This window comes from Elaeis guineensis, chromosome 7 (genome assembly GCF_000442705.2).
Source record: "Elaeis guineensis isolate ETL-2024a chromosome 7, EG11, whole genome shotgun sequence".
NCBI lineage: Eukaryota > Viridiplantae > Streptophyta > Magnoliopsida > Arecales > Arecaceae > Elaeis > Elaeis guineensis.
This window is the reverse complement of record NC_025999.2, coordinates 93956088-94028176: the sequence shown is the minus strand read 5'-3', so window position 1 is coordinate 94028176 and position 72089 is coordinate 93956088. Positions and strand designations below refer to the sequence as shown.

The 72089-nt window shown below is 39.4% G+C and overlaps 3 protein-coding genes across 4 annotated transcripts; 2 read left to right on the top strand and 1 right to left on the bottom strand.

Annotated features, from left to right (window-relative positions):
• The first annotated feature begins 23438 nt into the window (after positions 1–23438).
• LOC105032215 (uncharacterized) lies at positions 23439–26426 on the top strand. Its single transcript, XM_010906594.4, has one exon. It carries the CDS (start codon positions 23758–23760, stop codon positions 26158–26160), a length of 2403 nt encoding a protein of 800 aa, XP_010904896.1. The 5' UTR covers positions 23439–23757; the 3' UTR covers positions 26161–26426.
• Positions 26427–34292: 7866 nt separating this feature from the next.
• On the bottom strand, positions 34293–47999 carry LOC105032214 (uncharacterized exonuclease domain-containing protein At3g15140). Of its 2 annotated transcripts, XM_010906591.4 has the most exons (6): positions 47714–47997; positions 45024–45226; positions 40514–40594; positions 36692–36817; positions 35072–35195; positions 34293–34885 (listed from the first exon to the last, which is right to left on the bottom strand). In XM_010906591.4, exons 1-6 carry the CDS (start codon positions 47942–47944, stop codon positions 34685–34687), a joined length of 966 nt encoding a protein of 321 aa, XP_010904893.2. In that variant the 5' UTR covers positions 47945–47997; the 3' UTR covers positions 34293–34684. The 2 variants fall into 2 exon arrangements, with proteins under 2 accessions (XP_010904893.2, XP_010904894.2); XM_010906592.4 differs by lacking the exon at positions 40514–40594 and having other exon boundaries at positions 47714–47999.
• Positions 48000–71195: 23196 nt separating this feature from the next.
• On the top strand, positions 71196–72088 carry LOC105032213 (monothiol glutaredoxin-S9-like). Its single transcript, XM_010906590.4, has one exon. The coding sequence runs from the start codon at positions 71291–71293 to the stop codon at positions 71747–71749; it is 459 nt and encodes a 152-aa protein (XP_010904892.1). The 5' UTR covers positions 71196–71290; the 3' UTR covers positions 71750–72088.
• Position 72089: the final 1 nt, after the last annotated feature.

Sequence of the window (72089 nt, the reverse complement as noted above, 5' to 3'; positions counted from 1 at the left end):
AAGACTTTTTAAAGTGGATTCGATCCGGATGATGACTGAGGTATAGACTTAGATAGTCCAGAGCCAGAAAGAAAATGTTAAAATCATATGATTATGAAAGGAGAAATGAAAGATAAAATATGAAACAATTGTTGAACAAAAGTGTTTCACCGGTTAACATATGATGATGCATCTATTTTGACAAGACAGAAAATTTATGAATGTTTGCATTATTCTGGACATTGAACATGAGATTTTATATTTTATTGCTTATCCTTATTTTCAGACTATATTACTATATCAGTGTGATATGGGAATTCTTACTGGACTGTAAAACTCACACCCCTTTATCTTTTTTTTCTTCTCAGAGTTACAAGATGTCCATGGTTGGCTATGGTATGGATTTGTGAGTGAGCGGATGCATAGATAGAGTACCGTTGATACTTGATCAGAGAATTGAAGAAATTTAAATTGTAATTATGCAAGATTTTACGAATTATTATTGAAATTAATTGTTATGGATGTTAAAGTTGTAGTGATTTAATTTGGCCTTGCATATTCTTTAGGGCTTGCTCTAAGGAGTGTGCGGCCATCACGTATCCGATCCGGGTGTTGGGTTCGGGGCGTAACATTATTCCAGTGACAATTCCTTCCAGTAATTGGTGGTTAAATAAGATGACTTTCTTTAACATGAAGACAAAGTCATCGGGCGGCAAAATTGAGAAAACTTGGGATGGAACAAGCTTAGCAAGCGCTCGAAGCAGACCCAAGATGCATGGAGTTCTAAGACGTGACTATTTCATATGGAAGAAATTATACCCTACATCACGTGTCCTATGTACAGTCAATCTGCTCATTTATAAAACAAGAATCTGTGATTAGCTATATGTATAGTCTTATAGTGCATGTGGTGTAGGATATAATTTTTTTCATATAACATTTTAGCTTTATTGTCTAAAATATGATGAAGCTACTACAAGGAAAATGATAAAAGACGATACTATAAAAGGCATTTTACGACGCTAATAAGTGTCGGAAATAAGCTTTACGACGTTTCAAAAAGTGTCGCAAAAGCATCGCCTATGTAAGAGTGGAGACGAAAATCGCCGACGCTTTTTAAAAGCATCTCAATATTTTCTAACGACGCTTTAAAGTATCGTAAAATTAAATTTTACTGGCACTTTTTAGTGTTGTTAATGACAACGCATCCTCCACTCTATCGAGACGCTTTTCGAAGCGTCGGTAGTTAAGTCACTAGCGATGCTTATAAACATCGTTAATCAGTCTATTAACGATGCTTATAAGCGTCGTTATTTTTTTTAACAGAAAAAAAAATATACAAGTTTTATATACAAAAAAAAAAGAATACATACATTCCTGTATAAAATTATATCAATTATTCAAACATAAACCTGTACAATCACTACCATTCACACCAAAAGCAAACTTCAATAGTAAATTTAACCAAACCAAAAGATATTATTTTATATAAATAAAAATAAAGTACTAATCGTCCATTACAATCAAGAGTTCAACCTAACTAAAAGCATATAGAAAATATAAGACTACAATAAAAATAAAATGATGTCAATCTGCAGGCGGATGGTCGTCGCTGTCTCCATGTGGTGTACCGCCGTCTCGACGGGTGCCTGATGTGCCAAGAGCCTACAAGAAACATATAAAAAGTTTGATTTGCATATCTATAAATAAAAATATATAGATCATTAAATTAATACAAAAATATATATTTAATAATATGTGTTTACCTGAGATGGGCCATACATCTCTAATAAAGATGTAAGCCGATCAATCTGTCCCCTCATGGCCTGTATCTCGGCATGGCTCTGTCACATCTCCTCCATCTCAGTGGTACGACTCTGTCTAATCTCCTGTATCTCTGTCTCGAGTCTACGGATGCGTGAATCCTGAGCATCTACTGCAGCATGCTGCGTATATCTACTAATCTCAGATAACTGAGTGGAGGTGACTCCTACTCCATAACCCCTCACTCGACCGTAGCGCTCTGGTCTCATCAACTCTGTGAATACCTCGGCCTCGATACGGCTCTGCTGCGTAGATGCTGTGGACTCGTCGTCACGCTCCGCAATGAGAGATGTAGCCCTCTCCTGTATTTATTTTGAAAACAAGAGTTATACATTAATAGCTAACAAAATTAAATTAAAATCATTGTAAAAAATAAAATATTAATAATGCCGTACATATAAATCTCTCGACTCATCTCAAACAAAAGTACCATCTTGATGAGTATGAGTCATCCGGTAAAACTCCACTTTATCGAGTTTCCTTCCATGCTCATCTACCTACACAAATAATTTCAATTTTAAGCAAATAGTTATAACAATTTAAAAAAATATATGAGTATAATGATACAGATATGGTCCACGATACATAATGATATTAGTTATATAAATGTTTCAATATAAAAATTAAAAATTAATTATGAAAGTTTAAGAAACATACAAACTCCTGTCAGAGTCGTGCATAACTCTTCGATCCTGATGTATAAGGAACAGACTGAGCTGCTCGTGCAGCTCTACCAATAGTAGAATAAATATGTACAATAAAATAAAGAACTTGTTATATGTATAATATATAATATACAATATAAATCAATATTTTTATAAAATATTTTAAAAAAAAGATAATGAACAGATAATATACCTGTGCCCTCTCGGAGAACCAATAATGAACCAACTCCATCCACTGATGAGGGGGTACATCAGGAGGACAATTCCTAACAACCTCCTCCTCTATCATACCCTGTCTCATATAGTCCCTCTTCAATTGTGCTCTATATTCTTTTCATTTGCGGTTGAGAGATTTTATTACAAAATTATGAGTGGATGGAGGGAGAATAAACTTGCTCTATAAAAAAAAAAGTTAAATGAAATAAATTATATAAGTGATTAACAATTAATATACAGTATGAATATCAATTTATTATCTCTATAATTCGGAGGAGCTCAACTTTGTACGTTGGAAGCATGTCATTGCATTTTGTATAACTCAACGGACATAGCTGAGGCCTCCGAGCAACAGTCCCCAAAAATGAAGTCAATAAGCAGGCAGCTTTCTTAATTAGCTGACCTAGCTGATTGCACTCCACAATAATTCTCTCATCCTCACACATCTGCCACACATCTCGTACTACTGTGGGTCCGCATCTGGGGCATACTCTTCCGGATCTGTCTGCAAAAAATATATAAAAGTAACGATATCATAAATATACATAAAATAAAATAAAAATAAAATTACATAAAGATAATATATACCTTGCACGTGTATCTCATCATCTGGCTAATGAACAGGAGGATCGTGCTATGCTGATGATGAAGAAGGACAGGGCTCGGAATGTTGTGCAGCTGAACTAGCCTCAGGTTGCTGTGCTGAAGAAGACGTACCGGCCTTTGTCTGTGAAAACTGAAATTGCAAACCAGCATATCGTCCCTTGCGACGTATGATGTCACTTAGTATTTATATAAATAAAAGGTAGAATCAGTTAATATATGGAGTAAAATAACACAATAATTAATGCAAATAATATACATCATAAATAATTATTACCAGTAATAATCAAGCAGTAGTGTTTTCTTCAAATTCTGTCTTAACCAACATCATCGTAGTATTTAAATCATCAACTGACACAAAATTGTAAGGCATACATTGTGTATAAGTGTCATCGTCATCATCCTCCACTTGATTTTTCATATCATATAAGTCTCTAGGTTTTGTTTTGATGACAGTAAACCAATCTTTATCTTTTGCGTCTTGTACATAAAATACTTGACGAGCTTGAGATGAAAAATGAATGGATCATCCTTCAATAACACACCAGTGTGTATCAACCTTGAAAAATTTACAAGTGTAAATCTATTTGCATCTCATTTCAAATCCCTTGGTGAGTTTATGTCTATCCAATCACATCTAAACAATACTACTTTAAATTTTTCATAATAATCCAACTCATAAATATCTTTAAGTGTACCATAATAAGATTTTCCATCCGCTTCCACCATAACATTGCTATTCTGTATTTTTTTAAATTTTTTCCATTCTCTAGTATAAAATTCAAAGCCATTAATTATGAAACCGTTATATCTATTCACAATCTTGTTAGGTCCTCGAGCAAGAGCTATTAGTTCATCTGAATTATTTATCTCCATCATCTTTGATACCTAAAAAAAATGATATGAAGTGCTGTTGAGTTATCTGATATTAAATATGTATCAAAAATTAATGTATCCCATAATTAAATATAAATCATACATGATTCGAAAGCCACATAGAGAATAACTCGACCAACCAACGCTGCTCAATCTTGCATTAGGATGAATGTTATGATTGGCTCGTCTCTGATAAATTAAAAATTCACTGCATAAAGTATAAATATATCATTTAAAATATTATATCTAATATAAAATTTAAATCTTGATGTCATACCTTAAATATACTAACCTACGATGGTCGGATATTATGTCACTATGAAGTATACATAACGATGTGCTTGTACTAAGAATTTTTGATCAAGTACAATACTTTCAGCTCTTCCCAAGAATTTTCTAGCAGTTGAGAACTTATACAATTCTGCATTCTTCACAAAGTCATTATGCCATTGAGATCGACTAAAAATAGTCTCTATACCTTAAAGATATCTTGAATAAAATGTCAAACATTCATCAGCAATATATCCTTCAGCAATCGAGCCCTCGGAATAGACTCTATTTCGCACATAATCTTTAAGATGCATAAGATATCTTAAAAAATTAAATATTTATTAAAATATCAGTATGTTATTGTTTCTAATAAAATTATCAAAAGATTTAAGATTTGCAATAATACCTCTTAATAGGATACATCCATCTATAATGTACTGATCCACCAACTTTAACTTCTGAAGCTAGGTGAATGAGCAGATGTACCATAATAATGAAAAATTCAAGAGGAAAATTTTTTTTCATCTGGCAAAGTGTAATTGCAATATCAGACTCTAACTGATCAAGTTTCTGAGGATCAATAACTTTGGAACACAATGCCTTAAAGAATGACGATAATCAAAGTACAATTGCAATTACTTATTTCGACAATGATGATCTTAAAGCTATTCGAAAGATATCTTGCATCAATATGTGATCATCATGATTTTTAATATTTGAAAGTTTTCGATCCTTTAGATGCACACATCATGAAATATTTGATGCATATCCATCAGGTACCTTGATACTTTTCAAAACTCTTAAAAAATTATCTTTTTTTCGTGCAGACATTGTGTAACATGCAGGAGGTACATAAATTCTATCATTAGCAAGCATTTTAGGATGAAACTCATGTCGGATATCCATTTCTTTTAAATCAAGACGTGCCTTCATGTTATCTTTGCTCTTTCCATCAAGGTTTAAAAATGTTCTAAGTAAATTATCAAAAATATTCTTCTCTATATGCATGACATCAAGATTGTGCTGAATAAGATTATGTTTCCAATAAAATAAGTCAAAAAAAATATTTTATTTTTTTCATAAATATTTACTGGGCTGTTGTATAGATGCTATCTCTGTGTCTTCCTCATTTTCATCCTTGAAATAATTGTCTGGATCTTGAAACACCTCTGCATTTATAGTACTGATACTGACTTCCTCTGGTAACCCTTCGTGCATTGAGCTTTCAACATCATCCATTCCTCTTTTTTTAGAGGACTTTGAGTGCTTACCATAGCTGTAATTGATGCTATCCATTTGTCTATGAACATCAGTTCTAGAAGGTGGAATAGGGGCACATCCCAATTCTATAGTACCATCAAACAAATCTTTCTGAAATCGAAATGGATTATTTACTTCCAACCATCGACGATGTCCCATGTAACAAAATTTACCTCCATGTTTTAACCAAATTGAATACGTTGAATCTCCACAACAAGGACATGCGACCCGTCCCTTTGTACTCCAGCTAGATAAATTGGCATATGCTAGAAAATCATTAATAGTAAATAATAAAGCTGTCTGTAGTTTAAATGTTTGGCCGTTGGAAGCATCAAATGCATCAATACCCTCCCACAACTTTTTCAATTTCTCTATTAAAGGCTGTAGGAAAATATCAATATCATTGCCTAGACCCTTATCTCCTGGAATAACCATTGACAAGATAAGTGATGATTGGTTCATGCACATCCACGATGACAAATTGTAAAGTATCAAAATAACTGGCCAAGTGCTGTAGGTAGAACTCAGGGTCCGAAATAGATTAAAGCCATCAGAAGCTAAGCCAAACCTAACACTGCAAACATCAGAGGCAAAATCAGGATATCTATCATCAAATACTTTCCATTGAAGACTATCTGCTGGATGTCTCAACATTCCATCCTTTGTATGTCTTTCATCATGCCATCTCATTGATGAAACTATTTTTGATGATGCATAAATCCTTTTCAATCTAGGATAAGAGGAAAGTAATGCAATACCTTCGTCGATTTTTTTTTACTCCACGTTGCATCCAATTCATTCAGTACATCGTTTCGATCTTCTTTTTGTGTTATCCATCTTGAAGATCCACATACATTGCATGACTCTTGATTAGTATTTTCATCCCGATATAACATACAATCTTTTGGACAACTATGAATCTTTTCGTATCCAAGATCCAATTTCTTTACTACTTTCTTGGCTTTATAATACGATGGTGGTAAACGAGTGCTTTCTGAAAATGTATCCTTTAATAACTTGAGCAGCATGATAAAACTCTTTCCAGACCATTCATTCAAATATTTTAAATGAAATAAATGTACAAGAAAAGAAATCTTAAAAAATTTTGTACAACCCGGATATAATTCTTCATCTGCATCTTTCATTAAGGTGTGATAACGAGCTGCCTCATCATTAGATATATGTATAGACTCCTCAACATATATACGTTCCGTATACGTACATCCATCAAACATCCAAACTGTTTCTTGTATACTACTGGATTCTCCTAAATTTTGAACACCAAGTCCAAAAGCATCTGTGATCAAACCCCTTATATCATCATCTCTTGTAGAATTGTCTTGTAGGCTAGTGGATCCAAAATGAGTCAGGGGTTGGTTACATAATGATGGCAACATAGATTTCTCATGAAAAATCCAATCGATATAACCTCTCAAAAAACTATTCCATACCAAATGTTCTTCAATAATTTGTGGATCTAAATAAGAACTATTTACACATTTCCAATATGGACATAAAATCTTTCTATTCAAACTATTTTTCTCCATACCAAATTTAATGAAGTCATGAACTCCATCTAAATATTCTTTACTATTTCTTGATTTATTTATCCAACTTTTATCCATTGTAGGATAAAAATGATCGAACTTACAACTTATCTAAAAATAAAAAAAAGTATACAATTAATATTAAAGCAATGAGTAAAAAATATCAGTCATTTCATAAAATTTAAAAAATTAACAGCTATTATAGTTCATTATATAACTTGAAGACTTAAAAATACATCTAGATATGATATGGTTTACAAAGTAAATGCTTGCTATCATCAATTAATAGATAAAAAAGGTCCTATCCCATTCAAAAAATGCATTAATTCTATAGGTCAATTACAGTAATCAAATGATATGCAACAAAAGTCGAAAAAAATTTCGACAGTATTTTTTCTTAGTTCTCTCGTATAGGGAGAACAAAAAAAAATACCGTCCGAAATTTTTTTCGAACCCTCAGCATACCATTTGATTATTATAATGACCTATAGAATTACTCACAGTTTTCAAATTATCCATACTGGACAATCAATTGACCAATGTACATAATTCTTTTATCCGTACAAAAATAAATAAATATACAGATACAATAGAATATATACATTAATCAAAAGATGGATCTATGGTTCTATGCAATATAATTTTTTTTAAAATTAATTCATAATTAATATTGCCTGGCATCTTTCATCGGCCTGAGCGCGTAGGGCTGGATGCCTTCGGTGCCAACTGGGACCAAAGACTCGAGTGCACAAGGCCAAGACCCAAGTTTCGTGCATGTTAATTAAATATTGTACACTGTGTCATAAATTTTTAACAACTAAATTAGATAATTATTCGATGGCAATCAAATAATAAAAGAATCAACAAAATAAACTCTTAGGATTAGCATGCATCCTAACCAAGTCATTCAAAATTCTCATATACAATAAAACAAACAATCTCTTTCCCAAAGTCAGTCTAGCCATCAAAAGCTAAGGCATCACAATTAAATCTAGAAATAATTAACAAAAATAATTAAAATATTATCTAAATTCTCTAACTACTACGTACACTTCCAAATAATGCCATATACGAGAATAATCTTTTAATCTAAAAAACAAAACATTATTAGAGAAATGAATTACTTACAGTGGATAATATTGTTTCATCAAATACCTACATTCAATAAAAAAATATGACCGTCAATAATTAATATATATTTTATCTATTTTAAATTATCCAAAATATATTTTAAAAAAATTTAAATTATATACCAAAGGTCAGAGAGTGAGGGGGCGGAGGAGCACCGATAGCTGGAAGGGAGGCGATGCGGTCGAGGAGCAAGGGGGCCGAGAAGCATGGCCCGCTGGAAGGGCCGGGGATGGGTGTTGGAGGCCGGGGAGGGAGGATAGGGGGGCCACCTGTTGGCTGGGTCGGTGGTCGGGCCGGGGGGGCAGTGGGGTGCGACGTCGGGGATGGGTGTCGGAGGCCAGGGAGGGAGGACAGGGGGGCCACCTATCGGCTGGGTTGGTGGCCGGGCCGGGGGAGCGGGGGGGTGGTGGGGTACGGCGTCGGGGAGGGGGATGGTGGGATGCGGCCGGATCGGGGAGGGGGATCGGGGGGGTCTTTTGGGCCTGCGAAGATGACCATCGGGAGGGGGGAGGGGAGGAGGGCAGGTGGGGTGGCTTCGAAGAGGGCGGACGGCGTACGGCGTGGACGGCGCGGATGCGACATGGAAGGATGCGGCAGCAGAGAGGAGCGACGGACGGCGGTGCGGCGTGGACAGCGGGTGCGGCACCGGCGATGGAGAATCGATGGAGATGGGGATCGGGGGGGATTAGGGCACGGAGGAATGGGAGGAATGGGTGGGAGGGGGCGGCAGTAGATAGATTAGGGCACGGGAGAATAGAGGTCAGATTAAGAGAACCTAACGATGCTTTTTAGCGTCGTTAAATAATGACGTAAAAAAGTATCGATATTTTCTTTATTTAACAATACTTTTGCTAAAAGTGTCGGCGTTGATAATGTTGAAATTTTATGATGCTTTTAAGCGTCGTTAAAAATACGATGCTTTTTAAAAGCATCGGCAAATCAGCGCAACCTACCGACGCTTTTAAAAAGCGTCGGCAAAAAATGGTAGTTAATTCTTCCTTTTACTGTAGTGAGCCATTTTAGATGGAACACATTGTGTCATGGCTCGGCCCATGTAACAAACCCCAGTCCAAAAAAAAAAGTCCAAATGAAAAAAAAAGGAAGGGAAAACAGAGGAGAAGACTCCCGAAGGGAGACTTCTTCCTCCTCTCACCGACTCCCTACCAGAGTCGGAAAGAGGCCCCCTCCGGCTCTATTTAAGGAGAGGATCCCTCTTCTCTCCCTCTCATCGAAAATTTTGAAGTTCATCAGCGGCAATTGCTGGAAAATCATCGCGGAAGACCGACTCTGTGTCCATCCAATTTTCTTGCTAGAAAGCCTCGCCAGTGTTGAAGGTGAACCTCCTCCCCTTCCTCTCTTCTCCTCCTTTCTTTCCGTGCCCGTGTGCACGATTGCCGGCGATTGGAGTCGTCGAATTTTGTTGCCGAAAAAACCTCTATTTTTGCCCTCTTTTCTTCGATTTTTCGATGTTAGTGGTCACCGCCGACCACCGATTTGGTCCCTCCGGGCCATGGGATCGTCATCCCCTTGTCGTCGGCCACCGCCATGCCAGCTGTGACCCTTGATCGGCCGAGTGAAGGAGGGGACCACACGGTCCCCTGTTTCGGCCCAAGTTAAGCCGTGGAAAGAAGAAAAGAAAAAGAAGAAGGAAAAGAAAAGAAAAAGAAAAAGAAAAAGAAAAGAAGAAAAAAATAAAAAAATATATATAGACTCTTTGCTTTCTCTCTCCCTCTTTTCTTCTCTCGACTTTTTCTTTCTCTCTCTAATCTCTCTCTACTTTCTCTTTCTAGGTTATTTCTCTCTCCTAAGATTTTTTTTAGAATTTTGAGAAGAATGATGATGAATTTAAATAATCCTAGTGATGAATTTTTGATCTGTGATCGTCGGACGGTACACTGACACCCACTTTGATCAGATCAAGTACTTTTAGATTCTATTTCTCATGATTTTACTGAATTATCTACATGATAATTTTAGCATGATTTGATCTGATCGATCAGATTTGTTGAATCATATCATCTAAAGAGTCCAAAATGAATTTTTTCTTTCTAAAATTTTCTCTCTCTTGATCGATTTATCAATGAAAATTTTTTTTTAATATTTTTGATCTAATAAAGAATCTTGATCCATGATTGTCGGGCAGCGTACTGACATCCACCTTGATCAAATCAAATATCTTTAGATTTTATCACCCATGATTCTATTGAATTATCCATGTGGTAATTTTAACATGATTTGATTAATTTATCTTGATCTGATCAATCGAATTTGTTGAACCATATCATCTAATTAGTACATATTTATTTTTATAAATTTCTCTCTCTAGAATTGTATCTCTCTAGAAATTTATTTTTTTAGAATTTATCAAGAAAAAAATTTTATTTTGATGAGTTTGAGTGATAATGAGTTTGAATGATTCTAGTAAAAATATCATGATCCGTGGTTGTCAGATAGTATGCTAGCACTTTGATCAGACCATGAATATTTAGATTTGATCATCCATGATCCCGATCTAGCCATAACTTGATTAGATCATGTTGATTTCATCAATCGAGATATTGGACCAATCGTAATGTTGGATTGTGTCACCTGATCAATTCGAATTGTACCTCATGAATTCTCTCTCCTCTGATTTTCTCTCTTTATTTGATTTTATGAAACCAATGAAGAAATCTCGATCCTATCACTTCGAATCCGATTTGATCTGATAGTCAAATTTTGGATTGTTTATGTCCTAATTAGATTTTGATTAGATAAAATTAGATGATCGGATCTAATCTAAATCGTTGAAATATGGTATTCGTATTCTTTTTTATTATTGAATTTGATCTCGTATAGGTATCGTTAACACCTGATAATCGGTTATTGTGATATGATTTATGAACTAAAAAATTTTGAAAGAAAATTTATAGAATTATGTGGATTTATTAGAATACGTTCGAGGTAAGTAATGTTTTATTTTTTTTAAATTTATCGATAAATTATAATATATTTTTCTGACATGATTTGAGAAATGATGCATGAATTGGATGAATAATATTTTGTTATAAAAATATCTTATTTGAAATGTTATGATGAAGCATGATTGAACATATTGATTTCATGATGCATTATATTGATTGATTTCGATACTACATGATTATATTTTTTTTTTATCAAAATTAGAATATGAAACATGATTTATGAAAAATTTTGGTATAAGAATAATATGAATTGACAACCTGACTATGTAAAAGATCCCGCCAATGGAGGCATATACATTGGTAATTGATTTGTCCTGAGGATTTATGTCGTCAGAGAGACCAGCGATATGTCACTAGAGAGACCAGCGATTCCGAAGGACTTTGCTGCTAGATGATTCGTAGCTCACCGCAAGAAGATATACGGTGTTATGATCCTGCTACAGAAAAAATATGGTCATAGCTTATAGTTGATGAAAAGAACTTAAGAATGAAAGAAATTAAAATCTTGAAAGAAACTTGAATTTTTGAAAAAAAAATAAATTTGACATGAATTATATTGCATAATCGAAATTGATTTCAAATTGATGAACTCTATATGTTTATTTCCTATAAATGATTATTTACTTAAATGCCTGATAAAATCTGTTGAAAGTAATCATTGCTTACTAGGCTGTCTAGCTCATTTTTTCTTATTTTACTATTTTTACAGATGTTGAAGAATTAAGATGATACAAGATATGAATGGAAGAGTAATGAGAAACAGAATCTCCATACTTTTATTTTAGACTGAAAGTCTTATTGAATTTGATGTAAGGTGTATTGAACATTGTTGAATTTATTGAGATATTAAAATTAAAATTTAGATTATTATATTTTGGATTTAAATTATTGACTAATTATTTCGCTGTTGTTTTAGGATAGCATGATAAGATGTCTTACATGCTTATGGGAAGAGTTTCCTATGAGTATGCGGTGGTTGCCTTGACCCTCGATTCACAATCTCGAGTTAGAGACGTGACAATTAAGGTGGTATCAGAGCATTAATGGATGAACTAAGATATGCATAGAATGAGTATTAGTGGATAGACACTAGGGACATTATGGTGTAGATCTTTGATGATTGTAATGGAAGAAATCTTTATAATTTTTTATTAAATATTGAGATTATGAATGAAAGGATCACAAGAGATTATGACATATAGAGTTTGAAATATGATGGATGATCTATGGATCATGATAAGATTAGTTAGATTTTGATCGAAAGTAATAACAAAAGGATTGACATAAAATTTTATTGTGCATTGTGGTTATTAATTTGATCATTGGTTATTCAAGTGAATCGTAAGTTCAAAATTTGATGTGAGAATAATACTATGATATTATTTCTAGTTGAGAAGTTGACTATTATTGATAAAATAAAGATTTGATAATAAATGATGTTCTAGGATAGACTAAGAGAGCCTTTTATGATGTTTGATTGAAATATTTATTAAAATTGAATTTGATATGTGGATCGTATATAAAGTGATATATTAGGATGAATGAATATTTGAAGGTATTGCAAAAAAAATCTATTTCTTATTGATGAAATGGATTATGAGATTATAGGATATTCATTGTATTGAAATCTTTAATCATCATCCTTGGATCTAAATAATAGATCTTATTTGTGTCTCTTGGAGACTATATGATGTGTATGAAATTTTAATTTAAAGATTTCATATCTAAGTTGATCAAATAATTTTTTGATATTGTTGTTGAGATTGTTAATGAAAAACTGCTATCTTTAGATTAAGATAAAAGATCCGATTTATATTTATTCGAGATTATGGGATCCATGTGAATTTGTAATTTAAAATTTGGAATAGAGTTTCTTTACTTTTGTTAATGAGGTCCCTGATTGAATCTATTAAGTAGGGATTTGATTTTTTGAGGCTTATATGATTGTTATGAAAGAATACTTGATAGATATTGAAGATCCTGATGATAGAAATTTTAGAAAAGATAATAATTTGAAATTCATATATGTTCTGATTATGTCCAAACTCAATGGAGCATCGAAAAATTTTCTCGTTGATTTGATTTATAAGAATTTTGATTTGAAATTATCGAATTGAATTGATATGAGAATTAAGATTTGATTCATATTGATTATAGTAGACCTATATGATGGTTTTGAATGTGTATTGGACTCAAGGGTTAATCAAGATTATTGTATACCAGTAAAAGTATAAATGAGAATCGAAAGTTAATCTTTGACTTCAATTAAAATTTAAAATTTTAGATCTTTTTTATTGATAAGATAAAAAAATAATTTGATCAAAATTTTTTGATGAATCTAAGAAATTTTGATTGCTAGAATAGAGTACACAGTGGAAGCTTGGTGATCTGGATTATTTTGAGTAGGTTAAGAATATTGACTCTTTGAGTTAAAAAATTATGATAGATGATATGATTTGATACAAAAAAAAATTTATTGATATTAGAAAGAATAATATTTTTTTTAAAAAAATTTGGATATCCTTAATTTGATTTTTAAAAGTAGTGCTTCCACCTACTATGCTATAAAAATATTTAGTATCCTAATTCTAGGATGAGTGGATCCTTAATTTTTGATTTCAGATTTAGAATATTTAGAGATATATTTTTTTTAATCTTATAATTAAATAATTTTTTATTTATTAAAAAAAATTTGAGATTGTTTATCGAATAATGATTTTGATCTTAGATTTTCATACTCAAAAGTTTATCTATGGAGAATGTAGTAAAATTTATTTATGATCTTGTGATAAATTGATTAAATCATGAGTAGTTAAGAATTTTTGGTGAAAAATTTGATATCTTTATCTAGAATTGAGAGATTAATTTCGATAATCAAAAATAGCGATATTGATTCTAATCAATATTAGTGATATTGATCTTTTCTTTATGAAATGATTTAATGATGAAGTTGCATCAAAAATTAAAATATTAAAAGTTCGAGAATGAGATTAAAATGATAAATCTTCAACTTTTAAAAGTATAAATAAGAAAAAATATTTTTTGAATTTTGATTGATTAGGATGTCATCATATGATACATAGAAGTATGTTTTCCTATCTTATGATGGGTTGATTAATTAAGAGCGATTAATATTTTAAAAAATAAAATGATGATGATGAATGAAGTTCTTATGCAAGAATAGAGACATTGATTTTCTTCTATCTACAAGAGATGGATTTGATTTTAACTTGAGTCATGAGATATTGAACATTATTTTTATAGAAAATGAGATCATAATTTTGAAATCTTGAAATATTAAAAATTTTTGAGATGTTGGTCTTGATAAATAAGAAAATAAATAGTTTCATTTCAGATCGATATTTGATGTATTGATTTTTTTCTTATGAAATGATTTAAGAATGAATTTATATCAAGAATTAGAATATTAAAATATTTGTGGATGAGATTCAAGTAAGAAACTATGAAGACTCAAGCAAAAAAAATTTTGAGGATGAAATTTCTTTTAGAAGGGAAGAATGTCATGGCCCGGCCTATGTAACAAACCCCAGCCCCAAAAAAAAAAGCCCAAACGAAAAAAAAAGGAAGGGAAAATAGAAGGGAGTCTTCTTCCTCTTCTCACCGACTCCCAACTGGAGTCGAAAAGAGGCCCCCTCCGGCTCTATTTAAGGAGGGGATCCCTCCTCTCTCTCTCACCGAAAATCTTGAAGTTCATCAGCGACAATCGTCGAAAAATCATCGCGAAAGACTGACTCTGTGCCCGTTCAATTTTCTTGCTAGAAAGCCTTGCCGGCGTTGAAGGTGAGCCTCCTCCCCTTCCTCTCTTCTCCTCCTTTCTTTCCATGCCCGTGTGCACGATCACCGACGATCGGAGTCGTCGAATTTTATTGCGGAAGAAATCTCTATTTTTGCCCTCTTTTCTTCGATTTTCCGACGTCGGTGGTCACCACCAACCATCGATTTGGTCCCTCCAAGCCATGGGATCGTCGTCCCCTTATCGCCGGCCACCTCCATGCCGACTGCAGCCTTTGATTGGTCGAGCAAAGGAGGGGACCACACGGTCCCCTGTTTTGGCCCAAGTTAAGCCGTGGGAAGAAGAAAAGAAAAAGAAGAAGAAGAAGGAAAGGAAAAGAAAAAGAAAAAAAAAGAAAAAAAAAGAAAAAGAAGAAGAAAAATAGAAAAAAAATATAGACTCTTTGCTTTCTCTCTCTTTCTCTTTTCTTCTCTCTACTTTTTCTTTTTCTCTAGTCTCTCTCTATTTTCTCTCTTTAGATTATTTCTCTCTTTTAATATTTTTTTAGAATTTTGAGAAGAATGATGATGAATTTAAATGATCCTAGTGATGAATTTTTTATCTGTGATCGTCGGATGGTACACCGGCACCTACTTTGATCAGATCAAGTATTTTTAGATTCTATTTTTCAAGATTTTATTGAATTATCTACATAATAATTTTAACATGATTTGATTTGATCGATTGAATTTATTGAATCATATCGTCTGAAGAGTCCAAGATGAATTTTCTCTCTCTAAAATTTTCTCTCTCTAAAATTTTCTTTCTCTTGATCGATTTATCAATGAAGAATTTTTTTAATATTTCTGATCTGATGAAGAATCTTGATCCATGATTGTCCGGCAGCGTACTGACATCCACTTTGATTAGATCAAATATCTTTAGATTTTATCATCCATGATTCTATTGAATTATCCATGTGATAATTTTAACATGATTTGATTAATTTATCTTGATCTAATCAATCAAGTTTGTTGAACCGTATCATCTAATTAGTATATATTCATTTTCATGAATTTCTCTCTCTAAAATTGTATCTCTCTAGAAGTTTATTTTTTTAAAATTTATCAAGAAAAAAAATTTTATTTTGATGAGTTTGAGTGATGATGAGTTTGAATGATTCTAGTGAAAATATCATGATTTGTGATTGTCAGATAGTATGCTAGCACCTTGATTAGACCATGAATCTTTAGATTTGATCATCCATGATCCTGATCTAGCCATGACTTGATTAGATCATGTTGATTTCATCAATCGAGATATTGGACCAATCGTAATGTTGGATTGTGTCACCTGATCAATTTGAATTATACCTCATGAATTCTCTCTCTTCTGATTTTCTCTCTTTATTTGATTTTATGAAATCAATGAAGAAATATCGATCCTATCACTTCGAATCCGATTGGATCTGATAGTCAAACTTTGGATTGTTTATGTCTTAATTAGATTTTAATTAGATGAAATTAGATAATCAGATCCAATCTAAACCGTTGAAATATAATATTTGTATTCTTTCTGATTATTAAATTTGATCTCGTATAGGTATCGTTGACACCTGATAATCGGATATTGTGATATGATTTATGAACTGAAGAATTTTGAAAGAAAATTTATAGAATTATGTGGATTTATTGGAATACATTCGAGGTAAGTAATGTTTCACCTTTTCTAGATTTATTAGTAAATTATAATATATTTTTTCTAACATAATTTGAGAAACGATGCATGAATTGGATGAATAATATTTTGTTATGAAAATATCTTATTTAAAATAATATGATGAAGCATGATTGAACATATTGATTTCATAATGCATTATATTGATTGATTTCGATACTACATGATTATATATTTTCTTATCGAAATTAGAATATGAAATATGATTTATGAAGAATTTTGATATAAAAACAATATGAATTGATAACTTGACTATATAAAGGACCCCGCCAATGGGGATATATACGTTGGTAATTGATTTGTCCTGACGATTTATGTCGCCAGAGAGACCAGCGATAAACCGCCAGAGAGACCAGCGATTCTGAAGGACTTTGCTGTCAGATGATTCGCAACTCACTGCAAGAAGATACGCGGTGTTATGATTCTGCCACAGAAAAAATGTGGTCATAGCTCATGGTTAATGAAAAAAACTTAAGAATGAAAAAAATTGAAATCTCGAAAGAAACTCGAATTTTTGAAAAAGAAATAAATTTGGCATGAACTATATTGCATAATTGAAATTGATTTCAAATTGATGAACTCTATATGCTTATTTCCTATAAATGATTATTTACTTAAATGCCTGATGAAATCTGTTGAAAGTGATCATTGCTTACTGGGCTGTCTAGTTCATTTCCTCCTATTTTACTATTTTTACAGATGTTGAAGAATTAAGATGATACAAGATATGAATGAGAGAGTAATGAAAAATAGAATCTCCATACTTTTATTTTAGACTGAAAATTTTATTGAATTTGATGTAAGGTATATTAAACATTGTTGAATTTATTGAGATATTAAAATTAAAATTTAGATTGTTATATTTTGGATTTAAATTATTGACTAATTATTCCGCTATTGTTTTAGAATAGCATGATAAGATGCCTTGCATGCTTACCGAAAGAGTTTTCTATGAGTATACGGTGGTTGCCATAACCCTCGATTCACAATCTCGGGTCGAAAGCACAATACATTGGTGGGTTGATTATTGGCTCAGAGGTGCATGCTTTATGTGATAAAATTACCATTAATACTTCTGATAAAGAACGTGTTTGGAAAGTTGATGAAGTAGGGCTTGCACACCTGGTTTTTGGATGCCTAGAAGTATATGGGCCAAAATCACCTTAATTGGCCCAAGAGTTTTGGGCCACAATTTACGTGTAGAAAAACCTGCCGGGTTGTGCATGGGATCGGCTGGAAGCTAGCCCAGACATACCATGCCCCAAAGCCCACCCAAGTTCAGCTGTCTCACATTTTTAGGCTAACACCTTGTTTTAAAGTGCCCTCTCTCCACACCTCAACTAGAAATTATGTACGGCCGAACCTATCAAGAGAAAGTATAGAGAGTGAACAAGGTGAGAGAGATCCTAGATCAGTTTGGACTCCTATATATTTTTAAGTATATGGGACCTCATTTGATAAGTGAACAAAATTCAATATGTCACTGGTTATTTTAGTTTTCTCTAAAGTGCCTAAACTGATGAGCAGTGGCCTAGAATATCTTGAGCTGACATGTCTCCAAACTCATCAGCTACAACCACCCCCTGGCGCCCATATAAGCGTTCATTCTTGCAAGCATGGCCGGCAATCCACTCGCTATCTTGACTGGCTCAGTAAATGTGAATAAACTCGACATCCTCAAGCCCAGTAAGAAATCCCCTTTGTATTTGTTTTGATAGGGCCCAGTAAACAATCTCGAGTGCGGAGTTTGGAAAGGATGGACTCACGAAGTTTGTGAAATAGGTAAGAGTCAGTATATGACTTCCAATTGCTTTCTTATGGACCATGGCTAATGCTTTCCTCAAAGCCCATGCTTCGCTTCAACCAAAAAAAAAAAAAAGAATGAAAAAAAAATGCTTTCAACAATATATATAGAAGGCCATAACAGGGGAGCTAGAAGGCTCTCTGATGAGATCTCTAGTTGCCATGGACTCAATAATATCCCAGGAACTTTATGAAGGGTTACCAGACTCACCTGTAGCACGAAGAAGTAGGCACAGGTGAGCAGTGAGTATTGGATCAAGATTTTGGTTTTTTTGAATGCAAATCCAAGTCTCATATATATATATATATATATATATATATATAGGATTACCAGTGTACCGTGGGAGCGGACATGGGGTGAGTCAGCGAAGGGTGGATACGGGGTAAGCCAGCGAGGGACGGAAGCGAGGCCAGGGGTGCGTTGTTGTCACAATGATGGCAAATTCCAAGCGCTGCCTGGCCTGGCCTCAAAGAACGTGCAACTCACGTGCGCTGGTGAAGCACCACCGCCCCGCGGGCAACCCTGATCCACGAACGGGATTGTATCTTTCGAACAAAAGAAGAATTCACCTCCTTCGCAGGAATCACCGTTGGATCTGCACATCTGATCCGACGGTGGATTCACGCGAAGGAAGATGAATCCTTTCTCGGATTAGACAACCCCGATCCCCGCTTCATGCTGCCGCATCTGCCTCCGCCGCTGACCGTTTTGCCCTTCCAGAGTTGGTTCCCGTATGTGAATCAGCCGTGCCACCCAATGTACGAATGTGGGGAATCAGAGCCGGCTACGACTTGACACGTTGTTGTTCGAAGGTAAGAAAAGGCTGTTTGCTGTTTATCCTAGGCAGCTAATTGAGCCTCCCCATAGCATGCACTTCGCTCATTCAGAAAAATAAGTACTGTTCCATGTTTATCCTGAAGCTTTTTTAATCATTTTTGTGGAAAATATTGGGCGAGAACAGTCCTCATGGCTTTGATAAAGGAGCACTGCTGGATGGACCGTATCGCCAAACAGCCTTTGTGGAGCATACGATATGACAGCATCATCATGTACATGCCCTAGCAAAAGTCATGCCAACGGTACAAGTGTTTGACTTCCATGTTCAATCGAAGCATGGCCATTGTCTATTCTGGTCGTTGACAGGGTTTGTTCTAAGAAATAAAGGGATCCAGAAATACTTAATTTTAGTCCATTTAAATAAGAATTGTTGAACAATAACGATAACAAAAATGCATTATTTGGTTTTATCATTGTGCAAGTGCACATGAAGCAGAGAGTTAAATTTTGTTCGAAGATAAAACCTAGAAAAGAAATATTTGAATCTGGTAAAAGAGCCAGATACTGATAATATTTCCTTATTATAAATAATGATTATCAAGCAATAACATAGTGATCAGGTAAAAATTAGTTTTTGGTAAATAAAATTTACTATTTGAATATCTAATATATCTACGATACTGTGGAACCTTGAAGGTTGTCAACCAGCAGCACTGACATCCACCACCCCAAACAAATTAAGGCATTTTCAGGGGAAACTTGGCTTTGGAATGAAAGAGGAATTAGGATAGATATAAAATGCAAGCCTGGTAAATAATTTTTTCAATTGATGCTTCAAATATTTTTAGAGAAAGTTATAAATAAAAAATAGTTACGTTAGGCAAATTTGCTCATGCAATGCATTACTACTACCAAGGGTCATGAGATATCCCTGACACGCCTCTTTTTCTTCCAGTGGACTAAAGTTTCCATAATTATAGTTATTTCGGAAATTATATTAAAGCAAATGAAAAATATAAGTAACTTGCGACGTCACTACCAAATTAGCGTTATCTTTTCTGTTCCAATGTTTCTTATTTCAGTCTTGGGTTTGGTAGCAGATCAGTAACAGTGAGAGAGGAGTAGAAGAAGGAAGGGGATATGCTCACCAAGCAGTTATAAAGGGTCAGCTCAATTTCTGGCTTTGAGCCGGGTCCCCTACAAATGTGGTGTCCTTTTCCAGATTTTTGTCGGTATTCGGAAAAGAACCGGTCAAAAGTCCCAAAAGGAGATATCCAAATAATATATAGTTAATGGAACAAGAGGATATATAGTTATAGAGAGAAGGGTAGAAGAGCGAGGAGACCACGCCAAGATTCCTCTTAATGGTCTTCCCTCTTGCCATCATGTACCAATTCTTTTCTCATTATATATTAATTGTATTCACTGGCCCTAGTTCTGCTCGCTCTGTTTTTTTCTCCCAGCCCTCATGTGCGAAGCAGCAGGCATACAGCCTTTTTGGAACTTTCTGACGGGCCTTTCCCTCGTGGCACGCTCCCCATGTGAGCAGACCACATCCTCTTTCCTCCATGTTAATTATTTGTACATTACCCAGTGGTGTTTTCTTATGCATTTTAATGTGGTATAATCTTTGCTTGCAGGCTATCCAACAACCAGTATTGAATCTCTTGATCACATCAACTCGTCCGTTTAGATTGGTTGCGTTGTTCGTAAACAAATTAAAGCATATTACAGGACAAAATAGTTCAATAAAAACAAAAAAAAAAAAGAGAGAGGACAAAATAGTGCAAGGTACTCGGCCATGTAGGCATGTACCGCCATCAAGTCTGAATATTGGATTTGCATGGGCAACTGATGACGGAGAAGGCAGGATCTATCTTTACCCGGATTTCAAGTGTTGTTGGGAACTTCTGGGAATACACACAATGTGTTCCAAATTCCAATGAAGATCTCTCTCTCTCTCTCTCTCACAACACACAATGTGCATGGTGGTAATTGCTATGCAGTGATGGAGTTGTCTACAATAAATGTTGACTCATCGTAATCTTTCTTTGTTTCAAATTCTCAAGCTTGAAGTTTCCTCATTCCAAGTGGATGACATTTATGAGGTACATCATAACGGCACTGACGCACCGGATCTCATCAAAATTATGCAGTTAGACAAGCTTGGACTGGAGCAGTACAAGTTGGGTGAGCCAATGACACTAATGCTTGTATACTCCACACACTCATTTCATTGGATGGCCTTCTCTCTACAGGTCAAAACGCGACGCTGCATGATCAATTGATTGGACTATTGGTACCCTTTGTATTCCCATCAATCGTGTCCAAATTTATGCGCTTGTAACTTGGGCGGTTTGGCAACTGAAAAGGATGCATCCATTAGTTCCCTCGTAGAAAAGGCTGCAGTTCCGTTTCCCTCTGGGTTGTGGGATATCAAATAAAATCATGAGACTTCTCCAAATAAAATAAAATCATGAGACTGCGAAGAGTGGTGCTGCAGAATGCCGGCGTCTTAAAGCATTGGTGCGATTAACAGCAGGTAGTTTTCTTCTTTCTGCGATGGATGATGGACTTGACTGAGAAAGCTTCCAACTAAAATGAGAGTAAGCAGCAAAATAGTCACTAGTGCTGGTGCTAGAGGCATAAGAAAGTCGCTGGTACTAGACTAGCCATATTGGCTATATGATCAATCAAATTGTCTTTTTACTCGGGGGCAACAATTTATACCATCCTTTGGCTATCCTGCCTTATCCGATCCTAACACGATGGGTTGTATCCGACCGATTCAAGGTCAGGAGGCGAGCACGGGTATTTAAAATAAAACTGTAATAGCTTCAAGGGCATTACCTACCTCGAACCTGACCTAAGATATTTTTAAAATATATATTTTTTTAAATGATTATTTTCTATCTTTGGTTTCCTAAAAAATGATATCAATTTATTGTTTATATTATTGGTGAATATTTAGTTCATTGTGTTTTATGTCTTGAAATTTTATTTTGTTTAATATTATGTGAAGCACTGTGGTCTAATATTACATTATTTTCATTTGTTTGGTTTGTACACTGAAACAAATAGAATATAAATTTTACAATTTTATCCACTTCTATCCGTAATAGCTTGCCCATCTAACTCTAGATGAGTAGGACGCATTCATGAATTTAAGTATATCCGCTGGATGGGCTTGGGGTGCCTCGACCCACCCCACACTGAATACGAGTCCAAAATGAGTATGTGGCTCCTCATCGTCAGGCGGGTGTAGGTAATGGGATGCCCACCCTATTGTCTTCTCTATCTCCTGCATCCTGATATTTTTTTAGGTCCGAGATCAAATAAAAAAATAAAATATTTTTTATTAAAAATTAATATATTTTAAATATTAATTATTATTAAAAAATTAATTTATATATAATAATTTTTTATAGATATGTTTGTTAAGCAGCATGTAAAATCTATCATTAACCTATTTAATTATTTTTTTTATTATAATATTGTAGAAGTCATCTTTGCACCTCATTGAAACGTCAATGTAAGAATGAGGCCCGGGACGGTCACCCAGTTCGGCCTGCCCCAGAATCGATCTTGATCTTCTAAGGTACATTGGATTAGTCATTAAAAAAATATTTTTTAATTTTTTTATTTTTAAAAAATAAAAATAAAAAATAATATTTGATAAAAAATAAAAATCAAAAAATTGTCAAAAAAATAAAGAGCCCGAACCCTTCTCTCTCGTCGAGCTCTGCACCTTCCCACCTCCTTTTTCTTTCTTGAATCTTTTTTTCTCATCGAGTCCTTCACTTGTCGTCACCAAATATTATTTTTTGCTTTATAGCAATATAGTTATCAAATATATTTTTTATTTTTATTATTTTTATTTAATAACAAAAATTATAAAAAAATAAAAAATATTTTTTAAAAATTAAAAATCAAAAATTATCCTTAGATAATGGAAAATCCTATTCTTTTTGGACTCATTTGCTAGGCTTGCCACCGTCAAAGAGGCACTTGCTCGTCAAAACATATTTGATATGTATGGTCATCATTATTACTATCATTTCCTCATGGACCGATGATGTGCATTGCGTGATAAAGGTCACAAACATTCCTCTTGCATCAATCGTGGCAATTTCTTGTGCCCAATGATGCTTGGAAAGAACATTCATACAAACTTACTCTAGTAATAACCATTTAAAGAAGAAGGGAGCTTATGGTGGCCTTTAGTCCTGCACAATACTCCCTCTTCCCACGTTCTAATAAGCTACATCCAAAAGGACCTGCCAGCAGCCAGAACCCTAAGAAAGAAGGAAAACCCTAATCTTTTATGCTTGCTTGGACCACGGTCTCACATTCTTCTCTAAATGCCACATAAATGAGGAAGAGCAAGACAGTGGGAGGAGGAGAGAGGCCAGAGTCCTACCGGAGCGGCAGTGAGCTCTTCATCAGCTTCGCTGCGAGATCCACCTCCGCCGCCGCCGCCATGAGAGTCACCTCCTCCAAGTCCCTGCTCAGCCCCGGCCGGGGACGGGACCCGGCGGCGCCGTCGTTGTCCGCGTCGCTGAGCAAGCGCCTGAGGAGCAGCGGGAGCCTCAAGGGCGGCCAGTCCCCGATGTTCTCGTCCGTGGCAGCCGCCGGCGGCGGTGGCGGTGGGGGGAGGAGGAAGGGATGTGCGTTGGAGGCGGTGGAGCCGTCCTCCCCCAAGGTGACGTGCATCGGCCAGGTGAGGGTGAAGAGCAAGAAGAAGAAGGCCAAGGCAAAAGCGGCGGCGATGGCGAGGTCGAGGTCGAAGAGGGGAAGCGGAAAAGAGGCGAGCTTCAGGAGGACGGAGGAGGAGTGCTGGCCGAGAAAGAACCAGAGATGGGTGTATCAGCTCCCGGTGAGCATTTGCGAGGGGTTGCGGGCTTTCGGGACGGAGTTCAATTGCTTCCTCCCCTGCGGAAGCTCTCCCTGCTCTTCCTCGAGAACAGGGGAAGAGAAGAGAGGGGAATGCGAAGAGAAGAGGAATACGAGCTCTTGTGGGCATGTTCTTGCACGGTGGTTGATGGCGATGCAGGAGGGGGAGGAGCGGAAGAGGGGTCAGGTGGTGGGTTTAATGGTCGAAGAAAGGGGGAAAAGAGAGCTGGATTTGGTGATGGAAGAGAGGGAGAAGAGAGAAGTGGAAGGGGTGGAGGTGGGGAATGGGAATGGGGCGGAGAAAAAGGACGAGGTCTTGGCGGCGGGGGAGGCGGAGGAGGCGAGGGTGAGTGCGTGCATTCCGCCGAGGAATGCTTTGCTGCTGATGAGGTGCAGGTCCGATCCGGTCCGGATGGCAGCATTGGCTAACCGGTTTTGGGGTTCTCCAGCTACCAAGGTCGAAGTCGAAGAAGAGGAGGAGGAGGAGGGTGAAGAAGCTGATGTTGAAGTTGGGCAGCATCTCTTCGGTCTTGTAGAAGTGGATAGAGAAAAGATTGGAGCCGAGCGAGATGAAGCCGCCATTGCTGCTGCTAAAGCTGGTCCAGAAACAGGAGAAGTATATATAGGGGAGACACAAGAAGAGAGAAGCTCTCAAGGTGTGATTTTGCGTGTAGATCTTGAAGAAATGGGAAGCTTAGCGGAGGAGAAGCAACAGAGATCGAGTGAAGAGAGGCAAGATGGGAATGAGATTGGAGGAGAGAGTCTAAAGGAAGGGCCTTCAGCTGACTGTGTTGACGTGCAGAGGAACCCACCAAGAGATGTGGAGGGTGCTCGGTTGTTGGAGAAGTCAGAGGAGATAGTGTTGCAAGAGGAGACGCATATGCTTGAAAGAGAAGAAGAAAAGGAAAGGAAAGAGGAGAAAGGCAGAAGGTCCAGCAGCTGCTCTTCTTCAATGGGCAAGGAGGAGAGGAGATCCCACAGCCACAAATGCCTTTCTAAAGCTAAGGAAGGAGCAAGTAGGCGCGGCTCCTCTTTGAGGAACAAGGAAAAGAGGCGGCACAGCTTTTCCACAGCGAGGGATGAGAGGAGGTACAGCTTTTCCCATGAGAGAGAAGCCAGGAGAGCCAGCTTCTCCATCGAAGGTAAGCGAAGATGGAGCTTCTCCATTGACAAAGAAGAACTCATACCAGAAGAAGAGAATGCGCTCCACGAAGAGGAGGAGAAGAAAGAAGAAGATAGCTCAGTAAAGGGAGGGGAAGTGAGAAAAGCCGAGACATTGGAAAAGCCAAAGGCGACAGAAGACGAAGAAGTCGAAGTAAATGGAGGAGGGAGAAGAGAAGAGGAGAATGGCAAGGTAGAGGAAGGGATTAAAGGGAATGAGGGAAAGGAGGGAAGAGAGCTGCCGGACTGCCTTCTACTAATGATGTATGAGCCGAAGCTTTCCATGGAAGTCTCCAAGGAGACGTGGGTCTGCAGCACCGACTTCCACCGGTGGCGCCCCCACCACCACCGCCACCTCCCTAAAGGTAGCGGAGGCGACGGCGGCGGCGGCGGGAGAGGAGGAGGCGAAGGAGATAGAGCGAAGACCGAAAAGGTGGTGAACGGGGAGAATACGGAGGTGACGGCACCCGCTGAGCCGACGTTCCTCCAGGCCGCGCCGCCGCCTCGGCCACCGGTGCCGCCTACCGCGTCGGCCATCGAGCAGAAGCTAATGGGCGTCGTGGCCCCCAGCGGGCCGAAGCCGCCGGCGGCGGCGTACGAGCCGTTCGTGCTGACGCGGTGCAAGTCGGAGCCGATTAGGTCGTCGGCGAGGCTGGCACCGGATGCGTGCTTTTGGAAGGACGGGCATCGGCCCATCGGCGCGACCGGGATCGGCTTCTGAGCCGAGTCGCCAAGCCCCGGGTATTTTGTCCGTCCGTGCGTATATGAAACCAAGGATTGTGGTGTGGGTGTTAGTTGTTTTAGTCGTGTGATGCTATTAATCAGCTTCCTGGTGTTGCTGCTCTTTCGCACAATACTTAAATAGCCATCATCTTTTCCTTTGTTACTGAAAATCGTGTGTAGTTTAAGCTTGTTTTAGGTTTTCATGATCATTGTTTAGGCTCAAAAGATGGACGAAAAGTAATGAAAACAAGTTATATTTTGGCAATCTGGTGCAAAACATTTTTCCCTTCCCAAACATCTAAATTTAATTTATTTAAGGACTTCAAGTCTCATGAAACATTTTTTCCTTACCGGAATAATGCTCATGGGTCTGGGTCTCTATCCAAAAAAAAAAAAGGAAAATGATGCTCATGGGACCAATTGATTCTCTCAATTTAAGCATCACTTTCCTCGTCAGTATAGAATGCTGGTGTAGCCGTCTTTGGACCTTTCTTAGGCGATCTAAACTTCTACCATCTTCTGCCAAAGCTTGTTTAACTAATGCACAAGCACAGCATCGGCAACCAAGAAGGCACGCAGAACTTTTGGTGAATTTTGTCTTTTTCGCAAGATTATTCACAGTAAATTCAAGTAACTTTGAAGTTTCATGCCAAATTGCACGTATCATGCAACTTTGCTCATGTTCAAAATTACTTTTACGAGCTTCGTGCAGGAATCTGGTTTACAGAGATGTAAAACAACTAAGCATCTCTCAATTTCGAGGTCATTGTCATAAGAGCCATCACGGCAGAGCAACTTCCGCGATTGTCAAAATAAATTCTTGTCCGCAACCGCACGACACAAAGTTTCGGGTACCAAATATTACGCAAGTACACAAGTTGCAAAACTTATGTCCTTTCTTGCACAGAAAGTGTGACCCATTTAAGCCACATCTGGTAAAGAAAACGATGTACCCATGCTCATCACCTTCACTGACGGATGTGACCTGGGCCACTTGGCAGCTAAACAAAACATCCATATCGTACGGCTTTTTAAAAAAATTATATTTTATATAACAGATATTAATGTAATGGTGTACCATACAAATCACCTTATTATCCAACTGTAAAGATAAATACATGATAAATAAGACTCATAATAATAATTTAAAAAAATAATAATTGACAAGATGCACAGTCATATGAGATATATGGTATATAATTTATCTTTCTCGTGATAAGAATCCAGCAAAAGTAGAAGATGCCTGTGACTCGCATCTATGATTGAGAGGTGACACAGAGAATACTCCTCTACCATCCTTATTATCCTTTGGCCATGCCCATCCTCTTTTAGCAGCTTTTCTCGTATGATTTCATTTGTTTCTCAGCTATATATAACCAGTTTCCTAAGGCCCATGTGTCCCGCAGGTAATGAGCAGCAATTCAAAAGAAATGGAGCAAGCACCAGATGATGCGGTGCATTCCTCCCTGGATAGACAAGGCTAATCTACCAGTTTGATTCTTAGGTTTTTTAAGGCTTACAGACAGCATTATTTGGACCCACCACCAAATGGATCCAAGCTCCTGTAGGTCCCATGCCAACGTAAGTCCAATTGCTTTCTTATGAGTTTGATTATTGTGCCCGAAAGCCAGCACTGAATTGTCCATCCAGTGATCAGTAATGCAAATAGCCTGTCAAAAGTGGCGAAGACACCCGCCTCCTGGCTTTCTGCTAGCGGCATTAGTTGATTTTGTCATCTTTGCGATGGCTTTATTTCATGTCCATGTACAAAATTAGCACTTTTTGGCCTTTCAGCTTTGGGATTCAAAGCGGAGGTCAACGCCTTTAAACTCTATTGAACATTGAGCGCTCATGGGGCCCTTTCTTTCGGTGGTGAAGTTAAAATAAGGAAGTTCTTAGCATGTAAATTAGAAAAGTTGATTGGCAGTGGTGTAGATCAGGTAATCCAGCAAAAGTTTCCAAACTTGGAAAAGGGACTCTCAGGCGTTCAATACACAAAGAATAAGAGAGTTGGAACTCCAGAATGAAATAAGAATGATTCTTTCCGGTCATATGATTGAGAGGAATTTCATTCTCATTCTTATTACAGAAAGAAAATCTAATCCTTATTTTTTTCTAGTATTCGAATTTCATTTCGATTCAAATTCAGATTTCAGTCATGAATAAAACATGTCAAAGCATATGGTCATTTTGATTCCCATTTCAATCCATTTTCATTTCGATTTTGATTCCAGTCGCAAATCAAATGCACTCTAAGAACTAAAATGAATTATCCAAACAAAAAGCAACATATATAAATGGCAAAATTTCGCCAACTTCATAAGGTACATTTGGTTCATGATTAAAATTGAAATGGGTTAGAATGAGAATAAAAATGACTACATTTTCTAACGTATTTGGTTCGTGACTAGAATTGGAATCAGAATTGGAATACGATTTAAATACTGAAAGAATGTTGGGATTGTGTTTTGAAAAATTTGGACATATTCCCATTCTTTTCGAAATCAAAATGAAAATGAAACTCCTTCTAACCAATCAATTAGAATAAAAATCATTCATTCTCATTCTGTAGTCCAACTCTTTTTGACCAAATATATTATTATTTTATTAAAATGATCAAGCATCAAAGGCCGCAAAAGCTCTGAGGCCCACCCATGTAATAAGGCTGTATAATTGTTAAAAGCTCCAACTCTAAATAGCTTCACAAGCTTTCATGGCCATGTGCATCATGTCATGAGCTCTACCAGCAGCACATAAACCTGCAATAATTTGAAAATCCTAGATCATCTTCTCAGGATTGCACCATGACATCCTCTTAGCAGGGGATAGGTATCAATCATCCACTTCTATGATCACCCATGGATGGTTCTACAACTGCGATCCTTTGCCTCAATGAACACGTCATCTGCAAGTATGAGCTGAGTCTGTGAGAGTTGGCCTTATTGATGCATAGAAGTTTGATAGAAAATTTGAAATAACTTTCTTGTCTCTAAGCTTAAAAAAAAAAAAAAAAAAAAATTCTGCTTGGCAAGACCTCCAATTTGGAGCTTTACTCATAAAGCACTTTCTGGAGCCGTGGGAAAGCCATTTATGTGACCGAAGTGACCCCAATAAAGAATAATTACATTATTGCTATTGTTTAGATCAAAATAAAATATATAAATTATAGAACAACAAAACTTTACACTATACTACTTTAATATAAACAATAATACTATAATATAATACTTTATAAGATCATAATATAATATATTTTATAATATAATGTAATAATATATTATATTTTATAATTTATTGTTACATTATATTTATATTATGACTTACTATCAGTATTATATCATAATAATCATATTTCAGCAGTATCATATTATTATATTTCTATAATATTATACCATGATGGTATTTTACTATTTTAATATTGTATTATTTAAAATAATATTTTATAAATTAAAAATTATCATAATAATCCATATTTTTATCTTACCATCCATATATTTCAATATATATGGCGACCTAGTCGTTTACCTCCATCTTCATCTCCACCTTAGCCTGATAAGCTGTCTCTAAAGCACTAGACTTCCTTTTTAATGAGGGATAGTTTTCGACAAGACCAGTTGATTCTGCACTAAGGTGGAGGTGATGATAGTACAGAATCTCACCATTGCTCTCTCTGTCTCTGTCTTCCCTTCTCTATTCTTGTCTCATTCCAAAAAATGAAATTCTTCTTTGGGACTTGTTTGGGAACTCCAATAGGATTGGGATGAGTTTTCTATAGGAGTCTGGGCTGCTAGCCCTCTCAGTCTGTTTTCTTCTAAAAGTCCATCCTTAATTTGGCCTAAATTCCATTTATGGTCCTGTTTTGGACTATAGGATAAAGAAAAAGACCTATCAAGGTTATTTTCTCCTTCCATAGGATTTGAGTTGGAGAGGAATTGGGCTGATAAAAGTCTTACTGAAATAGATTGTGTGATTCATATTCCTTTGGAAAATCCAGTCTAATCATGCTGGATCACCAAACAGGCTCTTAGTTGTCTTTGTTTAGTTTGGGGAATGGAGAGGTGGGTCAAGCTACCAACGCAATGACCCGAGTCAATCGGGCTCCAACCATTCCAGTCTGGTGGTCTTCTTTACCAATCCTGGAGATTCCGCTCAAACGCTCTACCTCCACCACCAGGGCTCGATCCGGAGCAAATTCCATGATCCGAGGACTGCTAAGATTTCAGTATCCCCGAGGGCCCGCCTCACGACTTCATCCACTCCCTTTTGACCAGCCAGGAGCCTGGTTATCCAAAAGAAGTAGAGATGGAGGTGAACTGCTTAAGCTCACTGTGATGACCTCCTCTCATAAGACTTCCAATGAGGGAAGCCCAAGCTTCCAAAGAAAATTACCGATCTGATGTTTTACCAGGGTCACAGATTGACTTATAAAGTAGTTTGCCTCTGGAATACCTTGGATGCCTCTGGATCATCAGGTGGTTTATTAATAGCTTGGAACAAAACTGAAGTTGAGAGAAAGCCTTTTCATAAAGGCAAATTCTCCATTAGCATAGAATTCTCCCTTAAGAATTATGAGCAGAAATGGATGGTGACAAATGTCTATGGCCTGCATGATAGGAAGACTCGTTGCGCATTCTTTGAGGAGCTCAAAATCCCGAGATCATTTATCCCCGGGCCCTGGTCTCTAGTAGGAGACTTCTATGCTATAAGATTCTCTCACGAATGGTCCGGTGCAAAATGTAGCGGCACAGCTGCACCCGAGTTCAACAGCTTTGTTAATGCTCTTGCTTTGGTCGAGTTGAGTTTGGCTAACAGAAGATTTACATGGTCAAACCTTAGAGAAAATGCCACTCTTGCTAGGTTGGATAGATGCTTTATATCTCTGGAGTGGCATGGTCAATTTCCTACATCCTCACTATCCACTCTAGTAAGAGTAACTTTAGATCACATCTCGATGTGTTCTCTCTTAAGCCCCAACCACAACCATATAAGACAAGGTGCAAGCCATTCAGATTTGAAAATATCTGGTTCACATATCAAGGTTTTGACAATTTGGTACCGCAATGGTGGGTTGAGGCTCCGGGCTCAAGAGATGGTGCAATAAGCTTAGTGTAAAAATTTCGTTTCTTAAGAACTAAACTCACTGTATGAAGTCGAGAGAATGTTGGCAATATTATAGTGCAAAAGAAGGAAGTGTGCTCTAGAATTGACAATCTAGATATTTTAGAGGAGCAAAAAGGCCTTTCTACAGAGGAGTGTGAGGAGAGAGCCAGTCTCAAAGCCCAAATGGTCACCTTGCTGTTGAGGGAGGAAATTTTATGGAAGTAGAGATCGAGAAATCAATGGATTCATGAAGGGGATCGTAATACACGATTTTTTTACATCAGTGCTAGCAACAGACAAAGAAAAAATATGATTCGCGAAATAGAAAATGGAGATCAGATTATTAACAGTCAGGAGGGTATAGAGCGCATCTTTTATTCTCACTTTTTCTTTATGTTGTGTTACAGTGCTGAGAGTTTGCTGGATATAGATTGGGGTCATTTATTTTTGGATGAACTTTCAGACTTAAGCATGCTGACTCGACCTTTCATGGAAGATGAGATAAAAGATGTGGTAATTAGCTTCGCAAAGGATAAATCCCCAGGGCCAGAAGGCTTTGCGATTTCATTCTACCATAAGTATTGGGATACCATTAAACCTGAGCTTCTCAAAGTTTTCAAGGACTTTCATGACTATTCAACTGATTTAGCGAAATTAGATTACACTTACATTGTCTTGATATTAAAGAAAGTGGAAACTGCAACTGTTAGAGACTATCGCCCGATTAGCCTTGAAAATAATGTCATTAAGATCATTTCCAAGGTGTTGTCCATTCGACTGAAGTAAGTTATTGGCCTTTTAGTATCAGATTCTCAATCGACATTTGTTAAAGATAGGATGATTTTTGATAGTTTCATAATGACATCTGAAATCATCACTTATAATAAAAGGAGCAAATTGTCTAGTGTTTTATGCAAAATCAACTTTGAGAAGGCTTTTGATAGTATATCATAGGATTTTCTCTTCACCCTTCCAGAGAAAAGAGACTTCAACCAAAAATGGATTGAATGGATTTCATCTCTCCTACACACAACTAGATCATCCATTATTATCAACAACTTACTTGACAGATGGTTTTGTAACAAGAGAGGCCTCAAGCAAGGCAACTCTCTGTCGCTCATGCTCTTTATTCTTGGGGCAGATACACTAAATCGAATTTTGAGGACCGCTAGAAATAAAGGGCTCATCTCTGGTTTAGGAATCTTGGACATCACTGGTCATCTTCAATGTCTCCAATTCGTAGATGATACTCTAATTTTCTGCAATGCCAAAAGTAGTCACCTTAATGTGCTGAAGTATATCTTGTATGCATATGAGTTGCTCACAGATGTAAAGAGTAATTTTTACAAGTCGCAGCTAATAGGATTGAATATTAGCGACGAACAAACTGAAGGTTTAGCAACAGTATTGGGCTGCAAAGTTGCTCATCTTCCAATCATTCGGTTCTCAACCAAAGAGCATGAAACTTTCTACTTGAAATATTATTAAAAAAGTTTGGTGGGTGGAAGAAAATGATCCTCTGTAGGACGGCTGACATTAGTGAATGCAACACTCCAAACAGTTCCTATTTTTTGGATGCCTATGCTCCAAATTTCAACAATGGTTATCCAGAAGATCAACAGAATATGCAATCCTTTGGGTGGACCAAACCAAACGTAGCAAAGTGAAATATTTTGTCAGTTGGAGCCAGATTTGTCGCCCCGAAAAGCTAGATGGGTTGGGATTATCTAATCTTAGCATTCTGAACCAGTCTTTTCTTCTAAAGTAGTGGAAAAAATATTTCTCAGAACAACAGAAGCCATAGCGAAGATTAATTCAAATGATATACTATTCTCAAAAACCCACATCACAACCTTCGTCTTCTATGAAGAAGATCGCTTCATCATTTTGGAAAGGTGTTCTAAAGGTATTTGCTTTGTTTCAGCAAGTCTCCTCCCCTATAGTTGGCAACGGCAAGCAAACTTTTTTCTGATGGGACATCTAGATAGAAGGAGTTTCCTTACAGGTGCACTTTTCCAACTTATTTATTTTAGCCAATGATCAGCAGGCTCGTGTAGCATCATTCATGTCTCAAAGAAGATGGGATGAAAATTTTAGGTCTCTAATGAGCTCTGTGGCTTATATTGAGTTTCAAGTTTCATCTTCTATGCTTCACAAGGTGAGACTAACTAATAGTGAAGATAGTAGTTATGGATCTAGGGCTCCTCTTCCTTATTCTCTGTAGGAAAATGCTATCATTTTCTTATTCATGGAGGGGTTGTCTCCTATTTTGGAATGATAGTTTGGAAGCTGCTTATCCCAGAGAAGATAAAAATTTTCTGCTGGTTGACCCACTACCAAGATTTCTGGATGGAATGAAGAACAAAGAATTCCAACATCAAGATGACCCACGTATTGGATTGTCTGGCTGGTATTGGATGCTGGGTTCTTTGGAAAGAAAGAAAAAACAGCATTTTTAGATTTGAAGCTCAAGCAGCTAGAGAAGTAGCTAAGCAAGCAGCTTTTCTATTTGATGGCTGGACCTCTGTCATTAGCAAGGAAGACTTCATTAAGGCAAGCTCGCTTCTCGACTTTTACATAAGCATGGATGTAACGCTGTGACCTAGTGTAGCAAGAAAGTTTCAATGCGGGCGGCCTTGGACACCGCTGAAAATATTACAAACGAAATAGCAACAAGCAAAATACTGTTGCTGAGTTCCTATACCCACGGGCATACTTGTTTGGGTTCTTTAAACAAGTCTTATGTAATCTAAGGGCTGGTATTTTGCCGTGAGCCAATGGCGTTTCCTTGAAAACTGGTGGGAGCGCGTCCACATGAGTGCTTCCTTTTTTTTATATATATTATTCTATTATATCACGTAATTTTAAACTGAGGTGGAAGCATCTTACTTCCTCCGTTCTCTGTTCTCTCAAAAAAGACTTATAAAGTAGTTTGGATGTTCCATGAAAATATTATTAGTTTGCCACCATGTATTATTAATCACAGGTCATATCACAAAGTAAAATATATCTGTGCAAACTGCTTGAAGCTGAGTTGTAAAACGCATCTCTTTCTGTATTGCTTTAGGATATTGATACAGAACTATGTATATCAAACCTACAGAGACATTTATAGGAATGGCATCCTTTCATTCCATTTTGCAACCTAGATCACTCTTCCGATGCCAGCATCTAATTCCTTGTGCTCAGTGGCGAAAGTGCAAGTAGAGGCTGCAACAGGAGCAAGTAGAACCGGGTTCCTCAATCTCCTTGGTGATGAGTTCATCACATGGGATTGACAGCAGTAGATAAGAGGGCCTAAAACTAGGCCTACAACTGCAGAATTTCTATCAGATCTTCTAAACTTGTTTTCCCTCAGGGTCCATGTATGAGACTCTTGTGCTTCCATCATGCTCGTCATAAGTTCAAAACCCTGCCAAGCATCATCTGATTCGATTACCGAAAAAAAAATTCACCTCATCAGGAGATGCCGTGCTCCTCCTTGCAGTAATCTGCAGGACCACACCATCAGCGAGCATATGCTGAAGAACTCTTGCTATATTCTTAGCATCATCGATGCCAAGATGATGACTTCCCCACACTGGGATCTCAAGTTGCCTCATCATTGTCATCATTCCTGTTGCCTGACACAAATGAAGATGGAACAAAGTCATCAATCCAGGTTGCATGTATAGAATTAATTGATGCAATATCCAGTGCCTTGGGAACCATTTCCTAACTCACTAAATATTTGAATTTGGATTCTTGCAGCCCCTAGAGAAAAGAACAAAACTATTATGGCTGTAGACAGATCTATCAACAAAGTTTACCGTCCTCTTGTAAAAATTGAGATAAATGTCCTTGAGATTAATCCACTCCATGAAATAGAGAGGCATCTTTATCTTTGAAATTTTGCACTGCTTAGGGATCATTGTCTTCAAATCCCAATTCCCACTGTCATCAAAAGAGTGAAAACATGCCTATATCAATGATCAGTGTGCAAGAAGTTGCTCTTGAAAAATGACATTATACACAGGTAAAAATGGAGCATGGGTGATCCTCATATTGCCATATTAGACATAACTAGAAGCATATATGCTCAAACATATTCCACAATTCGAATGGCTACACATGTTGAATCTGTCTTATGTAGCTTAAGAATGGAAAGGCTAGACATTCTACTTTCATAGTACAGCATTCCCTCTGGTTGCAATAAGTTCCATTAAGGAAAATGTTCCACCGAAACACTAAACAGGAAAGGGAAAAATTGTCACCTGCTATTACAGCCTTCTCTCCTGTTTGAATGGATAAATCAACTGAATAATTTAAGGGAGGAGTTTAGTCATCTATTGTAAAATGGCATGCCTTTCAGCAAGAGTTACATTTTCTCTACCTACTACATAAAGCCATTTCGGACCTACACTACCGCAATCATTCTTGAAGCCTTTTCACATAAATCCTTAAAGCTATCACTGTAGGTTTTTTTGGGTCTGTGACTGATCTTAGAAAACATTTATTTGGCAGCACCAATCATCATAATGATGGATGTTGTTGGACTTTGAAAAGTCAAATGTAGCCTACCAACTATAAAAAGGCATATGTGCACAACCATTAAAAGATTAAATTAAGACCATACTCTCAAGATCATTACAATATAGCATTTAATTTCATTTCAAAAAAAAGGCTAGTGCACATGATGGTTTTTATTTTCACCAGCCTAATGAAAAAATTCTTCACCTTGGAAAATGTTCTTCAAATAATCTCAGATTTTAACAAAAAAATTCTCGAATGAATCTCTTTTTTTTCTGTTATTTATATCTGCATCCCAAGACTTGGACCTCACACTTTTTTTTCTGTATAACAAATGAGAAAAACTTCTCATTTTCAGTGCACAGACTACAAATTCTAGATCACTAAAAAAATAAACTGCTAGAACAACCTGCAAGAACAACCAATAGGAATAGTAGATGCACTTGTAACATAGCAAACAGAATTAGAGAATTCTACAGCAAGCAAATTATATGCCTGAAACCAAATACCGAAACAATATTAAGCATTTGCACTGACCCTATGAAAGAAAAATTATGAGAGTTGGTTGAAAAAGGTCATATGCCCCTAAAACAGTACAAATGCACCATTTACCATGTGCTCCAAATGAAATTAAAAAGTCAACACACAAAGCATTCAAGGCAACCAAAATGACCCTTTGCTTTGGTCAAAATGACAAAATTGGTGCCTCAGACAATTTGTGACATTTAGAGTTTTTGATATTATGTCATCCAAAAGATGCTTGGATACCACAGATCTAACAAATAAATGAAAGAACTAAGTGCAAACTAATATTTGCAGCACATGAATTTATAATCCCACCAAAAAAAAGAGGTAGATAAAGATAAAAATGAAAAGGTGTATGCAGGCAGATTTGCAGTTTCTAGCACTAATTAACCAACCAGGTCACAAATGCTGCACGGTGAAGTGATCCTCCTTGATCCTTTTCCCATAAGTGATGATTAGTCATCCATACCTCAAACTCCTGGAGAACATCTTTAAATGGGATTGCAGTATCATGCCATATTCTGAAAAACAAATAAGCAAAGTGATAACCGAATATTTTTTTTATTGGTTTCAGAATCATCTTGGATAATTCATCTATACTATTTAGAACATACACAGAAAGCAATGAGAGAAAAAGAAGTATTTTCTAATATAGCTACCAGGACTAACTGCATGGTAATTTATTACTGAATAGTTGATAAGGTTAGGACAGCTCTGGATTAAATATGGGGGATATCCGGTGGTTTCTACCTAAGAAGCAGCATTATGAATTATTAAATTACTGAACATCAAGAGTGAAAATGGGTCAGTCTCGTTGGATTTAAACATAGGTATTAGAGAAAATATGAACCCGAACCAAACTGTTTATCAAACAGCTCAGAAATCCAACACCAAGCCCAATCTGACATGCATGACCCCTTTCACAAATAGGTTGGAATTGGATCAGGTCAGGTCCTTTGTTAGCATGTTAAACAGGTCTTGGACAGATTAAACATGTCTTAAAAAGTTTAAATGGTTTCAATGGGTGTTAAGCAAGTCGAGTTGTAATCATGTTGCCCTGATCCAATTATTAAATGGGCTGGAACAGGTAACATAGGTTCAATCTCTAAACCTTAACCGGACCCATTTAATAAGTGGGTTAAGTTGGATCAACCTGTTATAACCAAATGTGTTTATGCCAAATACAAACCTGCTTATCTCAGGTTGGATCATAGATTACCAATCTTACCAAACATGCTATTATAACTTATAGACAAGGTAAATGACTTTTAATTCACAACAAATAAAGAGGCAAACAAATGATAATGAGATTACAAGAAAAAGAATCTCATGAGAATGAAACTACTATAGGATTAATTCGATTGGTTCTTCCATTGTTCTTAGAAATATATGCATGAGGTGAGCATGTCTTTCATCTTCATCAAATGTTTCATATAGTCACCAGTTGAACTATCAAGATTGACAGATGACCGAGACAGAAGAATCTAGAGAATATATCACCGCCTCCCAGGGCAACCTCTCTGTAAATGAGGAGAAGAGATTCTAGACAGAAATTAAGCTAAGAGAATGGTATGATTTTTGCGTGGTTAAATTGTCTAGCCTTTGTAAATGGGGGAGACAAAGATTGTAGTTTTCGAACAAGGAGCAAATAAGAAACCTAGCTGGATGGCTTTCCCATGTCTTCTTTCAGAAGTTTGATCTGTTTGAGTTTTTTAAGGATTCTTATGAAGGAATAACAAGGATCAACAAGTTCCATTACAGTACGATAGATTTGGCTCAAATTAAGGAACAAGCTGCAAATATCAGAGATCTTTACCAATAAATTTGCTAAATTGTGAATTTAGATCATCACCAAGGTCCTCATTAATAGATGGAAATCTCAAATTACAGAACTTTTGGACAATTCTTGGACTGCTTTTAATCGGTCTACTGGCTGCATAACCCATTCCAACAAACTCTTAGTTGGAGCAAAAAGACAAATTCTTTAGGAGTAGGACCGATGACGGAATTTGAAAAGATACATGACAGTGTTATCTCATTGGAGATTTTGAAATGCAGAGACTTTGGAGAAAGATGGACTGGGATTTGCATTAGCTCTTTGAAAGCACAGCACTCGTGAATTGCACGTCTTAAAGTGAATTTATTTAACAGGAGCCTATGACAAGGGGAATATTTACTTCACTTGCTGTCTGTCTTAGAATTGATGCATTTCGTTAATGTCACATAGAGCCAGAATACCTGCTTGCTAATTTTGGACAGGCTTCAAAATCTGGTGTGTTTGTTTGGGTGTCCAGGCACATGCATGCACACATACCTAGCATTTTGCTGATGATACTCTTTCACCAAGCAGAGAAAAATGAATTTGATGAAACTATCCATTACATTTTAGAAAGAATTTTACATGGATGGTAAAGAAATCATCTAGTGTATACAGGACAAACAACAAAAAAAGTGTACCCATAAACTCATTACCAAATGGAGTATCCTCATATGAGCTTAGAAGAGGCATTTGATCCTGACAGGCACAGAATGAAGCAACAGATGATCGCTTATGATTCAATCAGTGGTAAGAGGCACAAAATGACAGAATTAGGCAAGAAAGGAGGGAAAGGAGTCACAAGGCACAAATAAGTTCTAATTATAGAATGCAATAATATTAAATATTTGTCTGCCTGATGAACAAAAATAAGAAAAATGGAAAGGACTTGGTTACCTTTGGTCTATGAACAATGATCAACTATATGACATTTTAGATAATTTATGAGAGATATTTCATGGATATTTCTACTTGCACCCTCTCATATAAGGTACCAGGCACCTTCACATATTGACCTTTCGGGTTAGACAAGGAATGTTCCTTGCAGGAAATCCAACTGGATGATTTGTGTTTAGAAAGGGAGAACTAATCATTATAGACACTTGAAATCTGTTCAGAGATAAAACGGAGGTTGGTCATTGTACTCATATGACTAGCATTTTGTACAACACCTAATAAGGATTAAAGTGGTTACCCATCTTCATCTTGCTTCCAGATCTGTTCCATAAGTATTGATCTGCTCCAATATCTACGCTAACGTGACTGATAGAGGTGGTTTTCCAACAGAAGAACACAATAGGTCTCAAAATAATTATCGCGAGAAGCTACAAAGAATGTCTTATGGTACCCCCCAGTGGTTATAAATTGTTTCAATTAAGTTATGGTTGGAGCAATGCTCAGGGCTACAGCACATTTGGTTGACTAGAATAGAATTGAAAAATTTGTTAAGAAAACATAATAAAGGCCAAGGACATAATTCCAATGTGGAAAATGGAAAATAAGTGCTTTCCCAACTTGTAGGCCAAACACTTTGCACCTAGGTAGAATCTCAAACATGTGAAGTAAAAAGAATCGTGCATCCATGGCTAAAATCCCACTAAAAGGATGCAAAACATTCCATGTAAAAGAACTAACAAGAATCTAATGACGAGATTTCAGATCTGAAACCATGATGATGATCAACAAATAAGTTCATCCTAACATATCAATTATCTTAATCCTTTTTAACTTAGCAGAAGTGTCCACAAATAACAAAGATGTGCATTCCATAGTCTGGCCAAAAAACACTCAAAAAGTTGGAGTTAATAAATGAAACGAAGAAGGTAAAACAAATTTAAAAGCATTACCATAGTTGATTACATGGAGGAATGATCTATGGTTGAAACTCATGAGTGGATATTAATGATATGCCACAAAAGGAAGCAAAAAATGAGAATTCAGTAAGAGTCAAAACATTTTAAGTCATGTTTTTATGCAATTCTTTTTGATGGTGAAACATACCTAAGAGGGAGGTAATAGTCGAATGAAACACTTCTCCAAAATGTTTAGTTGTTTTGACCCACCAAACCAAAACATAGCTGGCCTATTCTGATAATAACTGTTCGGTATCATCCAAAGTTCATAATTACAAATACAACTAGCAAATAACCAAAAAATATAATAACATTCTCCTAGTTATATATGCAAGATGTTAAACCTCAAAAGGTTTTAAAAGTATGTGAAAACATGTCAGATTTATAATATATGAAATGCACGTATTGTTTGAACATTAACAAGTTGCATACAAATGAATAAGATGTCAAGTATTCACAAAAATACAGATAAAGAGAACCAACAGGTACTTCGTGCATGATAGACCAAAACTATAGATTATAATGATTATAACAATGTTTAAACATACCGGTCAACTCCAAATCTTCCATATTTTCCTTCAATATATTCCATAATTTTCTGCTTACTCATTAAGCTTGGCCTTACAAACCTATGCAAAGAATTGTGTAGCAGATAAAGAACTTATTATAATATCAACAAAACCATTTTGTTTAAGTGTATTAAGCCATGGTCAAACATAACATGAAAAGGGAGCCTAAAACAAAATTCATATTTATGTAATAATTCAAGAATATACCCAACCTTCATTAAATGATATAAGACATGATGATTATTGTAGCTACGGTAGCAAGAAGCTTAAACAAATTTGAAGCATGTCCGGTAAAAAATAAAAGCATCAACAATGCATACATCCTATTTGTTTGGGTGGGTCTATGAAGAACATGTTAAGACACGAACATGTCGATACAACAAATCTTAAAAGAGTTGGATATGACATGGCTAGAATACCACAATGAATAAACATATATGTTTTATATGTATGTCAAAAAGCATCTACAAAGCATAGTGAGTAATAAATAACATATACATAATCTATACCTTATACAATGGCATTAATGTTCATAGCCTCCATAATTTCATCATCATTCAAATCAATAGAACTGTAAGCATTGGCATCACAAACCCAAATTTTGCAACTAATAATAAAAGGTCAATATTCATCAAAAAAATAAAGGAAAAATAAGATAAAACCCTCCTCCTTAGAGGTAATGGGAAAGTATCCAACCCTGCCTCCTACAAGCACTTGGACAATGTCTCAGGAATATCTGGAAATCATTTGAAGCCTTTTTAAATTTTAAAAATAGGATAACTAAATAAGTATATGTGGCCCAAACATGACTACCAATCATGAGTTGACATGTGGCACCGAGAGAAACCTGTTTCACTTGGACTCGTATTCCTAAGCTGATCTAGATAAGGAAAGCCGATGAGTTAGCCCTCCACTTGACTCTACACTCTAGATCCAGGACCAATGGGACAAGGACTCCTCATCTATAAAAATTAAAAAAAAAAAAAAAGACTCAAGGTACCAGATACACATCATAAACATACACAATACTTTTTTTCAGTTTTTCTTTCAATTTATTGTTCCTCAAAGCCCTATCTCTGACTTAGGAACCAGAAGGATCGGCTCCAGTAACCTTTTGTCTTCTTTCTGTGCAGATCATCACTTCTTCCTCCCGTGCAGATTCATCGATGCTTTTCAAAACATCGAATCAGATTCTGGCAGCAACAGACTAGTGCCGTCTTTAGGAACATAAGAGAGAAAATTGGAAAAGATCGAGTTGAGAAGTAACAACCATGCTGAGGACAGCAACAGGCAAGCCCAATAGGATAACTAGCCTGAGTCATGTGATTCTTATATCCTAGATCCTCAGCCTACAACTACTATATCTACCGAGCAATTTAATCTGCTCATTCAGCAAGTACAGGCCCTGATGATAATAATTCACAATCTGCTTCCATGGATACCAATCCTCAACCCAACTCATAGAACCAGCCAGATCAACCAGTGCAGAACAGCAACCAACCTTATCTGAGAAGCTTGGTAGGAATCTGGTCGCATAGTCGAGTTGTGACCCGTTCGGAGATTGGCTCAAGTCCTAGGGAGTCTTTATCAAGCTGACCTATGAAGACTTCCACGGAAGAGGCCAACCTCAATTGGATAATCAAGGAGATGGACAAAAAATAATCGAAGCTATGATGCAGAACATGAAGGGGAAGGGGACAAGACCATCCGAAGACCTAGAGCTCGCCAACAAACCCCCTTCATCAAGGAGATCATTACAGAGCTCCTACTTCTGAGGTTCAAAATGCTGTAGTTCGAACAATATGATGGCACCTCGGATCTTCTAAATCAAATGGAGAGTTTTAAAGCTCTCATGCTGCAGCACGATGCTTTAGACATGACCATGTGCCAAGCCTCCCTAGCCACTCTTAGGAAAGCAGCTCGGTGATGGTATTCGGGTCTTCGATCTAGCTTCATTAACTCTTTTGATCGGCTCAATCAGCAATTCGTCAATAATTTCATCAGCAACAGGAGATACAAAAGGACCTCAGTGAGGTTGGTGACTATCAAGCAAAAGCAAGACAGGTTCCTCCAACAATACATTAATCACTTTAATGCTAAGACCTTGGAGAAACATGATTTGTACCATACTGTGGTTGTGGCAGCAATAATGAATGGGCTGAAGAACTCATGCTTCAGTTTCTTACTTTCAAAGTGGCCACCCAAAGATCTATCTGAGTTGCTGGTGCAAGCTGAAAAATATATTAATGCCAAAAAGGCGATGTCAACTTGGAAGGAAGCGAACAAAGACCGAGCTGCAAAGAAGTGCAAGGGTAGCAACAACAGGAGGCCCAAGGAGAATCCGAAGAGGAAGCCAAGGCATGAAGAACGGACCTCCAGACAAACTAGGAGTCCACCTCGGGATTTGACAGGTACATCAAAAACTGGGTGTACGTGTGATGACCTGAAAAGCTGAAAATCAACCCCAACAAGCGGAAGCGAAATAAGTATCGCAGGTTCCATCAAGATCATAGTCATGACACTGAGGAGTGCTGCCAGTGAAGGACGAGAACGAAGACCTCATCCAAAGGGGGAGGGGTGCGCATGAAAACCAAACTAGCCTAATATGAAAACCTATTCAAACTAGCCCTAAAAATTTGGTTCAGTTTGATGCAGTTTATCGGGTTGGAAGAGGAAGAGAGAAGATGGAGAAAAAGGGAAGGTTAAGAAAGATCTGGTGGCTTACCTGTTGCTTGAATAGGCGGCTGATGTCTATGACATGCCTCCACAAACTCATAATGTACCATAGATTGGGGGTTTGCATAGAAGATACCAAAAGCATTGTTGTATGCAAAGGAAAGTGAGAACAACTGAAACAAGAGGGACAAGAATTGACCATCTATTCAAGTGCTCTGTTCATTCTTAAAACAATTTTCTGACAGATTGGTTGGTATTTAGTTAGGAGTCTACCAATTAATATAGTATCTAGCTCGTTAGCTAATCACATGATGCCAAATAACCTTTTGTAATGGCAATGACCTCTATCAAGCTTTGCCTTGCCTCTGGATTGGCAGATTAATGCAATCATAAGGGAAGTAAGAAACATAAACGTTTTCAGAAGCTAATTACCATTAGTTATCACTCTAAGAGAAACTAACTATACATGATCAGCTTGTCAGCCAGGTAAGACTTTGCAGAAGTCCCAAAAATTTGGTTGCCACCAAGTCCCCTTCTCGAGATTTCAAAAACCTGGTTCTCTAGGATATCTCTGCAATTTCTTTTAGTGGCTAAATGGAATTGCCTTTGGGACTCAAAATTACCAAAAAGGGGTGAACAAAATTGAGGTATCAAGGAAGACACAAAAGCTAGTTGAGAAACATTGATCAACTGTATCACATACCTTGAACATCACAATTTCTTCTGAGCTCATGCTATTTGTGTTATTCTCCATCTCTAACTACAACAAGCCTTAAGGAAAAGGAAAAGCTACTGCTATGTTTTTCCTTCAATTTATTTTGACACAGTGGAATGTGCTTCTAGAGGGTGGCAATGTGAGTTAATAGATTAGAGATTATAATGCTTATATGGATGTCTGTTGTCTGAAACAATGCAACAAATTTGATTTCCACTTACTAGAATCAGTTCACACATCTGCAGTGCTCATAATTTGTTAACTGTGAACCTCATCTGCTTTTGAAATAGGGAACTAAATATTCCAGTGCTCAGTGATACTTGATATATCAGCAGTAAATAGCAATGAGCTTGCTGTACTCCAAAACATGTGGCTCCACATGAAACTCAACAAACATGTCAATCTCTTTTTCATAATGGCTTGAGAGGGCCATGCTTGTCAGTTCTGTCTTGTCAGGTCCTAACTGGAGGCTAAGTGACAATCTGACAGATAGCCAAAATGGCATTTGGGTTATAAGTTTTATTCTTCCATAAGCATTCATTCTGAAGTCCAATTAGCATTGCTCGAGTCTGTAATAGCTGTCCAGGCAAGCTCCTATATTGCAAGCTGATGTGGTTTACGTCTTTGTTGAGTACCTCTAATAACAGGCTGTATGGAATCCTCTGAACACATTATTATGATCATTTTCTAGCACATCATTTTGCATCATAAAAGGATAACATTGAATTGTGTTCAAATTATGCTAAATTAGTCTATACTTTTGAAATGGTCTCCAGAAGACAGCAGAGACTGATTGCACTGATTTAACTTAATCCTCTCATGCAGGTTTATTGGATAATTGTTGAATAAAAGGCCCAATCGGACATAATATAATAAGCCTAACAGAGGTCACACGAAATATTATTAGCATGGAAATTAGTCCCTGACCATTAACAAAGTGCTAGCAGAGAAATCTTAAACAAAATAAAGTTGAAATGAAGCAAAACTGATTTTTTTTTTTTTTTTACAGATAATATGGCAAAATGCATATTATAAAAAATTAAAAATCAACAGTTAGTTGGTCTCACACTCATATAGCATTCCCAGAAGAAATTCTACCTATGGAATGCATCAATGAATTCCATAGTCTTGGCATCAATCATCAGAACAGGAAATTCAAGAATCTCAACTTTTCCCTCCAGATCAAGAACCAACAGGTAATCTAGATCTTGAGGCCTCAATCTATTCAGGCAAGTGGCATTCACTTTCAGGTCTGCTGAATAATTGTGATTGAACTTCTCAAGGTGTGTAGCATCATCCATCTGCAAACCAAAAAAAAAAAGGTCATTTATTGTGATAGTATTTATTGCATTTCTTGTATCATACTGCCACATTCAACTACTTTTATTTCCAATCCATGGTTAAGGATACCAAATTATGAAACAAAAGATAATGAACTGAACCATGGTATTACAGAAATGAGTTGAATGTCAGTTTGAGAAAAGTTTGATAATTCATGCTAATGTTCATTATTTCACATTAGTTATATGCTTTTTTTCAAAATAAAAAAGGCATCTAGAATAGAGTTATCTGTTCATAAATAACAAAGAAGTCTTTTCATTCTTGCAGTTTCCTGAACAAGCATACATTGGCAATTAAAATGTCATACTCCTCTGAAAGCACTGATTCCAACTTTACTATAATAATAATAATAGATGCAAATCGATTGTAATAACATGAAATATTTCTAATATCAGATTGTCATATCTTACAAACTTAATTTACAAAACCAATTAGTAGGTACACTGGTTTGTCATACACCATAACCTATAAATAAGAACTTTCCTTCGGAAGTTGGAAGACCATTTCCCACCAAGGCATCTGTAATCCTCCCTGACAAGCTCACACAAAACCTTCTCCTCCTCTCGATAAGTGGCCACACTACATCTCACTTCCTAAAGAAGCAGGCCAGCATTCTTCAGAGCAAGGTCATTCTAAGAAAAAAGAGTAAAGTCATACCAAGCTATTAAGGGCTTTCAACAGTCACCATCTAACTAGAAGTTACCAATAACAAGAACCTCAGTAGCACTCATAATATCTTCTACAAGGTCATTATAAGAACAAGAGTAAAGTTACGCCAAGCTATGAAGGGCTTTTAGTAAGTTACCACCAGCAAGAACCTCAATGGCACATATAATATCTTTCCAACTGCCCAAGTTGGTAGATACAAAGACACTGAAGCAAAGCTGTAAGGTCAGCAATTATCGTTACTGCTAGGTACTTCCTAATAACTGGAGCAGCCATTTACATCTTGTGCTCTTGGATCGTTTTTATTGCTGAACATTTTGAACTGCATAAGCCAAGAAGAAATCCTCCACTTCATCCGCTAAGTTTTCTTTCTTTTATATTTTTTATGCCTCTATATCACTGTTGCTGGATATAAAATATCATATTAAATTATAGAATTTATCCTTCTAAAATTTAAACTGAAGTCTACATCTATATTTATTGATTTCAGACATCCATCCTCCAAGTTTTTCCCCCAATAGAAATCTGGTATTAACTCAATCTCTAGTATCATTAATGAACTCTGTGTCAATTTATAATAACATAAAAAAAATCTTAGACTCATTTTTGACTAAAATTTAGAAAGCATTACATAAGTTGATAAAGTTTTATTTGCTATTGGCCTTTCTTTGATAATTTTAACTTGCTGTCACCATGGCAACTCTGTTTAATATTAGCAGCAAGTTCAGCAAGCTTAGCAATAACAAGTCATGAGATATGTATGATCTTGATAATTGAATTCTGAAGTGGTCATTATGTGATTTTGGGATCAAATCCACAAAAAATAATGGATGAAGGGTTTGTATCAAGACTTTGATCAAAAATAAGGACGGCTCTCCAAGCCCAAAGAGACTGAATTAAGCATGCAATCCATGTTGCATTTGAAGGAAGGGAGAAGACAATAAAATGAGAACAGAAATTATACAAATCTTCCCCACCATCTTGGGACGCCCTTTCCCCTCCAAATTCCATTATGACTTAAAAACCCCAAGAAACCTATAACTGAATCACAATGACTTATATAGCTAAACAAAAATAATAAAATTACATCACTGAAACACCCGATAATCATACATTATATACTTAAAAGGAACTGAATCCCATGCTAATTTAGTCCTTAAACTACCACCTATAATTGTATCCCAAGATGGGGAAATTTCCAAATTAAATTCTAAACCTAACGCCCCATTTAACACTAGTAACATCAATAAGAAATACACTAGTCTCACCATTGCTGATTCTCTAACATTTATCACAGCTTCCTATACCATTTCAAGTACACCTTTGTTCCTTGATGCCCACAAATACAACATCTCTTAAGGTACCATACCATGTGCTGCCTTCAATTCCACATGAGCTCGTTTTCTGTTTTGTTGATTTAATTCCACAAAAGTTGGTCGAATTATGTACATCACTCTTACAAAAAATGACAGGGAACTTGCTTCATGTAAACAACCATGACCATGGTAAATCAAGATTCCAAGAAAATCAAAATTCTTGAATCGTTTTATCACTGACGATAGGACAATCTGCCCAATGCACTAATAACATTGTTTGCAGAAATTATCACAAAAAACAGAAAAATCATGCACCTTTAACAGGAGACTGACAAATAATTTTTTTTTCTTAATTTAAACATCACAAAGCTAAAAGAACGAAAAAGAACCACAGAAAGAGAAGGAAAAATAAAACAGGAAATAAATTTAGGGAATTGAAACAGGTTCCAAGATCCACAATCGTACCTTGATGCATCTACCCTGCGTGTAGTAAAGACACATAGGTCTCCATCGATGGGTCTTTGGAGCTTCCATTTCCATGGAAGCAGACGAATTTAGGGCCGAGGAGGAAGCCGAGACGGTGAGATTACGGATGGATTGGAAGGGGACAGAGAGGTGGGAGATTGTGAGGAAGAGAAGAGAGGGACGCGAGGAGGATGAGGGAGGGAAGGGTACAAAAGCCCTAGCAAAGGCCATTCCGACAACACGGATTCGGACCCCCCACCCCCCCACCCCTAAAAACACATCGCCGACTTCAACTTATATTTGAAGAGTATATCGTGGAGGTGCAAGATTCGCATAACATCAGAACAGCCTCGGACATACGGGTCCCTCGTTCAACTATTCCTAAGATGCAATGTTCACATAAAATCAGCAATATGGAGGTAAGTCGAGGGAACGGACCTACAAATCTCGTGTTGAAAAATAAATAAGGAATATGTTTTAGAAAAGATAAAAGTCATCTTTTCGGTATTAGATACCATATAGGTGTCATGTTAGTATACTGTCGGTACACCCAATCCGAAGATTCGGCATATTAGCATTGCAGACCTTGTTAATTGTACATATGGTATGGGGCTGACATAATTATATGAAACGTTAAATAGAAAAGATTGCAATAGATATCCATCCAAGTTGGAATATTTATATTTAGATCTAAAAATTTAAAAATATCAATTAGCAATCAAAATTTTAAATTCATTGCAATATAGCAAAAAATCACATCATGACTAATGTTTTGTAAAATTTCGAACTATCCTTCCCACTTGGTAGGGGCTCTTGTTTTGATGGATAAAATGATATAGAAGAGAGTGTTTTGGGATCTATATAAATAGATGAATGAGAAATGATGGAGTGCTTTGAGGTGTCGATAGACAAATAAATGGTAGTAGATGGAGCGTTTTGAGATTTATGCATGTGAATGGATGATGGAGAATAGAGTGCTTTGAGATTTATACAGGTTAATGGATGGATGACTGTGGATAGATTACTTTGGGATTTGTGCAAGCGAATGGATGATAAATGATGGAATGCTCCAAAATCTACATAGGCAAATAAATGGATAAAGGATGGAATACCTTGAGATCCATATAGGAAGATAAATAATATAGGACCAAATGCTTTGAGATCTATGTAGGCCTATAAATAATAAAAAATAGAGTGCTTTGAGATTATTCATCCAGATAAATAATGAAGGATGAAGCACATTAAGATCCATGCAAACAGATGAATGATAGATGATAAAATAATTCAAGATTGATGTAAATGAATGGAGTATAGAGGATGGAGTACTTTGAGATTTATATGGATAAATAGATGATAGAGGATAGAGTACTTTGAGATCTATGCAGGTGATGAATCACACACGAAGCTCTTTGAGATCTATGCATGTAGATGGATAATTAAGGCAAAAGCACTTTTGAGACTCATGCTGATGAATTTACAGTAAAAGATTGAGTTAAGATCTATAAAGGTGAATTGGATGGAGTACTTTGAGATCATATAAGTGGATGGATAATAAAGGATAACCTCTCAGAATCAAAGATTTTTTTTTTTTAACTTCATTAATGGTGTTAAAATCCAAATAGATAGTCGAGCCATGTTGCAATAAATTTAAAGTTTTGGTGGCTAATTGATAGTTTTAAACTTTTAGGATTTAAGTACAAATGGCCCGATCAAACTTAAAGAGGTATCTTTGTAATTTTATTTAATCACCTATATGTGCATCCATGATTGCAAGATTGTATTTCACTAGCTCAGTTTGAGGTCCAAATTACAAGATTTAACACTATTGGTGCAGAATTCTATCGATACCGGAGAAGCTGGGGTCGAGGGGATCACGGCTGCCGTCGGGACCTGCAAGAAAAGTCTAAACCGGAGTTGGAGGTGCTCCGATAAGATCTTCTGATGCTCAAGTCAGTACTCTGCTTCAACAGAAATGAAGCACTCGAATGAGATTTTAGCAAAGTTTAGAGATAGCGCTTAGAGCTTAAGAGCTTTTCGAGAGCTTGAGAAAGCTTGAAAAAACTTCAGAAAATCTGAGAAAGCTTCAGAAAAACTCTTAAGCTCTAAGCACTATCTCTAAACTCTGCTAAAATCCCATTCGAGTGCTCTATTTCTGTTGAAGCAGAGTACTGACTTGAGCATCGGAGGGTCTTACCGAAGCACCCCCAACTCCGGTTTAGACTTTCCTTGCAGGTCCCGGCGGTGGTCGTGATCCTCTCGACTTCAGCTTCTCCGACATCGGTGGAATTTTATACCAACGAAATTGACACTAGAGAAAGGGGGCGCCGAGCTCCTCCACTTCTGCTCCAGAGGTCCGAGACCTCTAATTTTATATTTTTTCTTTGTTACAACTTTTTTTTTCTTGTACTTAAGAATTATTCAATCGATGAAATCGAATTCTTCTTTACAGAGAGCTCTTTTTTCTTCTTCTACTTTCTTTTTCTTTTTTTTTCTTGCAATGATTTGTATTATGACGCTCTTGTTTTCCGACAACAGTGCCCTGCCGAAGCTCTTCCCCTACTGCAGGAGATTTCTTTGAAGTTTATGATTCGGGATCTGAGAAGAAAAGTTCATCACCTAACGAAGAAATCAAAGAAGATGGATGATGAACTTCACAGGCTAAGAAAGAGCCATTCGGAAGCCACTGTGAAGGTTACTCGCCTTCGAAACCTCCACAGAAAGGACTTCATGGACTACAGCCGGAAGAAGGCCAACTTCGAGAAGGAGCTTGAGGAACTTCAGAAATGCACCAGCGATCGATCTTGGACTCAGGCCTCCAAGATCAGCTCCTTCAAGGTCGAGTTGGCGGCCGCATGGGAGAAGATCGGCCAATTGGAAGGGAGCTCGTCCCGGCTTCCAACTCAGGCTGATTACGATCGGGATTGGTTGAAGAAATTCTCCGACCTCAAAAAGCAGCTACAGGACACTGAGACGAATTACAACACTTGTCGAGTCGGCTGGTGCGGACAAATAGACAACTACAGAAGGAGGCTCAAGACAGCGACCGACGAGGTTGCTCGTCTTCAGAAGCAGTTGTCCGAAAGAGCACAGACCGTTTCAGTTCAAGACTCCGACGAGCTTCGATCTTTGAGGGGGATCATGGAAGAACTGTTCGTAGCCCTTGGGAAGGAGAAGGCTGAACTGCAGCGGCTGAAAATTCAGCTGACCTATGAACAGCAGGCGGTCAAGGATGCAGAAGCGGAGTCTGAAGTTCTGAGGAAGAGACTTCGGGAATCGGAGGACGAAAGCCGACGATTTCACCAAATGTATCGGGAGATGCTACTAAGATAGAAAGAACTGGAAGAAGAAGTTGAGAACTTAAAGCAATCTCTGATAATGGCTGAAACCGAGAGTTTGAAGTCAGAAGAAGCCGAGCTTTCTTAGAGCTTCTTTTACCTTTTGTTCCATGAGTTCTTTTTCTTTTCTTGTTGTTTTGTTTTTGGCCTTCAAAGGCTTTTGTAATGCTCTCTTTACTAATGAAATGAAAAAAAAATTTTCATTACCTTGTCCATTCTTGCTCTGAGTTATCGTTTACCGAGCTTCTCTTATCTTTTGTCTTATTTGATGTCGACATTGTTTGAAAGTTCCTGATCATCGCCGCATTGATTCTCCCTTTTTATTCATAACCGAAGGTCTTTTCGAGGCCATTCGAATTTGATACTTTTTTTCGGTGTTCGAGCTTGGGGTTCGAACTTCTCGTTACTTTGAGAAAGTCTATTTTCTCTTGCTGGTGTTGGGTTCCCCCTTAGAGACTGAGGATTTTTTATAAGAGTTTTCTTCCTCGTTGAGATGAGGTCCCTTATGTCTTAGATGTAGTTCATTTTTTCTCTCATCTCTGGCGTAGCTCGTCGCTTTTTCTTTTTCTCTAATTCTATTTTTTTATGTTTGGGCGAGGGTTTTCTCTCTGCTCCTAACGGGGTTGTAGGGATGTAGAGGAGCCATTGAGGAGGCTTTTCCTCTCATCCGATCTTAAACGATTAGGTCTTCATTTGTGTCAGGATGAGGTTCTCCTCTTGTTCCTGACACAATCAATTTCAGCTCATGTTAGGACGAGATTTTCTTTCTGTTCCTAACAGGGCTGTAGGGGCACATAAAGACCGTTGCGAGGGCCTCTCCCCCAATCCGATCTTTTAATAACCGGATCTTTGACTTTGCTCATGTTAGGACGAGGTTCTCCTCCTGTTCCTAACATAGTTGTGGGGGCGCATAAGGGCCGTTGCGAGGACCTCTCCCCCCATCCGGTCTCTTAATAACTGGATCTTCGACTTTGCTCATGTTAAGACGAGGTTCTCCTCCTATTCCTAACATGGCTGTGGGGGCGCATAAGGACCGTTGCGAGGGCCTCTCTCCCCATCCGGTCTCTTAATAACCGGATCTTCGACTTTGCTCATGTTAGGATGAGGTTCTCCTCCGTGTTGTGGCCGTGGTCACGATGATAGAGGCAGAACTTATTAGGGTTGCACTTCCTGGGGTGTGTGCGCATCTTTTTCGGTCTTGACAGATGCTCCCTGATCTCCATCAGTACTTGAGTTTTTGAAGCATTGAGAGGGGCGTAGCTGTGGAATCTTCCTAGAGGAGAGCTCCACCGAACTCTGCGGTCTGGACTTCTCTGCCTACGAGCTCGAGGAAGAGTTTGGACATGCTTGTATCCGGAGGGAGTTCGAGAACGTGGTCGAGCTTCACTCGACCTTTTTTCAGCTGCGGGCTTGTCAGAGTCACCCGCCTGCCGCTTCTTCGCGGCCTCCTCGTCCTTCAGCTTGAAGTCTTCCTCTGCTCGGGCATATCCTTCGGCCCGAGCCAGCAAATCAGTGAAGTCCTTGGGATATTTTTTTTTCAGAAAAAATAGAAGATCATTCTTCTGAAGATTGCTCTTCAGGACGGTCATTGCAACTGATTGGTCCAAGTTCCGGACCTCCAATGCAGCGGCATTAAAATGGTTGACATAAGTTCGGATGGATTCTCCCTCCTTTTGCTTGATGTTGATGAGGGACTTCGAGCCTCTCTGGAGACGTCGGCTGCTGACAAAATGAGCCACAAAACTGGTGGCTCATTTAATCAAAGAAGAAGATAGTACCCAACTTCAGTGCCGAGTATCAATTTTTTGCTGCTTCCTTCAAGGTAGATGGGAAAGCTCGGCACAAGATGGTATCTGGTGCACCATAGAGCAGCATCATTGTTCGGAAGGCCTCCAGGTGGTCAATCGGATCTGAGATCTCGTTGTAGCTCTCAAATTGGGGGAGCTTGAAGTTCGATAGGATCGGTTCCTGCATAATCCTTTGAGAAAAAGGAGGATCAGTACAGATATCCTCATCGTAAGCAAGGGGAGCATGGCGGAGCTCTTCGATCCATCGGTTCATCTCTTGAAACCTTTGATCCAGGAGATCCTCTCGATCGCGAATCTCGAGGGTCTTCTGGTAGAACAGAGGTAGAGATCCTCCGGGGATGGAATCGTGATCAGACAGAGAGCTCTCCACCCTCGGCTTCCCCTTTCCGGAGGATATAGGGCGACTGGCCCAAGTGGGCCGCCCGATCGTCGGCTTCTGGAACTCTGACAATGCTCTTTACAGCCGCACAGATGCCTGTGGTTGCTGCTACTGCTGCTGCATAGCCTGCACTACTTCGATAGGCCCCTGACTTGCTGAACCAGCAGGTCGAACTGCTTCATGCCGACTGTCGTTGCCGGAGGAGGAGTCTGAAAAATTGGAGACGAGGTTGGAGCCGGCGGATCTTGCTGAGATCTGGCCATGGAGGCCGTAGATCGTCTGGTGGATGCCTTTCAGGGAGGCATCAGGTTGGGATCTGGCCGGAGAAGAAGAAGATGTCGAAGAAGATGACCGGAGACAGTCCTGTTGAGTACTCCTTTAAGAACAAGGGTCCTGCGAAGACACAGGCCCTTCCTCTAGTGCCAATTATGTTAGTGCAGAATTCTGCCGATGCCGGAGAAGCTGGAGTCGAGGGGATCACGGCCGCCGCCGGGACCTACAAGAAAGTCTAAATCGGAGTTGGAGGTGCTCCGGCAAGACCCTCGGATGCTCAAGTCAGTACTCTACTTCAACAGAAATGGAGCATTCGAATAGGATTTTAGTAGAGTTTAGAGATAGCGCTTAGAGCTTAAGAGTTTTTCTGAAGCTTTCTCAGGTTTTATGAAGTTTTTTCAAGCTTTCTCAAGCTCTTAAGCTCTAAGCGCTATCTCTAAACTCTGCTAAAATTTCATTCGAGTGCTCCATTTCTGTTGAAGCAGAGTACTGACTTGAGCATCAAAGGGTCTTGCCAGAGCACCCCCAACTCCGATTTAGACTTTTTTTGCAGGTCCCGACGGCGGTCGTGATCCCCTCGACTCCAGCTTCTCTGACATCGACGGAATTCTGCACCAACAAATACATTAGCTTAGCTTGAGATTATAGGGTGTAAATGAGTCGAGCAACTCACAAGTACAACTCGAGTGCAACCTCGACTTAACTCAATTATTACCAAGCTCAAGTAGCAGAATACTTAACTCAAAATTTACGAGCCTAATCAAATATATATATACATACATACATATAATATTACCAACTCAATATTTTAAAATATAATATAATATTATATATTATTTTAATCATATTTTTTTAAATTATAACCAAGGCTCGAATTCAAGCTCAAGTATGATTTTCTCGATATTTGAATCGAATCAAATTGATATTGAGTATTTTTTAAATTTTTTGCTCAAATCAACTAAGGATTTGGATATTAAAGTCGATTGATCTCGAGTTAAATATCGAGTACAAGTATTTTGAACCAAATCGAGCTTAAGTCTCTAACTATTCATCCTCACTTGGCTAAATTGAGCCACAACTTGAAATCCATACTCCATATTTTACATATGGGGTCATATGTACTCATGGCCCTGATATGATGATTACAAGGCACTAACATATTTTTAAAGGCTCCTTATAGAAGTTGTTGAATATTATAGCATTACCCGTTACATGAAACACATGCACAGGGTCAAGACTAATGTGGGGATGTCGTGGGTCAAAAGTAGTCCACTCATTAATGGGATAGGGTGATGGAGAAATTTTTTTTTTTTCAACCGATCGTAAAACTTAAAGATTCATATGATTCACGAGAAAATTTTTATTCTCAGAAAGTAACTTTACTTTTTATAAAATTAGTTGTTGAAAATAAAATTTTGATATATTTAATTGATCATGGATAAGTGACTTATTAAAGAATAGCTTATATTTAGTTGAGTATCTATTTTTTTGAAAACACTATATAGAATATATATTATATCTTTAATAGATAAAAGATCATACATTTTGCTTTTATACTCTATATAAATAACAATAATATATTTATATTAATATAAAAATAATATTAATATATTATTATATAATATTAGATCATAATAATTTATTATAATAATATAATATTAATATATATTATATTATGTTAATATAATATTAATATTCTAATATAATAAATTTATTAATATATTAATAAATATATTATATTATATTAATATAAATATTATATAAAATATTAATAAAAATATTATAATATTAATATTATATTATATTATTACTATTCAGTATTTCATCCTAACCATTCATGATATTTTGTAAAATTTTAGTCATAAATTTAAAAAGGATATTTTGGATAAAAAAAATATCATTACTTTCTAACTCATGGGAAGTGTCAAAATCTACGTCGCTTATTGATTTCTATTTTTCATGAAATATGAAAAATAATTTTTCATGAAAAGAGCATTTTTCACTCTTTCCTCTTAAAACTCTAACTAAGGTCCTATTTGGGATTGCTGTTGGTAGTAGAATTTTTAGAACTTTTAAAAATAGAGCTTTTAAGAAGTAGAACTTTTGAAGGTAGAATTTTTACAAAAAACTATTTACTGTTTGGTAACCATATTTATAAAGTATTTTGAAACTTTAATATATGTTTGATAACTAAAATAAAAAATATTTTTAGTATAATAAAATGGCAGTAAAATATATTATATAGTATTATATAGTAGAGAATGATATTATATTATATATTAAAATATTATTATACTATATAATATTATTATTATATAATATAACATAATATTGTAATATAATATAATATAATTATAATTATAATATAATATATAATATAATATAATATAATAGTTATAATCTAATATAATAATAAATTATAATATAAAATGATATATTATATTATACTATTATAATATAATTATATTATTTTATTATAATATAATAATATTATATAATATGTCTATAACATAAATATTATTATATTTTAAAATATTATTATCATATATTATAATACAATAATATAATATAATATATATAATTATAATTATGATGTAATATAATATAGGATTATAATCTAATCTAATAATAAATTAAAATATAATATATTATAATAATATTATATTATTAATAAATATTATTATATCAAATTATATTTTAATAATATGATAATAGATTATATTATATATTTATAATATAGCATAATATTAATTTATTATTATGTTATATTATGTAAAGTATGATAATATAAAATGATATGATTATGAAATTTGTTAGTGGATATTTATGTCATTAAAAAATTTATTTAAATTAAAATAATTTTCAGACATTAATCTGAAAGTATTTTTGAAGAAAATTTTAAAATATAATTTTTTTCAAATAGACCTCTCTAACTTTCTAATAAAATCAAAACTGCTTCTCGATTATTTATCAAATATCATTATATCATTTTGAAATGCTTTATAGGAGATAGAAAGTATTTTTTGGTGCCCTACAAACTTAACCAAATAAGACCTAAATAGGAGTCTCTTTCTTCGCTTTTCAGAAACTACCTTTTTCCTCTCTACTTTTTACAAGTCAATCAAAATAATGCCACCACATTCGTGGATATTTTAAGTCTCATCCGTTTCAAAATTGACTTTTTCTTTTTTCCTTCCCTTTCTTGTTCTCGGAACAGAATGGAATTAATACGTTCTCGGGATTGGATGTCTTTTGATTTTAGCCTCACCGACAGATTATTGGTTCACATGATGTCTTGGCTTGGACATGACAAATAACTAGTTCCATGCTAGTGGACATATATTTTTAAGGGCGTCTCCTAACTGCACCCACGCATATCCTATACAAATGTAAATTTGTGGCCCTTGGATGGACATGTGTAAGGTGTCCAAATGCCCTAACTGGTGTCATTTTATCCGCTTCCATTTTCATGGCTTCTGCTTAATTGTCTGCTTCCTCTCAAAGCAATTTATGGCTGCATATCAATGCACATGCATGCATCGGTCGTCCCATTTCATGGCTTCATCATCGGAACCCGGCGCATTAAAGTGCTTGACAAATTATAACCAGGCTTTTTTGGCCCCATTCTTCTATTGGATTTGCAGTATCGAATTCGAAGGTCTGTTTTCCTACTATTTAAAATTTTATAAATAAAAAATTTTTATGCACCACTTGCGATATTAAAAATCCAATGTGAAGTACACCATCATAAATTATGACTGCGAAAACAGTATTATGATATTCATTCTTAAAAATTATGATATCTTTTTATAAAAATTATAACATCCCGTTTTAGTTTAGCTTTTTATATAGGGTATGTTTGTGAAAGAATACCATAATATTTAAGAAGAAGTGTCATAATTTTTTAGAAGGATATTTCTGTTATACAAAATTTTTAAACAAAAAAATCGATCTACTAGTATTAAATGTGTGTTAGAAAGCGTTGGTTATGTAGACCAATCAAATAAGATGGTACGTTCTATATCAAATTTTCTATATCATAGGTGGTGCACAAAAATTTTCTCATTCTATAAATAGGCTAGAATTCCAATGGGCTTGCCTGAAGATGCAGCAAAAGTCAAGCTTTAGCTCCTGGTGCTCAGAGCTATGAAATAAAAATCGCTATTTTTTTTTTTTTTTAAAAATTTAATGGAAAATTTCTACCAGTTTCAATACCAATAGTAGTAAGGAACCAAGGCTTTCCAAGTAACTGAAGTATAGGTACTTTCCTTTGAAACAATGGGGTAAGAGCAAGAAGGCATGATAACTAAGCCTGTTAATTTCACCACTAGTCTTTAAAGTTGCTTAAAGAACCATTGATATCGTGATCTACGATTCTCTCTAGGGATGGCAAAATTAATCCGATCCGATGGGGATACACCCTACCCGAACCCGGTTAAACCCGAAAAATAGGGTTTGACTGGATTTGAATTTGGGTTTGGGTAAAACCCAAAAACTATAGTACGGGTATGGGTAGGATATGGGTAGTGCTATTTTCTACCCGAATCCGATCCGAACCTATGAGTATGAATAATACCCGAACCCATATCCGAATATATATATATATACATATACATATCCGAATATATATATACATATACATATCCGAATATATATATACATATACATATCCGAATATATATATACATATACATATATATATATATATATATATATATATATATATATATATATATATATATATATATACATATACATATATATATATATACACACACACATATACACACACATATATATGATCTCTCTTTCTTTCTCTCTCTCTCTCTATATATATATATAATTATATATATGTATGTATGTATATGTATGCATGCATATATGTATGCATGTATGTATGTGTGTGTGTTAGAAGTGTGTATGTGCGTATGTATGTATATATATATAATTGGTAATTCTATTTTTGATTGATAATATGCATAAAATTATTATTATTATTTTTTTGGTATAGAATGGACGGGTATGGGTTGGGTATAGGGTGGGTATGGATTGGGTATGGGGAAATGGGTTACCCACGGATATCCCCGAACCCGTTGGGTATGAGGATGGGTATCTCTTTTCTTATCCGATTGGGTATGGGTAGGGTTTGGGTATAGGATATTAAGTTCGAATTTGGGGATGGATAGTATACTATCCGATCCAAATCTTATCCATTGTCATCCCTAATTTCTTCGTACTTTTCAAAAGTTCGTGTCGGAGAATGCCATCGCATCTATTGTTAGCAAGTATCACTCAATATCATGTGTCAAGTATCACTCAATATCATGTGTCAGTTTGGTAGGCTGGATTCATGAAATGCACATGGTACCAACATCGCAAGCATGTAGATATTGCCAAGACTTTGAGCACCCCAGCAAAGACGAGGTATACAAGATGTCACTTCTTGATGGATTTTTCATCCTGTATGTGGTTGATGACGTAATAGAGAGACAAAAAATGTATGTAGTAGACTTGCTTGATATAAAATGATCCTTCTTCAGTGTTATTTTAACATTAAAATTAAAAATTTTATATATTATTATAATAGAAATATTGACTAATTTTTATTTGCCTAAGACCGGCATAAATGGTGACTAATATAGTAATTAGTAATAGAAAAATATTTTTTTTATAAATAATAATTTAAATAATAAAAAAAAATTGAAATCATTACCATATAGAATCACGATAAATAGTGAGCTCATCTTTTCTATCCACATCATTTTTGTTGGGATATACCGACTGACCCATGTACGCCGACTTATCCTTAGGCCGGTCCGACTGACGTCCGACTCTACCGACCGGATTGACGGACGATTCCGACAACGACTCCGACTGAAGACTGCTGACAATAGCTACCGACAATATTCGATCGAAAATATGTCGGCCGAACAGACCCATACTGTTTCTGACCGATCGAGCAGCCGAACCTGTACCACCGACTAACTATCGGGGGTGGCAGCCGACGTCCGACTTCCGCAAGGCTCCAGATCAGTCGACGGTGTCTCCGAATCATCACCCGACATCTCAGCAGTCGAATACCGACATATAGTCGGCCAGTCCGCCCAAACGCCGTACAACCGCTATGGGCAGTTGTCCTGTCAAGGACATACGGTATGGCCATCCTGGGGCGCTGTTCTGCCAAGGACATGGATTAATCCCCAGTGACTTGATAGCCCACGACGATTTGACGGCCTCCGGCGACTTGACAACTCTCCAGTTGTCTGCATCATTGATGGCGGGACCATACCGCATTCTACTATAAAATGGGGTAAGGCAACAGTCTTGATAAGTTTTGAAGAGAGCTTTCTCAAGTTTCAAGCAAGCTTCCTCAAGCTCTCTCTCTCTCCCCACTAAGCCCCTGATTTTTCACTGTTGCCTAGTCTCTTCTCTGACTTGACCGTCGGAGGGTCCCCGCCGGAGGCATCTCCGATCCGTGAGGACTTCTCTTGCAGGTGCACGACCTCGACAATCGGACGACGGAGGGATTGGCTGCAACAGATTTGGCGCGCTAGGTAGGGGTCTATACGACAGAGATAAGACAGCGAGCTCCATAGAGCTTGAAAGACCTCTCGAGATGACGAAAATCAGAGCTCAACGATCGAGAGCTATCGGGTCGGTGAGGCACTCTTTTCGTCGGAAAGAGACCCCTCCTTCACCCTCCATGGCGGAACCCAGCTCTCCGCACCCGACGATGACCACAGAGGCACAGATCGCGGTGATCGTGCGACAAATGACCGTTCTGACGGACGCGGTCAAAAATCTCCAATAACAACCGATCCAGTTGTCGCAACCACTGGCGGAACAACCGACGGTGCACTCTATGCCGTCCAGAAGCAGCCGCCGACGCCCGCGTCAACTTCCATCTCCTCCTCAAGAGCAACCGTCTCGTCACTCCCACCGAGAAGGGGGGAGGCGGCCACAGCGTGACACCCGCCGGTCTCGACGTCCCTCTCCTTCCCAGCTGGAGTGGGCAAGGAAGGAGAAGCGGCCGCGGACACCGTCCGCCTTACTCTCAAATTCGTCGGGAGGTTCGACCCCTGGGGTTTCTCAACACCGACGATTGGACGACTACGAGCGCAAGTTCGAAGAAATCGACCGTCGGCTTGCCTAGCTCCAGATGGATGGTCAGAAGTCTTCGAACGACGTCGACTTTCGGACCATCCAATCTCTCTCCCGATTTATCCTCGATGAACCGATCCCTAGTCGGTTCAAGATGCCTCATGTGGAGCCTTACGACGGCTCCACTGACCCAATTGACCATCTGGAAAGCTACAAGACTCTCATGACAATTCAAGGAGCAACCGATGCCCTCCTCTGCATCGGCTTCTCCGTCACACTCCGCAAAGCTGCTAGGACCTGGTACTCCGACCTCCGCTCAGAAAGTATCCACTCCTTCGGGCAGCTCGAGCATTCTTTCGTGGCCCATTTTGGTACCAGCCGGAAGCCGTCACGAATTTCGGATAGTCTTTTCTCCCTCAAGCAGGAAGAAAATGAGACACTCCGACACTTTGTGGCCCGATTCAACGTGGCCACACTTGAGGTCCGGGACCTCAACGAAGACATGGCTATCTCGGCCATGAAGAGGGGGCTAAGGGGGTCTCGGTTCACGTATTTTTTGGACAAGACCCTCCCCCGGACATATGCTGAATTGCTGGAGCGCGCGTACAAGTACATGCACGCGGACAAAGAAGCTTCCGACTGGTGCCTGACCGAGGGCATGGGTCAGAAGGAGAAGCGGAAGAAAAGTTGGGCTCCTGCTGAACCCAGCAGGCCCCCGACCGACAAATGGGTCTCGCCCCGACGACGGAGCCCGAGATCGCCCCGACAGTGGAGTCCGAGACCGGTGCATCGCAGGTATGACTCCTACACTCCTCTTTCTGCTTCTCATGCGCAGATCCTGATGGAGATCGAAGGAGCAAAATATCTGCGACTGCCTCCGCCTCTGAAGGCAAAAGGCCTCGATCGGAGAAGATACTACCGGTTCCATCGGAGCCACGGTCACAACACCGAGCAATGCATCCAACTCAAGAATGAAATAAAGGACCTCATATGATGAGGCTATCTCGAAAAGTATCGAAGGGACCCGCCGGCTCAGCCCCTTAATGACCAACGACCCCAACCGACTGAAGAGGCGGTGAATAACCAGCCTACTGCTGGAGTCATCAATATGATCTCCAGACGACTGGATCGAGGAACAACTGCTGAAGGAGAGTCGACGAAGAGGCCGTGCCAGGATGATGTAATCATCTTAAAAAATGAAGATGCTTGAAGAATCCAAACTCTCCATGATGACGCTGTTGTTGTCTCGGCAACAATAGCGAATTATGATGTAAAAAGGATTCTTGTCGATAATGGAAGCTAGACTAATATTTTATTTTACTCGACCTTCTCCCGAATGCGACTGTCGATCGATCGACTCAGGAGAGTCTCTACGCCCTTGGTAGGCTTCGCCGGGGATACCGTCGTAGTGGAAGGAGAAATTACTCTTCCTGTGACTGCTAGGGCCGAACCATGACAAAGCACCGTCTGCATGACCTTCACGGTCGTCCAGGTACCTTCGGCCTACAACACCATACTTGAAAGATCCGGACTAAATGCTCTCAGAGCGATAGTCTCGACATACCACTTGCTGGTCCGGTTTCTGACTAAAAATTGAGCTGGAAAAATGCGCGGGGATCAACAACTCGCTCGACGATGCTTCTAAATCTCTACACAAAGCAATGAATCGAATGACTCCCTGTCGGTCGACAAGCTGGACCAACGGGAGGAAGAGGAGCGGGATGAACCAGCTGAACAGCCGATTTCCATCCCAATGACAAAGAATCCTGAACAGATCGTTTGGGTCGGGTCGCAGTTGTTCGACCCGGAGCGACAGCAGCTGGTAAAGCTACTAAAGGCCAACGCCGACATATTCGCTTAGTCAGCAACGGATATGTCCGGCATCCCTCCGGAGACAATAACTCACCGACTCAACATCGCCTCAGGCGTGAGGCCGGTGAGACAGAAGAAACAGTCTTTCGCCCCCGAAAGACAGAAGGCCATCGACGAGGAAGTGGACAAGCTACTCGAGGCAGGCTTCATCAGAGAAACCACCTATCCCGACTGGCTCGCAAATGTCATCATGGTGAAGAAAGCCAATGAAAAGTGGAGGATCTGTATCGACTACACCGACTTGAATTGGGCCTGCCCGAAGGACAGCTTTCCACTGCCGAAGATCGACCAACTGATGGATGCGACATCCGGTCATCGACTGCTCAGCTTCATGGATGCCTTCGTCGGATATAACTAGATCCGGATGGCGCCCGAGGACAAAGAGCATACGACCTTCGTGACCGCCAAGGGTCTTTACTACTATAGAGTGATGCCCTTCGGTCTGAAGAATACCGGAGCCACTTACCAACACCTCGTCAATAAAGTCTTCAAAGCCCAAATCGGGCGCAACATGGAGGTGTACGTGGACGACATGCTGGTGAAGAGCGCACAGGCTTCAGACCATGTCCAAGACTTGGAAGAAATCTTTTGCACTCTTCGATGACACCGAATGAAGTTAAATCCGACCAAGTGCGCCTTCGGGGTAGCTTCGGGGAAGTTCCTCGGGTTCCTCATTCCTCAATGCAAAATCGAGGCCAACCCCAAGAAGATAAAGGCGATCATCGACATGCGACATCCGGACAGCAAAAAAGAGATACAGCAGCTCAATGGGAAGATCATCGCACTCAGTCGATTCATCTCTCGATCGGTTGAGAGGTGCCTCCCATTCTTCAAAATCCTGAGGCAGACGAAGGACTTCTCTTGGCCGAATGAGTGCTGGCAAGTCTTCGAAGATTTGAAGAAGTACTTGACTTCTCCACCCCTGCTTGTAAAGCCAGAGGTCGGAGAAATATTGTATTTTTATTTGGCTACCGTCCCAGAGGCGGTTAGTTCGGTACTCATCCGGAAGAACGAGAGCTGAACTCACCAGCCCGTATATTATACCAGCAAAGTACTCCACGGGGTCAAACTCGATACTCAAGAGCGGAGAAGATGATATTTGCCCTGATCATATCTGCGCAACGACTCTGTCCGTATTTTCAAGCACACGCCATCGTGGTCCTCATCGACCAGCCTCTGAGGGCGATCCTCCATCGCCCCGACACATCAGGATGACTGACGAAGTGGGTGATGAAGCTGAGCGAGTTCGACATTCAGTATCGACCGTGATCTGCTTTGAAAGCCCAAGTCCTGGCCGACTTTGTTATGGAATGCTCGACAGCCGACCAAATGTCGAAAGATGGAAGCCCTAAAGAAGCTGCGACCTCTGAATATGACCCCGGGTCGACCTGGGTGTTACACATAGATAGAGCTTTCAATGCCCAAGGGAGCGGGGCCGGATTTCTGCTCATCAATTCGGAGGGAGTAGTTACCGAGTACGCTCTCCGATTCAACTTCAAAGCTTTCAATAATCAAGCCGAGTATAAAGCGCTTCTCGCTGGCTTGAGAGTGGTGAAGGAGCTCGGGATCGACAGCCTCAGAGTCTTTTCCGACTCCCAGCTGATGGTGAGGCAAGTCAAAGGCGAATTCGAGGTGCGGGATCCGGCCATGGCGAAATATTTTCAGAAGGTGAGAGATCTCATAGCACACCTCAAGTATTTCGAGATCTCCCACATTCTCAGATCGGAGAATGCTCGGGCCGACGCACTCTCCAGGCTCGTGACGTTCGCCTACGGTATCTTGGGCCAGACGCTCGTGGAGAGCTCGAGCAATCGAGCATCGACAGGACTGAGGAGGTGCTACAACTGACGATCGAGCCAAGTTGGATGGATCCGATCGTCTGATACCTGACCGACGGAACCAGCCCCGAAGATCCCGCGAAAGCCAAGCGACTTCGATAGACGGCCTCTCAATATGTAATGATGGGCGGACGACTCTACAAAAGATCATTCTCCCTTCCCTTGCTGCAGTGCCTGGGACCGACGGATGCGGACTACGCACTCAGAGAGGTGCATGAAGGGATATGCGGGAGTCACCTGGGGGGGCAAATCCTTGTTCCACAAAATTCTGCGGTAAGGTTACTACTGGCCCACCATGAAGAAAGATGCGGCTGACTTGGTTCGGAGGTGTGAGTCATGTCAAAAGTATGCCAACATACAACACCGATCCGCCAACCAGCTGACTTCCATTGTCGCCCCCTGGCCCTTCGCCCAATTAGGAGTCGACATACTCAGCCCTTTCCCTCCGGCATCTGGCCAAAAAAAGTTTATAGTCGTCACGATCGACTACTTCACCAAGTGGGTGGAGGCCGAACCTCTGGCGTAAATCACCAAGCCCAAGATGGAAGACTTTATCCAGAAGTCCATCATCTTTAGATTCGGACTGCCGCATACTATCATCATCGATAATGGGCGACAGTTCGACAACCATGACTTCAGGGAGTTCTGTGCGAGATTTCATATCACGCACATGCTGACCTCGATCGGGCATCCACAGTCCAACGGAGAAGTCGAAGTGACCAACCAGACCATTCTGCATGGACTGAAGACCCGACTGAATGCAGCCAGAGGCCTCTGGATAGAAGAATTACACTCGGTCCTGTGGGCATATCGAATGACACCCCGTGTCCCAACCGAAAAAACTCCTTTCAACTTGGCCTTCGGGATGGAGGCAATGATCGCACTGGAGATCGGGCTACCATCAACTAGAGTCGAGCAATAATGTGAGCCAGGCAACTTCGAGTATCGGAGAGCTAACTTGGACCTCCTTTCCGAACTTCGACACGAGGCTCAACTCCGCATGGCCTCCTACCGACAGAGAGTGGCCCGATACTACAATGCTAAAGTCAAGCCAAAATCCTTCAGATTCGGAGACCTGATTTTAAGGAAGACGGAAGTCTCGAAGCCTCAGGATCAAGGAAAATTATCCTCAAACTGGGAAGGACCCTACAAGGTAGCAGACACCTGCAGGCCGGGCGCCTATCGACTTGAGACCCTGGAAGGGACGGTCATTTTTCGAACTTGGAATGCCGACAACCTGAAGTTGTATCATCAATGAATTCTGTATGCCCTTACTTGGAATACAATTCAATTTTAAAATTTCAGAGTCTACAAAATTTGACTCTCCGTCGAGGGTCGGACATCGCCAGAAGCACGAGCCTCGATGCCCCGACTTGGGCCCAACATCTCCTTGAAAACCTACGGCCCGATCGTCGAATCTACACTTCGATCATCGAATCTATGCCTCGATCGTCGAATCTATGGCTCGATCTATGTCTCGATCACCGACGACACATCGGATTCTACGACGGAGATCGAAGGGATGGAATATCTACGATGGCCCCCGCCTCTGAAGGCAAAGGGCTTCGACCAATGCGGCTGGCTAACTTGCTGACTTAGCTTCGACTAAGAAGGGCAAAATGCCAAGACGACCGCAGTCGCATCTGCGACATACCGATCCTATCATGATCAATCGAAGGATATTCAGCTTGTCACCGTTTATCATACATCCCGATGTGCACGCCCGACCAAGGGCTAGACAACGGATTTTCGACTTGTCATTGTTATCCTATCCGAATACGTCGGATGCTACTCGACTATCAGACTCTACGAAATGATCGTGTCGATAAGCTACATTCGAAAATTGACTGACACCCGACCCGACATGCACGCTCGACCTACAGTCGGGATGACTCTCGACCATCGGATCCTATGCAACCTGCACGACAGTCAGGACGCCGACCTCCGATCGAGGCTTGCTCTACCTTTGGCGGGGCACGCGCTACTGACTATTTTGATCGGCTATGCTAGATCCTACCGAACGTCCTAGCGAGGTATGTCGGTGCTACAACCTACAATCTTGGAGATGGCTCGACAAATCGAACACTTTGAACCACACGCGAAAAAAAGTTTGAAAAGTCTTTGATTTCATTAAGTTGAAGTGACTTACAAAATTGGGCCGAAGCCCTGTTATAAAATTGGGATGAAGCCCGATTACAAATATCAAAGATGAAACAAAAAATAAAAGAATACAAAGATATTGGAGCGGACACTCCGACTATTCGTTGGGGTCGACTTCTTGCACCGGGGAGAGTTCGGGAGCGACCGACGTACCCATTCGAGTCGGGGAGGAACCGGAGGTTGGAGCCGCCTCACCTTCGACAATTCATCCCATCGGTAGTGGGTCGGCCTCCTCCTCTGTGGCCTGATCCTCCGACCCCGGAGGGACGATGCTGCTCAGGTCGAGCTCCGGGTGCAGACTCTGAATCGCATCCCGGGCATCCTCATACCCCACCCGATAGGAGGCGAAGCCACTCTCGAGAAGCTCCTCTCGATACTCGTCTGAGCCACGAAAGTCCTCCACCGCCCGGCTCAGCGCCTCCTTGGCCGACTCCACCTCCGCCTTCACTATGTCGGCGTCAGCTTGGGCAGAGGACAAGTTCTCCTCGACCTTGGCCAGGTTCTCCAGGCTAGTCCAAAGTTGTTCGCGCTCGGCCTCGAGCTCCCTGATGCAGCCATTCCGCTCGCACCGCAGCCGGTGAACCGAGCGAGTCTTGCGTTGGACCTGCTCGCGAGCCGACTAAAGTTCAGCCTCCGAGGCGGCTAGGCCGTTGGTGAGTTGGGAGATCTCCTCCTCGAGCCTAGCCTCGCGGTCGACCGACAACATCAGCTGATCCACCAGCGTCACCTTCTCAGCTTCGGCAGCTTCGGCCTTATTCTTTCAGGCCGCTCGGACGTCGTCGAACCTCCAGTACCCGGCCTTCAGCTCGGACATATTATAAATCAGCCGCAAAAAGAAGACCGATCGTCAAAAAAATGAAATGATGAAAACAATAATGAAGAAGGAAGAAGAAGAAGAAGAGCTCACCTGGATCATGGTCGGATAAAAGGAAGAGAGCACCTCGGTCACCGGCCGACTCCTCAAAAGCTCCGGGTCGGTTGGGAGAATGGTTGTCTGACACAATCTCTTAGCCAAATTGTGGTTGGCCAGGGTCGACGTTGCTTCGAAAACCTGAACGTCGGACGATGCGATGCGGCCCCCCGATCTTGTGTCGTCCGCCAGCGCTATTGGAGCCTTCCCTCGATCGGTCGTCCAGGCCCGAAGATCGGAGAGAGACGGGAAGCTCGAACTCGATTGGGTCCCTCCCGAGGGCGTGACGGGAGCCACCGCAGGTCATTCGGGCTCACGTGCTTCGGCCCGAACCTCTTCTGTGGGTGGGGGTGCCGACACTTCTTCGACTACCCCCTCAGCCGCCCCTTCCTCGGACGGTGCCTCGGGTGGCACCACCGGCGCCGACAGGGCGATGACCGGCTCAAAGCCTGACGAACGTTCGGTGTCGGGCTGTGCTGCTGCCATCATGATGCCGGTTGGGGATGATATCTGAGGCCTCTTGGGAGGCCGCGAAGGTCCGACCCCGGGCACCGGCCTCTTCCTCACCGCATGTTGTCGAATGTCAGCATCTGTCAATCTCACCCTTGGTGGCATGGCTGCAATTTCAACAAAGGATTAGCACAAGTCCGAAGACGGATGAAAAAGCCAATGAACGACCAACAGACCGAACGATACCTAAGCGGAGAACCGAACTCAGGCCAGCATCGTACAGAGCTTGCTCGGTAATGAGCTCCCTCTACTTCGGCACCGATACATCTTTCAGTCAGTGAAAATCCTCTCGGTCTCCAGCCTCCACCCGACTGTTTTCGTTCGGCTGAGTCCGAGGGTCGCCCCAGCGGGAAGGGAACCCCCAAGGTAGTGAAAAAGAAGCAAAGAAAAATTGATTCTTCTACCCGTGAATCGACGATGGAAGACCGGTGATGAATGAAAGACCCTTCCGGAGATTGAAGAACCATCACCCTCGGGCTTTCGGGTGGGGTTGGAGGACGAAGAACGCCCAGAAGAGAGAAATGCGGGGAAAGATCGGTAAAAACCGACACAACAAAGCAAAACTGATTATCAACCGGACTGAGTTCAGCATCAGTTGCGTCGGACAAAGCCCGTAATAATCCAAGACGTTTCGGACGAACTCCGAAATCGAAAAGCGAAGACCTGCTCAGAGGTCCTCGACATAAAAGGCCACCTGGCCCGGAGGCGGATTGTTAACCCGACCCTCGGTCCCAAGGGCAAAGAGTTCGAACTGCTCCGGGATACTGTACTGCTCCCTGAGCCGATCGACGTTTGCCTCTGAAAGTGAAGAAACCTCCACCTCCAGGGTCGACCGGGGGTCTTTGGTCGGGTTTCCCGACTGACTTCCTCGTGGAGAGGTTCTAGCCATAACGCTAGCCCCAGAAAAGAGAACACAAAGAAAAATATCGAAGGGGAAAGGATGCAAGGAGACAAGGATGGAAAAAACTTCGAGGAGAGCTTTTAGAGGAAGAGGATGAAAGCAACTATCTGGAACTGGGGGACAAGTCGACAGGACCTCAGCGTCAGGAGCAGATTTGTAGCAAAAAGTGAAGCTTTGGATGTAAGTGGCCACATATATATAAGGCTCTTCGATGATCAAGATGAAAGCGCACCGAGCAAGGGCTTCCCGGATGTCGATGCATGGCAGCATCAGGGTCTTTCCTCGGTCCGATGGTTCGACGCACCTACCCCCAGATCAAGCCACGTCGCCTCCATTCGTGTGAACGGTTCCGGCCCAATAGCCCCTTGACACGTGGTAAAAAATCGTGTCTCAGAATTTATTAACCGATGACGGTCTGCATTCCCAAGGAGACGGTAGTTCGCATTCCCAAGGAGACGGCGGTTCGCGTTCTCAAGAAGACGACGGTTCACGTTTCCAATGGGACATCTGACATCGGATCGTTCGTTGGTACGGTCGTCAGAGTCGGAGCATGACGTGATGGAAAACCACTCCTTTCGTCCGAAGCCGTCGCCCACGTAGAAATGCTGGCCAACACGACATCTGACTCAGGAGTGGGGGGGGCAACTGTTGGGATATACCGACTGACCCCTGTACGCCGACTTATCCTCCGGCCGGTCCGACCGACGGCCGACTCTACCGACCGGACTGACGGACGACTCCGACAACGACTCCGATTTGACGACTGCGGACAATAGCTGCCGATAATATTCGATCAAAAGTATGTAGGCCGAACAGACCCATGTTGTTCCCGACCGATCGAGCGACCGAACCCGTACCACCGACTAACTGTCGGGGGTGGCAGCCGACATCCTACTTTCGCAAGGCTCCAGATCAGTCGACGGTGTCTCCGGATCATCATCCGACGTCTCGACAGTCGAATACCGACATATAATCGGTCAGTCCGTCCAAACGCCGTACAACCACTATGGGCAGTTGCCCTGTCAAGGACATGCGGTATGGCCACCCTGGGACGCTGTCCTGCCAAGGACATGGATTAATCTCCAGTGACTTGACAGCCCACGATGATTTGACAGCTTCCGACGATTTGACAACTCCCCAGTTGTCTGCACCATTGATGGCGGGATCATACCGCATTCTACTATAAAATGGGGTAAGGCAATAGTCTTGGTAAGTTTTGAAGAGAGCTTTCTCAAGTTTCAAGCAAGCTTCCTCAAGCTCCCTCTCTCTTTCCCCACTGAGCTCCTGATTTTCCACTGTTGCCTAGTCTCCTCTCTGACTTGACCGTCGAAAGGTCTCCGCCGGAGGTATCTTCGGTCCGTGAAGATTTCTCTTGCAGGTGTGCGACTTCGACGATCGAACGATGGAGGGATTGGCTGCAACAATTTTTAATTTTGAAATGATCAACGCTTGTATCAAATATCCCCCAACAAACCTTTTCTATTGGTTTGCCATGGAAGAAAATGTGCATGTTGATGCCAAAAATGGCCACACAAGCAAGTGTACAGGATATGGCAACTCTATTTCTCATTTTCCCTTTTTAAGTAATTAATTGCTGTGAATAGAGTTTCTTTGCCTACCCCAAAAAAAAATAAATTTTTTTACTTCACCAAAAAAGAAGTTTCTTTGCTGGCAAATTTAAAAAACGGAAAAGGAGAGAGAAACTTTGGACCATTCACGACTTGCCAATTCAACTACGTTTCTCGTAGCGAACATGAAAAAATCGCGTAGTCTCCCGGCCGGCGCGACCCACAGCGTGTGACCCGGGGCTCCCTGACGCCAAGTCGGCAAATAAATATTAAACTTCCTCGTGGAAAACGGTGACGACACGTGTGGGACCCGGGATCCGATGGCATCATGACGTCAACCCTTATCCGTGACCCACGTTTGCAAGACCGAACCTTCTCCCTGACACGTATCAACCGGCCAAAAAGTTATTAATATTCGACTACCGTTCTTCGCCTTTAATTAAAAATAATATTATTAGGTAATCATCCGTTTCCACTGTAAAGCGCAGGCATAACCCATAAAGCTCGAGGCGTGCTTCTCGTGTGCCGTTGGCTTTGGAACCCGTCTCCTAAGCGATCACGTGGACCACGATGCAGAGTGGGGTTTGGTTACAGCGAGAGGAGGTAGCCGTGGCCAATCGGCGTTGTCAAAGACGTAACCCAAGGCGTCCTTATTCGAATCAGCTGGTCCACCCAGCCGGAAGAATGACGCCGTTGCACGTCATCCACCAGCGTCGCGCGACGCGTTGCTGGCTGGGAGCGATGCGTAACTGCCATTGACGTGTGGCGAGGCATCGCGTGACGTCACCTTAGTGTCCTTTCCCTGAACTCCGTCCCTCCTATAGAATGCCTTCTTCCCCCTGTACAAAACAAAACGAATCCCTTCTTCCCAACCATCTATACCTCTCGCTGGATCACATAGCAAGCGAAGTACGCGAAGGAGATGCAACAGGCGATCCCGTACAGCAAGGGGGCGGCGTGGGTCCGGCGGAGCAACGACGGGAGGAGGCCGCCGGTGGAGCCGGCGGCGATGGCGGCTCGGTGCGTCGCCAGCAGCGGCGACATAAGGAGGGTGGTGGAGGAGAACCCAGTGGTGGTGGTGGGGCGGCGAGGGTGCTGCATGGTCCACGTGGTGAGGAGGCTGCTGCTGGGGCAGGGGGTGAATCCGACGGTGTGCGAGGTCGGGGAGGACGCCGACGAGGCCGCGCTTATCGGAGAGCTGCACCCAGAGATGGCCGCGGAAGGCGGCGACGGTGGGGCCCACCTTCGGGGGCAGGGGATGGTGCTGCCGGCGGTGTTCATCGGGGGGAGGCTGGTTGGGGGACTGGACCGGCTCATGGCCGTGCACATCTCCGGCGAGCTCGTCCCGATCTTAAAGCAAGCCGGCGCGTTATGGCTCTGAATCCTGGCCGTCATTTCGTTTTTGGAGTCACACTTTCTCTCTGTTCGTTCTTCCTCTTATGCTCATTTACGTGTAGTTCACGGCTTGATAGGTAGGAAACGATTGGGTGTGCGTCTGCCACATCTCGCTAGTGGTATCTATGTATGTCTGTGGGCCAGATGGGCGTGGGAATTGTAACCCAGTGCAAGACTCACATAGAATTAGTTACAATTTTTTTTTTTTTTTCCAGTTTTTGTTGCAAAGCAATGTTTAATTTTGATAAGTTATCTATGCTCTGCGCTTGCAATTATAAAGAAGGTGCAGAAGAGGGAGCTCTTAAATGGGGTGCTCTTTTATACAC

Bases quoted from the DNA above. Each gene is read 5' to 3' on its own strand.
- LOC105032215 (XM_010906594.4), top strand. From the start codon at position 23,758: ATGAGGAAGAGCAAGACAGTGGGAGGAGGAGAGAGGCCAGAGTCCTAC.
- LOC105032214 (XM_010906591.4), bottom strand. From the start codon at position 47,944: ATGGCCTTTGCTAGGGCTTTTGTACCCTTCCCTCCCTCATCCTCCTCG. The intron at 40,595-45,023 runs GTAGAATTTCTT...TTCTTTGCATAG, and splicing joins TTCATTGATGCATTCCATAG to GTTTGTAAGGCCAAGCTTAA. The intron at 36,818-40,513 runs GTATGTTTAAAC...TTTGTTTTTCAG, and splicing joins GGAAGATTTGGAGTTGACCG to AATATGGCATGATACTGCAA.
- LOC105032213 (XM_010906590.4), top strand. From the start codon at position 71,291: ATGCAACAGGCGATCCCGTACAGCAAGGGGGCGGCGTGGGTCCGGCGG.